We start from the raw sequence: 72,089 nt of genomic DNA, 5'->3' as shown, positions 1-72,089 counted from the left end.
GGCAGTCTATGGTGAAACCCTATAAATAATTTTTTTCCAATACAAAAAATAGGTAAATCTGTGCATCTATGTACACTCAATTATTGGTACTAATGTTCATGATTAGACTAGAGTGGTTTCAAGTCAATGGTTGTGCAAGAAATTTGATTTTGGCATATCACTTAAATGTCGATTTACTATACATGGCAGTCTATGATGAAACTGTGAATAATTTTTTTCCAATACAAAAATAGGAAAATCTGTGCATTTATGTACTCTTGATTATTGGTATTAATGTTCATGATTAGACTAGAGTAGTTTCAAGACAATGGGTGTGCAAGAAATTTGATTTTGGAATTTCACTGAAATGTCCATTCACTATACATGGCAGTCTATGATGAAACTGTGAATAATTTTTTTCCAATACAAAAATAGGAAAATCTGTGCATTTATGTACACTTGATTATTGGTATTAATGTTCATGATTAGACTAGAGTAGTTTCAAGTCGATGGGTGTGCAAGAAATTTGATTTTGGAATTTCACTGAAATGTCCATTCACTATACATGGCAGTCTATGTTGAAACTATGAATAATTTTTTTCCAATACAAAACTTGGTAAACCTGTGCATTTATGTACACCTAATTATTAGTATTAATATTCATGATTAGACTAGAGTGGTTTCAAGTCAATGCTTGTGCAGGAAATTTGATTTTGGAATTTCACCAAAATGTTGATTCACTATACATTGTAGGCTATGAGGAAACTACAAATAACTCATAGGTTATCTGATCCTAAATTGTTATTCAAAAGTTGTTCGACTTTAAGCTTCCAGTTGTTATTGATGACACTATGCACTATTCTGAACAGTTTGTATTCTGTCAATGTCCTCAAAAAATTAAAAAATGTACATACAGCGACATGAACGTTTGACACCGACCTATACCCAATGTATTGTCAATGAGAGAATGATGTCAAATAAGTAATCTCCCAAATTGTTATTGAAAGAGTCATTATAGGGGACAGTTATGCACAATAGTGTTGAATAAGTAGAAATCATGACAACTTAAATCAATGTGGCTGCTTGGATCATCAATACATTGTTTATTATACCTGAAATTTGCGCCCGAAGGGCGCGCCGAAAATGGTAATGGCAGAAAATGAAAGTGCCAGGAGGTATTTTTTCTTTTTTCAGTATTCCATAACGTGCACACGCAATTTCAGCTTTGATGCATGAAAAAAGGTGACCCTCCCCCATAGGCTTGCACAAAATTTTATGACCCTTCAAAAATACTTGCGCGAAATGGCGACCCACCCCCAAAAAACACCGGCCCACCCCCCCTGTAATTTGTGTCCAGTCCCTTAAAGAGATGGATCAAAAGGTTCTCTATAAATGCATATAGCAAACAGTTAATCGAGGATGGCACAGATAGCAATCAGCAACAGAGAAGAGCGCTGCTTCTTCATTCAGCAGGTGAGAATATACAAGCATTCTCAGATACATTAGACAAATAAAACTGCCACACCTAAACAATACAATAGAGCCTACGCCTTCAAATATAGCTTCAAAACACGAGTAAGCACTACCTACCGTGTGTTCTCTCTAGAATTTATATAACAATGAAATAAATTGTTGTGTTAAGGGACTGGACACAAATTACAGGGGGGGGTGGGCCGGTGTTTTTTGGGGGTGGGTCGCCATTTTTCGCGCAAGCATTTTTGAAGGGTCATAAAATTTTGTGCAAGCCTATGGGGGAGGGTCACCTTTTTTCATGCATCAAAGCTGAAATTGCATGTGCACGTTATGGAATACTGAAAAAAGAAAAAATACCTCCTGGCACTTTCATTTTCTGCCATTACCATTTTCGCTGCTCCCTTCGGGCGCAAATTTCAGGTATAGTAAACAATGTATTGATGATCCAAGCAGCCACATTGATTTAAGTTGTCATGATTTCTACTTATTCAACACTATTGTGCATAACTGTCCCCTATAATGACTCTTTCAATAACAATTTGGGAGATTACTTATTTGACATCATTCTCCCATTGACAATACATTGGGTATAGGTTGGTGTCAAACGTTCATGTCGCTGTATGTACATTTTTTAATTTTTTGAGGACATTGACAGAATACAAACTGTTCAGAATAGTGCATAGTGTCATCAATAACAACTGGAAGCTTCAGGTCGAACAACTTTTGAATAACAATTTAGGATCAGATAACCTATGAGTTATTTGTAGTTTCCTCATAGCCTACAATGTATAGTGAATCAACATTTTGGTGAAATTCCAAAATCAAATTTCTTGCACAACCATTGACTTGAAACCACTCTAGTCTAATCATGAATATTAATACTAATAATTCGGAGTACATAAATGCACAGGTTTACCAAGTTTTGTATTGGAAAAAAATTATTCATAGTTTCATCATAGACTGCCATGTATAGTGAATGGACATTTCAGTGAAATTCCAAAATCAAATTTCTTGCACACCCATTGACTTGAAACTACTCTAGTCTAATCATGAACATTAATACCAATAATCAAGTGTACATAAATGCACAGATTTTCCTATTTTTGTATTGGAAAAAAATTATTCATAGTTTCATCATAGACTGCCATGTATAGTAAATCGACATTTAAGTGATATGCCAAAATCAACTTTCTTGCACAACCATTGACTTGAAACCACTCTAGTCTAATCATGAACATTAGTACCAATAATTGAGTGTACATAAATGCACAGATTTACCTATTTTTGTATTCGAAAAAAATTATTCATAGGGTTTCACCATAGAGTGCCATGTATAGTGAATCAACATTTCGGTGAAATTCCAAAATCAAATTTCTTGCACACACATGGACTTGTAACCACTCTAGTCTAATGAAGAACATAAATATCAATAATGAAGAATACATAAATACACAGATTTGCCAAGTTTTGTATTTAAAAAAAATTATTCATAGTTTCTTCATAGTCTACAATGTATAATGGATCCACATTTCATGTGAAATTCCAAAAACAAAGTTATTGTACACAGATGCACGTGTTACCACCCTCTTCTAATCAAACACAATTATGTCAATTATTCAGGGTCATATATACACAAATAGTGCATATTTTTAATTCTGAAAATTTTTTTTTACAGTTTTGTCATAGACTCCCATGTATAGTTTTGTCATAGACTCCCATGTATAGTGGATCAACATTTTGACAGAAATTCCAAAATCAAATATCTTGTTCACATGTGCACTTGTAAACAACCCATGCTAATCAAGTATATCTATATCAGTTATTAAACATCTGTATATGAACAGATATAGCTAGTTTTATACTGGAAAATACACGTTCGTAGTTTTCTTATAGTCGACTAGATGTATAGTGAATCAACATTATCGATAAAATCTAAAAATTACATTTTTTGTACAGGCATGCACTTTTTACCTGCCACTTCAAGCAAAGTACATTTACATGAATAACACACATATGATTTGATATTTTTTGGACAACGCGTTATATCGGCCACAATTTGCCTTCCTTTCGGGAGGGCGACTTAAAAAGTATACCAAGTCAGAAGGGGGTCTTGAACACATTGCGGGTTTTTTGGGGGGTATTGAGTAACAGGGGAGGGTCACTTACTTTCATGCACGGATAAGGGGGAGGGTCACTAATTTTTGTGCATGAACTTTTGAAGGGTCACTATTTTTTACGCAGCGGTTTTTCGAAAAACACCGGCCCACCCCCCCTGTCATTTATGTCCAGTCCCTAATGAGTTTGTCTCTTCTCCCTTTAATTTTTATGTTGATAAGTTTGTATCCCCCTTGCTCCAAGGCTTTCAGGAGAACAATGCTACCATAATCATGTTTTCAGAGCCATGTATACTACAGATTTCGATTCAGTGTAACGTTTCAAGAAAGTAGGAACAACGTCCTTTGGTGTCGATTTAATCTCGATAACGTAAACATTGTATCGCGGGACTACTAAAATAATTAACTTGGCGCTATCAGTGTCTGTGGAAGTGACCGGGGTTGTTTATTACACTCTCAGTTACGATATTTCACTGCACTGATAACAGTGGACAACAACACCTTCAATTTCTGTGAGACATGCTATTTTCATATATTGAAACAAAACCAAAGTAACAGAACAACAAGAATGAAAATCCAACGAAAACATCTAAGTATTCATTGTTGATTAATAGAGTTGTGAAATATCACACAATAATGATACCATGGTGATATACACGTCCATGACCTAAACTTTCACCGTTGTGACGTGGTAATGGTTTTGTCACATAAAACTGATGATCAGAACAACAGACTAGGTAAGTGGCAGTGACTAATAAATACTCTAACATTTTGGGATTACAGCGTTGTATTCAACGTTTCAAAAGAAAACCTTCACCAGAACTTGACCTTTGCAAATCAATCAGACGACTGCAACTATATCGTGATAATTTGCTATCAAATCTAGACTGACCTTAAAAACATTTTATCCGAACACAGGAAATGAATATTTCCATCAGACAACAGAAAACTAAGCATTACGCAAAAAGTTAATCCATCGTTTAAATGTCATTGTAGAAAATGCTAAACATCCGACTTGTATCGCAAATCGTCGCAAAGGCGAGTTATGACATCATCTGTGAAAGTGATTCAACGCTCCGAAAACCATAAACACGTAATGAGAGGAATAATAAACACGACTGCTTAAATGTGAAAATGCCTGAAAAACTATACTTGCTCTACGACCGTTCAAACTACAGAAAACTCATGGAACGGGACGGTGGTGGTGGCGGTTGTTGCTGAGAAGGATGGTCAGGCAAATGCGGTAGATAATTTGTCGCTGTAGAAACTGCATTACGCGCCATACGGTCCGTAATACACGTAATGGATAATTAGTTCGAGCTCTTCGTTTATCCCCGAAAGACGTTGACGACGCCATCCTCTCAGCTATAAACCAGCGGCTTGGATAGATTGCACTTGAGAGGCCCCTTATATCGGGCTTAGATCGCACAGCACACCAAAAACTGAAGTTTACGACATTTGTTTGCGATACAGACTTGTGACGTATTTTGGACCGTTCCACTGTTATAAAGTATATTATATGAACGTTAACTGTTTTCTATCTGCTGAATTTTAGCGGGGGAGCAGATTTTGTCAAGGCTGTCAGGCAAGATAAGACGGACGTTTGTTTTGTCAACAACATCGATTCATCTGTGTCCAATGGCAATTTACGCAAAGTTATATAAAGCTCACTGTGAAAAAGTTTACTTTCACACACCCCTTCACATTGGTAGTAGCCTGCACTAATCAAACTACAGTAATTTCGTTTCTAAAATTAGATGTGTGACAATCTTCCAAGAGAGTGACTTTACACACTGCTCGAGCGGCATTTCACTGTCTAACTAAAACTATGTAAACAATGTCAGCTACAGGCAGAATGTTCCAAAGAGGAAAAGAACGCAGTCTTGTCTGTCGCTAGCTATAAGTTGTTTTGCTACATTACGAATTGCCGAAGTTGCCAGAAACACAAAAGTCCATCATGTGACTGTTAAAAAACTATGGAAGCAGTATCGTCAACAAGGGCATCTACAACGAAAGCCTTGTAGTGGTGGACGTCAGCGAAAATTGAATAACCACGACCTGCTGTATGTATAAATGCAGACATTGAAATTTCGACGTCTGCTCTTTGTAAATACGTGAAATATCGACTACCAAGTGGCGAGTGGACAAGAAAGAAAATAACCAAGCATGCAAAAAGTCCAAAAATGACTCTAAACGTGCTTATGGGTGCTAACAAAATTTGTTACGAACACATAATCGCGGGGGCATCCAACACAACTCAGTTTTTGCAGTTTTTTACCAAAGCTGTTGATGCTAACAGGGATAATGGCGAACAGCAATTCGGCCCGGTGACGTGATAGTGGTCGATAATTGTCCTATATACCACCATGAAGGTGGAAGAGCACTTCGGCAATCCTTGGACAATTTAGGAGTCGAATATGTTTTCACTCCGACATATTCGCCTGATATAAATTCTGTTGAATATTTATTCAATGACTTGAAAAAACGTTTGAAGTGTCCTGAATATAGAGACATGCTGCAACGTAATATGCAATACGCCAATGTCATGCACTGTCATGGTTATTTAAAACCGTGGGATTCCTTCAAGTTTGAAATGTTATTTTACGCAAATTATCAAGTCCAGCTAATTTAACGTATATAAATTATGCTAATACAAGCCGACAACGCACGCCAAAAGATGAGACGGTGGTGGTGTGCCTTTTTCATGTTTTTGTTTGGGATAAACTAATCGGTAGCCCGTCGAAAGTGAAAGAATGCTGTACCGATTGTAAATCGCGATATTGTCATAGTTGTCTGATTTTTATGCTGATGTCAACTTTCCGATTAAGGTGCACTTCTGAAAGGTTTCCTACCTCAAAATGTAAAGACTGTTGTTCAATTATAGCGGTACTCATAAGTTCTGTGTTACATGTAATTCAGATTTCCATTTCATGTGATGACAATAACCAATACCATGTCACAACTGAAATGTTTAGGTCATGGGCATGCCAGTCAACACGTTTTCTCTATGGCTAAATGTTTCACAACTTCGGTAATGAACATGAAATATGTTCACGTATTCGTTGGATTTTTATTTATTTTCAACCTTGGTGTTTGGCTTCAAATGTTTGGAAATAAAATATGCTTCAGGAATAAACTATATTGTCTATAGTTGAATGTTTGTTCGTAAACTGTAATAAACGACCACCACTTCCTCAGACACTGATAGCGCCAAGTTAATTACTTTAGTAGCCCCGCGATACAATGTTTACTTTATCGAGATTGAAACGACACCAAAGGACGTTGTTCCTACTTTCTCGAAATGTTACACTGAATCGAAATCTGTAGTATGTAACAACATAAAAATGAAAGTGCAAGTTGTAACCAACTGAAACAAGCCGTAAGGGAGCGTTAAGTTTTTTTGAATGGTGGGGTGGGCCGGCAAAATCTTCCTACGCATCTATCAAAAAAGTGAACCCCGAACAAAAGATTGATGACCCCCATTTTTTAAGATAACAAAAATGTCATGACCCCCTCCCCATTGCTTGAGTAAAGCTGCACACACAAACACCTCTGGAAGGAGGGCCTATATAATCCAAAAACGACTGTTAGATTGTTTTCAAATGACCCTCTAACAAACTCACAATTCGTTCAAATCTTCCACTCTGACTTAATTGCTATAATTCTGAAAAACCCCTTCAAGGGGATTGGACAGAATCGCACTTTCGTTGTGCAAGCATTTTGAAGGGTCATGAAATTTCACGCATGCCTTTTGAGGAGGATCACAATTTTTTGCGCAACTATTAGAATGCAAAATGTCGCTGATGTAGCGCTACGTCCTAAAATATCAAATCATAATATATCGGAGTCTATTCGTCAAACTATTAACAGTTTCCCATAAAAAATCAATCTGTTTCTGTACATTTACAACATTTATATTTGTTTGATGATTCATGTTAATGTACTTTGCTTGCAGTGGTAGGTAAAAAATGCGTGTGTGTACAAAAATTCGATATTTAGATTTCATTAATAATGTTGATTCACAATACATGGTAGTTTATGAGAAAACTATGTAATACTTTTTCAATATAAAACTAGCAATATCTATGCATTTATAGAAGTGTGATAAATGACATCAGTGTACTTAATTGTAATAGAGTTGTTACAACTCGTATGAGTACAAAAAATATGATCCTAGAAATTCACCGAAAATGTTTATCCACTATACATGGCAGTCTATGATAAAACTGTGAATATTTTTTTCATAAAAAAACTTGCTATTCTTGTGCATATATATAGATGTTTGATAATTTAATTAGAATAGGGTGGTTACAAGTGAATATGTATACAAGTGCACTATACATGGTAGTCTATGAGAGAACTATAAACGTTTTTTTTTTCAAATACAAAACCAACACTACCCGTGCACTTGTGGACATTAAATATTTGGTATGCATGTTCTTGATTAGACTAGGGTTGTAACAAGTGGATGTGTGCGCAAGAAATTTGATTGTGAAATTTCACTGAAATGTAGATTGAACACACATGGTAGTCTATGAGGAAACTGTGAATATTTTTTTCCTGTACCAAAACTAGATAATTTTTGTGTATTATAAACGTTTGATAATTCATTTTGAAGTACTTGATTAGACTAGGGTTGTTTCAAGTTGATATGTGTGCAAGAATTTGATTTTGGAATTTAACTGAAACGTTGATTCATTATACATTGGAGTCAATGAGAAAACTATGAATATTTTTTACAATAGTAAACTAACTAAATCTGTGCTTTTATAGGTGTTTGACAATTGATACAAATGTACTTGATTCAAATTGGGCGTTTGAAAGTTCAGATGTGGATAACAATTACGATATTGAATTTCACCTAAGAGTAGTATTATTCACTTTTCATGGTAGTCTACAGGTAACTGTTCGACATTTTCCTTGACAAAACTTTCTATATGTCTAATATGTAAGTAAAATGAATTGCTCGTTGCCCTAAGTGAGCTCTATTTACAACAAGACAAGCCTCAGCACGGTCCCTCCACAAGGTTGCCAGGGCAAAATGTTTATGTGACAAATAATTATACTTTTATTCAGATTTTCAATTAAATGACTTGAGAGAATGTAATCTCTCCGTTCGGCGACTGGATGCCGTATGTTGTGAGTTCGAATCCGATTTACAACTAGCCGTATACTTACGACAATTAAGTGACCCTCTCTGTGTTGTTTGAAAATACATGACCTTTGCAGTTTTCAAATTGAAGGTGACTGGATTTTGCCGACCAACCCCCCGGCCTAACTGAACGCTCCCTTAATGACAGTGTGACAACGGAAACCAATGGGACAACTATTAAAACACCGTACCAAATTGTTGAAAAATAATCGCAATCATACCAATCCATAATCCAATGACAGTAGGTCAGAATTCGTAAGACAATAGTTGTAAACACAGGCACAAAACAGCACAGAGCAGACAGTAAATAGACGGTACACAAACAAAGTCATATTCATGAAAGAAAGATATATGGACCTCTGGCCAGAAGACCAAGAAGTGATGTCAGGTGTTTCGAAAATAGTAAGCGCATCCTGCCCCACATGTGGCACCCGCCATATATCAATCTATAAGTCAGATAGGTAGTGGTCACTAACTAAGGCCCAATGTCACCGATGCCATCAGTGATCATCTGTTGAAGAAGAGAGATATTGTATTTATCTACCAGCTTGCGATACCAGCCAAAAAAGCGTTTAAATGTACAGACAAGTCTTGCTCTGGTGTAACCTTGATTTAACAGTCTGTAAGAGAGATGGCCATGTCTCTCTACAAAATCACCATATGAACTGCATGCTCTAGCATATCGAATAAGCTGGGAAATGTATACCCCATAAGCTGGTGAGAGTGGAATATTACTTATGAGGTGTGGAAAATTGTTGAGCTGCGGGTCTGTGTTGAACATTACTATAACCAGATATGAACTGAAAATGCTGACGTGCTTCAGTATATTGTGCAGTTGTCTGTCAATCTAAACTTCCGCCTCATGTTTGCAACTTAAATGAAAGTGTTCTGATCAACATCGTGAACAATATTCACCGCAGATTCATTCCGAAAGGTCATCAAGTATATAGATATGTAATGAACTGAAATAAAAATACTACATTTCTTTGACTGCTGTCATTGTTTCATCATAAATGGATTTTAGATTTCTTGTCTAACCGGCCCCAAATGGTCAAAATGGGGTCGTTTCTTTCGGAATCTATCACTTTAAATACAGGCGCCCCTCAAGGATGTGTCCTATCCCCTATGTTATACTCTATAGTCACACACGATTGCGCCTCATCCAATGATACTACTCTGATTGTCAAATTCGCAGATGACACGACTGCTGCGGGTTTCATTCTCAATAATGATGAAGCAGCATACCGAGACCAGGTGGACGAGGTGGTCGATTGGTGCGATCATAATAATTTGCAATTGAATGTAAACAAGACAAAAGAGATGATATTTGACTTTAGAAAGAAGAATAAGATCGATCATATACCATTGAGGATTCTTGGCAAAGATGTTGAAATTGTTCACACATTTAAATTCCTGGGTACACTGCTATCAAACGACTTAAAATGGGATAATAATGTCGATCAAACTGTCAAAAAAGCACAACAACGCCTCTATTTCCTTCGCCGTTTGAAAAGCTTCGGTGTTAACAAGATTATACTTAAGAAATTCTACCGGGCCGTTGTCGAGAGTGTCCTTACATTTTCGATTACGGTTTGATATAAAGGTACTACTCAGAAGGATCGCGCCAAACTAAATCGGATTATTAAGACAGCAGCTAAAATCATTGTCGACGATCTTCAGTCGCTTGAGTCGCTTTTTAAGACCCGCGCCATTATTAGAGACGTTACTCATCCAGCACATACATTATTTGTTACCGTCAGGCACTCGATATAGATCTATTAGGACAAAAACCAACCGTTTCAAAAAATAGTTTTTATCCAACAGCTGTTCGACTTTTAAACGATTTGTAGTGTTAACATGTTACTTTTGGTGTCTTTTTTAAACTTGTCTGTGTGATATATGTTATTTGTTGTTTTATTTTTGGCCTGAGCTCTGCAGATCCACCCCGAATTCCATTGTATTTTCGTTTTTATACACATGGTAATAAAGTGTTATTATTATTATTATTATTATTATTATTATTATTATTATTGTACTTGGGCCTCAGCCCAAGTACATTTGTTTTCATTCCGTGGGAAAAAACTGTAAGGTATAACCATTTCTGGCTGAGACAAGGGAGGGCAAAATGTATTGGCTTCATCTTTCTTGGCATAATAAATGGCGTAATGATGTTAACTGAATGGAAGTGCTGTTCTCAGCCAGTCTTGAATAAGTGAGATGTGAATATAAATGCTTCTCTATCTGAGTTTTTGCCACAAAATCTTCTGAATATAATCAAAATGTGCATCGAAATGCAACAATTAATGCACCCTCCGTTTACTAGGCGATGGCACGACCCTTGCTACACCCACTGGACGAGCCAAAGTGGGAGGGGTAATTTCGGTTTGGTCGAACAGGAGGGCTCGAGACCAGAATTTAACATTTGAACTTGAAACATGTTTAATCACTGACAAGATGTGGATTAGTGTTAATCAAAGAGAAAGTTTGAAAAGGGAAGGTTTTATATCCCGGACACAATGAAAAACATTACGACTGGAAACTGTACCCCCGGTTGAGAATAGTAACGCCCACAGCGATGGAGAACACTTATCCTTGAGCTGAGAAAACCAGACCATCATTTCGAAATAGAGCTGCAGATTCGAGAAGCTCGTTAAAAATAGCTAGGTACACCCCATAAGGGGTGGTTTCGAGTTTTGAGGGCAAATTTCGCCTCCTTCATTTAGAAATCGTCCGTTTGTTTTTCCAGGGAACACATCATTTGACACAAAATTTGCATGAAAAGGGGTCGCCAGTAAGCACGTGGTCAAATCTGGCATAAGAAACAATATGAAATGTTGGGTAAAGCCAGTCCAAAATAAACTGATTTGAACTTTTGTGTTTTGTAATTTATACCACTGCAGTAACATGACTTTTTTTGACAACATCACACAATACGTTTTGAAACTGAATACTCCGACGTATTCTGTGTCCCCTTTGCTAAAAAATACGGTTTGCCGATTACCATGTAAGGAGATGATGACGTCAAGACAGATTTGTAGTGCGTTTGGTCTTGGATGGTGCACGAAGTTTTGTCGAGGTGTATTTATTTCCTAAATGGGAGATATTAGGGTCGATCTAAAAGGCCGAAAAATGTTATGATACTCTAAGCGAGCTGAACTCCAATGCGAATGGTTGGATAATTTGGAGGATGTCTAGAATGATCTCGTCTCATTTATTTGGCGGTCAGTATTGAATTTCAACTGCGTCACAAGTTTGCGTCGAACAGTCAACGAACGATATTTTAGAAATCTGGAGACATGGCACATCGCAGTTTTATTTTAGTATTTTATATTTTACAAAAGATGTAAGAAGCAATGATTTTGTTGAAAATTCTGAAAAAAATATAGGAAGATTTGATCGCGAACACATTTTCACTTGGGGGTCAACTAGCCCTGCGTACGATGCTGTGTGTTCCGCTACAGCTAACCGCCCGCTCACCACAGCCCTGCAAAGACCCGTACGTTGGGTCGGTGACTTCAAATCCATTTTGGGACTTGACGTAAAAAGCCAAATTACTGCCGAAATTCAGCGTTCTTGGGCCCAAGTCGTATCCCAGCCTACCTCAGCTACTCGATCGCTTCCAAAAATGACAGTCTTTTATTCACTTCTCGTAAATAACCGTCGATGTCGGCAACTCTCTCGCTGGCCCTGCGTACGATGCTGTGTGTTAGCTGTAGCACATAGCATCGTACGCAGGGCTAGGGGTCAACATGGGGTCGCAGCCATGGTGCCTCAAAACTTATTTCTGTCTGCACTCAAAACTCAAAAATGTCGCATATGAACCTGAAAAATCGATGTAATTTTGTCAAACTTCGGCGAAATTTCAGCCTATAGACAAAATTTCATCTAGGTAAGGTAAATTTACTGAAATTTGATCGACAAATAATCCTGAGCTTTGAACGTGACAGCTCGCCTTCTCCGGGAAGTCATGCATCCGGCCACAGTCGCTCGAGAGCTATTCAGCTCTGGGACTATTCGCCCCATAGACGAGTATACAGAAGCGAGAAATACCTCGCTTCTGTATACTCGTCTATGGGGCGAATAGTCCCAGAGCTGAATAGCTCTCGAGCGACTGTGATCCGGCCAGCTGCCCATATGGCCGGGTGCATGAGATTGTTTTCAAGCGACGGCGGCAGACCGTACGGGGCTCTGGATATGAACACCGCCGGTGTAGCTGTAATAACTGTTGCGTTGTTTTTAATCACCACGGACGAAGTCCGAGGGGACTTATAGGTTTGGTCATGTCCGTGCGTCCGTCCGTCCGTCCGTTCACGCCTACAGTACCCAACCCCATACAGATGCACGCCGATTTGTTTCACAATGCTATCAAATTTGGCCGTGTTAGAGGACTTTTTAGTTTACACCTCCATAGACTCCCATGTATAAGGCAGTTCTCCATAGACTCGCATGTATGATGCCAAGAAAAATAAATTTAGTTTCTCATCGTATTCATATTGCCTAAAGGATGCAGTGACACAGTTTTTTTGTCCCCACGGATAAAGTCCAGGGGGCTTACAGATTGGCTCATATCCGTCAGTGAGTGCATCAGTGAGTCCATCGGTTCACGCAGATATCTCAGACATTTTGACAAAATATCATGTGACCTTGGTGACCTTTGACCTCAAATATACATTATTGTCCATGACTCAGTAACCACAAGTGCTAAACCTTTCATATTTGGTATGATGGGACACCTTATGATGCCACATATTGTACCCCATTAATTATGTGCATATCTAATTATGAGCGAGCAATAGAGCAAGAGGTCTGATTTCTGGTATATAGGGATAAGTTAACAATATAATTTGTTTGACAAAACGTCACGTGACCCCAATGACCTTTGACCTCAAATATACATATTTGTCCACAACTCAGTAACCACAAGTGCTACACCCTTCATATTTGGTATGAAAGGACACCTTATGACACCATATATTGTACCTCATTAATTATGTGCATATCTTATTTTGAGCGAGCCAATAGAGCTAGAGGTCTGATTTTTGGTATATAGGAATAACTTAGCAATACAATTATTATGACAAAATGTGACGTGACCTCAATGACCTTTGACCTCAAATATATATATTTGTCCACAACTCAGTAACCACAAGTGCTACATCCTTCATATTTGGTATGATAAGACACCTTATGACACCACATATTGTACCTCATTAATTATGCGCATATATAATTTTGAGCGCGCCAATAGAGCTAGAGGTCTGATTTTTGGTATATAGGAATAACTTAGCAATACAATTATTTTGACAAAATGTGACGTGACCTCAATGACCTTTGACCTCAAATATATATATTTGTCCACAACTCAGTAACCACAAGTGCTACACCCTTCATAAATGGTATGATGGGACACCTTATGACACCACATATTGTACCTCATTAATTATGCACATATCTAATTCTGAGCAAGCCAATAGAGCTGGATGTCCGATTTTTGGTATATAGGGATAACTATAGGGTAGAAATCTAAATATGCCCATCTAAATATTAGACATCTACCATCGAGAACAAAAGAATTTGCTGTAATTTGAATATTTAAGGAGTTTAAGCAATTCCCGCTATAAATAAAGAACCCCTGCCTCAAACTCCACAAAAGTTGCTAGACATATTTTGCCGTTGTCATGCCATTGCTTCGTTTAATAACCAGTTAATCAAATGCCTCATTGACAGGAGGAAATTCAAGACCATATTTGAATAGTAGTATATATTGTCCTCAAAATTACTCTATCACGGCCCAAGTACTCATTGCCTTCAGCAATACTGCCTTGTTATTATTATTATTATTATTATTATTATTATTATTACAAGTTTAGGGGCTATAAGTATTATATAGAAATCTAATAACAATTCATTGAAGCTGTGGGAATTCTGAAAAAAAGGGAAAAGGTGTTGTTTATTTTAATTTTGTCAATAGGGGTGACTTCTAATTGTCGTACGTATATTCTCTCCGCCCAGTTAGATAGGTGTTTCTTTTGACATCACTACCCTTATGAATATTCATGTACTTGCAAAAACCAACAGTCGTTGTCTCTGGCAGCGCGCGCTCACAGCTGCTGAGCTGCACAGCGTAGCCTTTGATCGCAGGCCCGTGGCAGTCGTGGGCGCCCACAAACAAGGCACAGCGACTGTGGAGAGTCTATGCCAGTGGAATGTTAAATGTATCTTCAGCGTGGCATTTGTAGTTGTGGCGAAAACCATAAACCCTCTCCCTGTGCTGACGTTGTTGGGTTTTATTTTGTTCATGTGCATTTACTCTAAGCGATCGAGGAAGTTTTGGGATGGAAATAGAGCAAAAGCATGAGTTTTTCCGCGAAATCTGTGCTGCAAATATTACTTCACGCATGCGCACTTAGTCTGCCAATATGCGCGTGAATGTGTCGTCTGTACACTACGTCTCATGCTATTATCTTGTCGTTGAGCTTTGCATGTTGACAGAAACTGGAATTACTGCAGAGAATACTTTTCAGGAGATCACAAATGAGTCCCTAAAGTAACAAGTAGGACGTTTAGGAAATCCTTTCAGAAAGTTCACGCCGCCTGTGGCCATTTTGTGGAGTATAAAAAGCTTATACGAACCTGGACCGGAGCGACGGTATATACGGTATTTCTACTGTAAATATTGCCAGATATGCGATGGAATTTTGCGTTTCACGTCGTTCAATCATTCAGATGGAAATGCCGGCCTTCTCCAAACTTTGAAAAAATCAGGGTGACAGACTTTGGCTAACTCTTGTATAACAATGACGTAATTTAATGAGAAGACCTTTGTATTCGAGCTCGGCAACATTTTTTGATTTGAGAACTCTGATCATGACGGATTCACTGAAACGTGAGTATTCAACAACTTTTTCCTATGTCCATGTAGCACTTGTGCAAAAAATAAGCGAGTCCACAGGCCTTTGGCGAATCAATAAATGCGTTTTTCACCAAGCTGAAAGGTTGAAAGATGCGTCCGTCACTTTGGGACGAGCTAGATAAATGCAGTCAACCCAGCTGGACGTAAAAATTTGCCATAGTATGACTTTGTTCTAGAGACGACCGGCCGTGCGGTGGAACTTTGCAACAAAGTTTCTACCGTACATCTGAACTGACGTACTTGAATGACAGGCACAGAAATCGATGGCCAATAAAAATGCATTCTCATTGCATTTTGATAATAATGTATCAATCACAATGACACGGAAATTATGCCTCCTCCCAACAGAAGGGCCATGGTCTATTTTTAGCCCTGCTACAGTATGTCTCAGTGCTGAAAAGGCCATATTGTTGTCATGTTGTCATGGCGACTTTTAAAATTTGCATACAACTGTGAGAGTGAAACGGGTTGTTTATAGGTCACAAAACTTTTGAGTCCCACTGTCGTCCATTACACCTCTTTCCTTGGGCATTAAAGGTGTGCAAGTATACACATCAAAAGACTTGAAAATTCACTTCATGGGCAGAAACTTGTAAAATAGCCCTTTCTTGTCTGGTTAACAATAAAAGATACCCCTGATCTAAAATATGCATGGGCTACCAGCCAGTGTCACCGGCCTACCACATTCAGAACATGGTTGCCCAAGTGGGGAAAAAAAAAGTTTATTTCGAGCCCTGGGCAATATTAAACATGAAACATTTAACTTGTAATATTTCCCCTTGTCTTGGCCTGCTGGGTTTAAAAAAAATGTTTAAAGGTATACAAGGACCATGTTCAAATTTAGCCATTGCTACCATGGAAAGGGGAGATCTAGCTAATCATCAGAATCATAGAGTTTATGGGGTCACGCCAGGTCACACAAAAAATAATGCACCACTACATGGCCATAATTTTACTTTAGTAAAGATTCAGAAATAATTTATCTTCATTATTCTTCCTAGAATGAGGCAAAGAAATCAAAATAAATTATTATAAAATGAACATTATTATACGTCGTTAATTATAAATCCGTAAATAAATAAGTACCAGTGAATTATGTTTTAAATAAAACAAAAAAAACTGTTACTGCTTCTGATATTCAGATAAATAATGGTACATTGGGTAATAAGGGAATTGGGTTCATAAAATTAATTTGAGATACAAGTAGAATTAATTTTCGCTCATAAAATTAATTTTGAAGGCATAAAATTAATTCGATGAATGCATAATAAGTTGGTACTATATAACACTTATTTGGGATGACTGCATGAAACAAATAAAAATGCTTGAAAAATTTTTCTGGTCTATATAAAATTAATTCAAACACACTAAAATAAACGGAAAACAATTTTGACAAGAATGGCCTCAATGTACATTATCTTTATTATTCTTCCTAGAATGAAGGCAAAGAAATTACTTGTAATTATTATTATTATTATAGAACAAACGTTAAAAGTTGTTACTTAGAAATCCATAAAATAAATAAAAAACAGTGAATTATGTTTTAACATAGACCCACTCAAGGGTATATTGTTTTAAATAAAAAAAGTTGTGGTTCCCAAATAGGTTACCATGGCAACATAAAACAAAAATGAACATTGAGTTCATGCTGTGATAAATACACTTAGGAGAGCATTTGCATAGTTACTAGGATTACTTTTAATGGAATTCTGAAAAAAAATGAAAGTTTAAAACGCAAATAGGTTGCTATGGAAACACTGGAGAGGTAAAAATGGATATCATATTATGTCTTTCTAACCTAAAATAACCCTTTGGTATAATATTTCTGTTGATTTAATGGATTTTTACACTGGATATTTGGTCTTTCTAACCCAAAATATCCCTTTGATATAACACATTCTGTTGATTACTGGATTTTAGGTGGAATCTTTGAAACATCGGTAATTTTTACTCCTGAATGGTTGCCATGGAAACATCTCACATTAAAATGAGTGTGATTTTTTTTGGTGCTAACCAGAAAAAGCCTTATTATCAATTTTTTACATCAATCAATAGTTCTTTAATAGGAATTAGAGAAAAAGTAACATTTTCAATCCCAAATTGGTTACCATGGCAACTCGAAACATTAAAATAAGTCTGTTTTTTTGTGTTGTCTGACTCAAACTCCCACACTAGATAATTTTCATAACAATCAAAGTAACTTTTCATGGGATATTAGAAAAACTGGAATTTTCAACCCCTAAAATGGTTACCATGGAAACATTAGGCAGTGAAATCGATATCATATTTGGTATTTTCGACCCAAAATACCCTTATGGTGAAGTTTTCATGGAAATTGAACCTATTATTATTATTATTATTATTATTATTATTATTATTATTATTATTATTATATAGCAGGTGTAATTGCCTTTGGTCAAGTCCTTCAAGCTATGCCAAACTGTGAAAGCTCACTACATATGCAAATTATAAATTTGCTGAAATAAATATGCAAGATACTAGGGAAAATCAAACTTTCGTTTAGGAACTTTAGGTTCTTCAAAGAAGATTAGTTCTATTTAGGCAAGTCAGTAACGAAAATATGCGAGCAGACGATGTAAATACCTTTGAAATGTTTTTTTTCGTACAGCAACAAAATCACGATCGAGTTACGACGCTACAGCTTACAGCATACTCACTTCACGTTTTCCCTAATCCACTAACAAATTCCTTTCTAAGATGGTAAATTCGACATATTTGACGTCTGAGGACATTTATAATTCTTGGAAATAAACTGACTGGTACAGCTATTATATTATTAGTAAATCCGCTGTGCATTCATAGATGTCGCAGAGCTGCTTGCTCTAACTCTATCATCTGTTCATACTCGATCGAGTTTGAAATCGAACGTTGGCGCGGCGCGAGTATTTTGATCCAATTTTGGTGGGCCTCATGACTTTTGCCAAGGGATGAGGTTATGTTTCAAAACACGTAAAACACCCTCATTTTACACACTCCAGTCTACGTTTTACGTCCACCGTCATTTTAAGCTCGAAATAAATCTTCTTCAAATTTTGAAAACCTGTGTCGACATCTTAATGTTTAGATTGTTGGCTTTAAAAGTGTGCCATAAACCCTCCCTTGAAGTGGCATGGCCCAAGAGCGGAATAATATCAAGAAGTGATATGGTTGTCATCACTCGTCGTGATGTTTCTGCATTTTGACTCGTTGCTGTGCAACTCGTCAAAATACGGACACATCACTCGAATACGACGCGGTATCGCCCAAACTTTGTGTAATAACCCTTAAATATGTATGTCGATATGCGTTGCAATACCATCCAATTTTGGCTACCAGGTGGCCATTTCACCACAAGTTTTGGCGTCGAGAGCCATTCTCTGACGTGTCCGAATAGATCTCATTCGATAATTTTATCGGGAAAATTTACTATGATTTATATTTGCATGTCCATTGGAGTTGTTTTGCCACTGAATGTGTCTGCAAGGGCGGCCATTTTGCTGCATATTTTCCATGTCCTGAGCTATAGCTGGGAAGTGTCTCCACTGATTTCATTCAATAAGGACACTGTACGATTGTATTTATATGAAGCTCGACATTTGGTGCATTTTGATCAAATATGACCCATTTGTGATCATTTGTTACAAATGTTGTTATATGTCAAGGGCTACAGATATTCCTTAAAACATCTTGTTCAATGTTGGTATAAAGACAATCCTGTTACCTTTAATATCACTATCAAGTTATACCACGACTTGATCTAATATTGCTTCTGGGCAGCCATTTTGTTATGATTTTCTTCATATCCTGATCCAATACTGGAACATGTTACAACCAGTTTCTTTCAAAAGTTTTACACGGATAATTCATGATTTTCATATCCAAGTACTTTCATTCAACTTGATACAAAGGCATTGTACTATGACTTCATATGCACGTCAAGGTTTATCGCTACAATAAAATACTAACCGACCAGCGGGAGATAAAACACTCGTAAAAATCCAGAGAATAAAAACACAGACGTTACGGGTTCAACCCTTCGTACGAAGGGTTGGACCCGAAACATCTGTGTATTTTTAGGTACAGTTTTATCCTCTTTTGAGGTAGTTGGTAAGGTTAAAGCATTTTGAGGTTTAAGCAGATAGAAGTATTTTGCTCTAACAGGCTGTTGAGTAGGTCCAGGGGTGAATGCTATGGTTGGTGACTGCTGCCGAGAAAAGCAAAGCGACAGAGGTCATCAATCTACTATAGACCCTACTTCGTAGGGTCTGGACTGCAACTGTGTGAATATGGCATAAATTGTGATCAGCATTCACGATTCTAGTTTAGTTTGGTACCTAAATAAGTACACAATAATGGCAGAAATATTCATTTTATTCACAATATTCACAATCATAAATTTATTGATACCATAAATTTTTACACTATGGTTATGACCAATAATGCCTTACGGCCCTATGCTTACATTGCTGTCCGTTGCATTTTTTCATTGGCTAGAATTGATGAATCGTTGAGAATTCAGGCCATTTTCAACCCCGTCAGGACGTATCGGTTAAATAGCTGATTTGCACTTCGACAAAATTCGCACGTCACTTTTGTATGAAGTCCATTAGAGATGAACTAATATTATCATTGACAGAAGAGCCAATCACCGCTAGATCGTGCAGCCAATTTGGAAAATTGGAAAAGTTGAAACTGCTGCCGTATGTTTGAATTAGAACCCGAAAAATAAGCTTCCGAATCGATTTTTCTTGTTAATATAAATAAATAAATAAATAAATAAATAAATTGGGTCCGATGTCCAATCATTTGATATGCCAATTATTGCTTTTCATAAATGTCCCAAATTGTCGCTTGGATGGCTAATGCTGGCCAATGTTGGTGTGTAATTTACCATCATTTTTGTGTTGTTGTACGTTTCTAACGTAATATATTGAGCTTTGTATCAGTTTGAACCAAACTTTTCTCAAAAGCAAATTGCCTCCGTAATTAATATCAGCTACCCGCGTATAAACAAGCACACAAAACTAGTGCATAATCTATGTGCAGCGATTGCCAGAAACAGAATCCCATGCACTAAGTTTCCCAATGCAACAGTAAAGGCTATGAAAAGGACTGAAAAGCTGACATGTATGTGCTACACCAACGTCTGCATGATTGGAATCTTCACAACCTTGCTAAACGATTACATTATGTACTAGGTGAGGTCATCAGGATAGTTGGTTTCCCACTGTGCTTTCGAAGAATCTTAAATGTTTGGTACTAAGAGCCCCTTGAAGCAGAACATCAGACAGTTCTGACTATTAAAATCTCAGACTGATATTTAATCAAACAAGCTTATGGGAAACATTCATGAACAACTGATGCGTAGAAATCTGTCCTCGTCTCAGTAAGGTTTTGACTTACAGGTGAAAGCCTGTCTTGACTTGTTCATGGGCAATACGTATATGTTTAAGCTATTATGCACACACTCCTGTACAGCTGTTTTTGGGCTTTTTCAACAATTGTTTTGGAACAATTACTGTGTGTATCGTTTGTTACGTAACGGTTTTTCTTTTAATGTTTGTGCATGGACCACAGTCTCGGGGTAACGATATGTTGATACTCTCTATCAAATTGTGAAGAGACTTGTAAACTGAGAGAAAACTCTGATTCTGGAAAAGTTCAGCCATCGATTTCTTCTCTTTGAATGCTGCATTCATTACATAGGTAAGTACGTGAACATATACATCGACCCGCAAATGTACATCCCTTATTTACAGTTGACAAAACTGCAAGAGATAGTAACATGAATAAGAACAAGCAACAGCCTTGAGCTGGTAGGCACTATATATGAAACGAGTCTCTCGGCAAAGAGGCTACAAAACAATTATATTGTGAAAAACACTGGTTACTTCAACCTTTCCCTGGGGCAAACACAGAGTTAAACTGGCAAAACTGCTTAGTAAACCCACCATAGACAAGGTAATTGATTCTGAATGGGACTCTACCAAAGAGACAAAAGAAACTATACTGGTACGTATTTGATGCAACAAAACTCTGCCAGGTTGGGCCCTGTCAAAGTTATAAATAAATCGGCAGTGATAGCCATTTTGAGGGCGATTACTGGAGTTTCGTTGATAAAACTGCAAAGGAGCAAATAATTCTTCATGTGAGTGCACCAAGAGACAAAAATCAGTTGCAGTACCTGTTTGTTTCTTCATATTAACAACGTTTACATTCAAAGATATCGGGACATGATTAATTTCTAAGAGACAAGCAAACCTTGTAACAATGGCTCATTCTGTGCAATGCCACCACTCTCTCATGATAGTAAAATCGAACATATAAGTCTAGCATTACGTAACATATAATACCTAGCATATATCATTTTTTAACACGCCAAATGCTCATTCCGTTTAGCGATTCGCCAGAATAGTCACGTGATGGGAAAATAGATACGTCTAGTCCCTACAGAATCGACAAAAGTGACAAAAGTGAGGGTATTTTTTGAAAAAACTCCACTTATTTTTGACCAAATTTGGAAAAATGCCTGGTCACGTGACCATAGTGTCGTCTGCAGCTTTGAAACAATGGCGCATGACGAGCGCCCGGGATAAGTGACTCTAAAAAGGCAAGATTTTCCACTTTAATAGGAACTTTACAGCTCATCGACGAAAAAGATTCAAGAGCAACTAAGGATGTTGCTAGGTATGCTTAGGATATAATTTGGAAGAAAGTGGTACTACTATTACCGCTGTGGAGAAATCGCCATGTAAACTTGTCACAATGGATCGTTGCGGTGTATAACACAACATGAGCATGTGACATGTTATAAAACACCTATAACCTGGTCTTCATTCGGGCTATAGCGCACGTTTATTACCCCTAGTGGCCGTGTGTTACCAGAAACACATCGCTATACACTTCGGCCTACGGCCTCGGGAATAGCGGTGTGTTTCTGGCAATGCACGGCCCCTCGGGGTAAACGTGCACTATACTATAGTAGCCCACATGAGCAGGTAATAGGTGTTTACTTCAATGACAATAATAATTAAAGTACTTTACATTAAACACCAACATCAAGGAGTGTCGTCACGTGACTTACTTCTTCCCATTTTGATTTGTACCTCTGCACTTTTGCTGAGGTTAAGAGGGCTAAAACAAAAAACTCCCTTACCGAACAAATAACTTTACAGCGTGTATATCCGTGAATAACGACATTTCACATTATTGAAAATCATAACGTGGTGGGCATTATCCATAAAACACGATTGGAACTAATTTGGGATGATTGGATAGTGGAGTAAGGTCATTTTAACCTGCCAATGCCAGTTCATCTGCTTTTCTTTTAAGTTACATAATTATTTGTTTTTATGAGTAATTTGTTATATTGCAACATTCGGCTATACGGCACCTAACACTTTTGAGAAATTTGAAAAATATTAAGATCCAGTTATCCCAAATTAGTTCCAATCGTGTTATCAGTATATTTAGGTTGTGCTTGAATAATTCAGTGTTTTGATGTTTCTTTTGACGACAGTATGCAAGTTATTAATATTAAAAATGAACACTCTGTGATAAATGATTTCGTCAATTAAAATGACAAAGCAATTATCATTTAATTTCAGTGACTTCATCAAGTACTGATTTAGGAATACTTTCTTTTTCGCGGTTATTATGTTTAACCCATGCATATACATCGTTCGAACCATTTACGTATACAATGGCACCTGAGGTCGGATAGTAGAGAATGAAATAGGGAGTCATCAAAGTCGTTTTCGGGCACAGGTGTTCGCAGGTATTTTGTTCTCGGGCATACCGGTTGACGATTCCTTATTCGTCAACAAAGGGAAAATATTCATTCTTTCAGTCAGTCGATGGATAATTTGGCCAAAAAATTCCAGCGACTAAATGGTGGCTAGATTTATGTGTGAGTGAGAATTGCCACAGCGAAGTAAAAGTTCATGTGGCAGGGAGAAGTCCGTCAGTGCAAAAGTGTTTCAATTTGAAGTTTCGGGAGCAAATTCTGGACTGTGCAGAGATGCGAACACTACTAGAAGGCAAGCGGGAAAGTTTCAAATTTAGGGAGAGCAGCTGCAAAAAGCTTCCCCCTCTCCTCAAATATAATGGTTTTCACATACTTTTCTAGATTTACATTAAAACCACTGTAGTTACAATTTCTAAGCTGCTCCCATGCTATACACAGAACTCAGCTAAAATGTTTTCTAAGAGTGTATGTTGTTCTGTGAATACATCTTTATCGTGACTCGGAGTGTTTGTATCTCTCTCCTGTTATCAGCAAACATGTCCAGTGCTAGTCGGAGCGGTAGAAAATGGCGTGGAATGGTCGCTGTTGTAGGTGGAATATTGATTAATCTCTCAATAGGTATATATACCACATTTGGTAAGTACATTCGTTTGTCTATCTCATTATTGGATAGCATGATCCATTCAACGATATCGTGGTGGCAGTATCTATGCAATAAAAATAGGTTAACGTGCATCTACCTCAAATTATTGTGTACTTAAAATACATTTTTTCTCCAAATCTGTACAGGTAACCTATCTCCATACTTAACATCCTACATCAGAAAACGAAGCAAACCATCAAATCTTACATACGAGGTAAGGTACTATTGTGTGTAGCTTTGCATTGTAGAACTCAGCATTTCATTCTCAAAGGTGGGCAAGGCGCCATGTTTTGTACTATTTTTTTCGCGTTTGAATTCAAATATTGGAAACCTACTTTGACAAAGTGTGGCTGACCACATCCTCGTTTTTTCTTTAATCATTGTTTATTACAATCTGCCATGATGAGCAAAGATGTAAAAACCAACTATTCTTCAGTTCTGCCTCTTATTTCTGTATCAAAACTGTCGTGTTTTCATATTAATATCACTGTAGCAAGATTAAAACATTGTCTTCTTCGAATCAACACATTTCTTGATTGTTTATTTTCAGAATGTTAAGAAGTGAATAAGTTTGCGTATTAAATGCTTCAGAATCAGAAAAATGGTCAAAATTAGTTCTTAAATCCAAGGAATTAGTCACGCAGGCACATATTATCACAAAGCCATGACATCAAAGTATTGTTGTAAATTTGCCATTTCAGATGGCAACATGGATATTTACATCAGGTGGCATTATGCAAGCAATCTGTGTATACCTTGGTGGTCTCTTAGATAACAAGTTTGGAGCACGCTTGACAGTATTCATCGGCAGTACTATTCTAAGGTAAAATGCCACCAACCACGATCTTTGGCATGAACTACAAAAGTTAAAAGTCCCTGTGACAGTGGAAGTACGCCTGATCATGATAAATAAAATCATTTTACAAGTAAGAATATCCTCATTGCAGGGTAGAAAAACTCGACAGAGACTCAACAATCAGATAGGTAGAACGCGCCTGGGGGATAGATATTCGGACCCTCAAACTTCTACCACTTATGGGGGCTCATTTTAAAGCTCTTGGAGAAAGAAAAACTTCAACCATCTTAGTATTTCGAAAATCCAATATTTAATTTGCCCTTAGAGTTTACACAGGGATGATGGCCATTTTGAATTTTAAATATCGCAAAATGTTGGACAATTTGATTCGCTAGTTCCAAACTTTGCACGTCGACCGCCCCCCCCCCCCTAATTTAATTGTTGATTGCAGAGGGATGGTTAAAAATTGCACTTAGGAAAGTTTGAGCAAAAGTTTAAGTCTTTCACTTTGGAGGTGCATACTACTAATAGCTTCGCTGACATATTTTCGATAGGCTGGCTAATCGGGATATGGTGCTGCAAGCATATTTAATCATGTAAACATTTTGACAAGGTACCATAAAAGAGATCATAACAACGATTCTATTTCCACAATTACAGTGCTGGTGTATTGCTGACGTATTTTAGCATCAAGTACTCATTTTACCTTGTAATTATCACATACGGAGTGATGATTGGTATAGGTGGTAGTTTTGCCTATGGAACGGTCATCACTTGCGGAATGAGGGTAAGAGATGTTTGGTGCCTTTTGCGTCGGGGAATGTCAAAATAAGACACGAACACAACTGTGGCAAAAAAACTTCAAAGATCCGATCATTTTGCTCATGGAACTTCGGTCTTTTGAGGAGAGAAATAAATTAACAAGAAGATCACGTCAACAAAAAATATAAAGAGTGTCATCGATGGTGTTTTTTGAGGAGGAGGAGGAAGAGTATTATATTGAAAAGTCTTTCAAATATGAAAATTTTGCTACAGTCAAATGACGTCATTTTCATCTGTCATCTTTTACAGTGGTTTCCGCAACACAAGGGTATTGTCAGTGGTCTTGTAGCCACTGGAATCGGTGGCAGCAGCTTATTATTCAATCAACTTCAGACTGCATATATTAATCCCAAAAATCTCTTGCCAACAGAGACGCCCGCCGGAAAGTAAGTATACCCTAGTCTTGTTTATCCAATCTGTCCTCACTGAAATCTATGCAAGTGCAGTAAAGGGATCATATTGCGCAGTATTAGAAATTAACTTCAGTATTTGGTTGATTAGTAGAACTTTATCAAATTACTTCCGAACAGGTATTTTGACCAAAAGGAAATATTGGATAGAACACCGACATGTTTCTTGTTTCTTGGAGGTTGCTGTATAGTTCTCCAACTCATTGGAACGCTATTCATGGTCGACCCTCCAGAAAGTGAAGTGAGTATAATTTTGTTCATTTACAATGTTGTAAGAATACTTATCTATATCACCATGTGTATCAATATTTGCAAAATATTACAGTATTTTGGACCTTCATATGCCTATACCGGTAGCGAATCGTTTTAAAGAGTTTGATGGATCCGATTATCTTTCATTTTACTTACAAATGTTTACTAGAGAGAGCAAACGTCACGTGAGCGGTTGAAAATACACGTATTTAAAGGAGAGTATACAGTACGGGAGAGACGAAATACAAGTCGCGCCAAAGGTGTTTACATTTTTTCTACAATAATACAGTCATTTCAGCCATCCAATTTCATTACACCGTGTCTCACATAATTGCAAACTGTTTTTCTGGAATCTCTAAACTTTGATTTGGTACTTCCAAGCAATATATCAGTGAAAAACAACTAGCATCTATTTTTCCTCTTAATTCTTGACATTCTTCTCGTTTTTCGCAAGATATTGTCTCTGAACAGGGAGAGTACGTCTGAAAGACTTCATATCGTTTCCAAAGGCGATGAAAAAGACTCAAGAAGCAGTGGCAATAACTTGAAACCTAGTGCAGTTGTTCGGACCAGAGCATTCTGGACATTGTGGTTTACATTTGCTCTCAACATGGTAACCGATGTGTTGGTATCATCTATGTACAAAGTAAGGGTTTGTATACATTCTGCTATCCCCATCTGTGTTATTTGTTCACACGAAAGTGAAAATGTAATCTCGTGATTTGCTTTTACCCGTCTTCTTATCTATGCAGACTTCCTTCCACCCATCAGCCTCCTTTCCTTCCAAAATAACCGACCGACAAATATACAACCAGCCAGACGACTACACTCCATTCATCGGGAACTTGACCTGTTACAGACGAATGGCAGTGAATAATAATATTTGTTTTTTGTTTAAGCACGTTTGTCTGTCTGAATATGCCATATATGGGCCAATTATTAAAGGATCGAAAAGGGTGTTGAGTAGTATCGTTACGTAAGTTTAAGAATACGTATTTCAATTTCTGCTCCATAAGCATTATTTAATCGCCGAAAAATTTAAAATGATTAGGTGCTGATAGTGGTTGGATCAAGCTAATAGAAGAAAATGTCGAAACACCATTTGTATTCTTATTTCCTGCCAAAAAAAGAATTTCAGGAGATTCAACACAACTGAAGCCCAAGTAATTTGAACTTTGGACAATTTTTTCAAGTGATAGTCTTTTTTTGAAATGGCAGATGCAACGAGAGCAGATGATAATGGATACTGAATCGCCCAGTATGCATGCCAAGTCTAACGGACAAACGTATACGATTCATAGTAAACGAGTGAAAAACGAATTCTTGGGCGGACAAGTATTCAAGCTTTGTTGACAAATAGAATGCAACGGAATTACACTGTGTTACATGCGCAGCCGCTTCAACGCGGTCTTGTTGCTCCAAAGCCCAGCGTCTTGGCAAAACACGCAGAAAAATCCGGCTAATTTATCATGGGAAGAGATTGTTGCATATTGAGTGCTCGGACTGTAACCAAATGTGAAAACACAGAGAGCCACGGTAGGCTATTCAGTGAATTTGAGAGAGAAATAGAGATCTGGCGAGGGAAATCTAGAGAGAGAAATGTAGAGAGAGAGAGAGAGAGAGAGAGAGAGAGAGAGAGAGAGAGAGAGAGAGAGAGAGAGAGAGAGAGGAGAGAGAGGGGGGGTGGGGAATCTAGGGAGAGATTCATCTATTGAGAGAGAGAGAGAGAGAGAGAGAGAGAGAGAGAGAGAGAGAGAGAATCGCATCACTAAACTATCCTGATCTTTTTTATTTTATTATTTTTTTTATTTTTTTTATTTAAACTTTATTTAAAGAGGGTAAACATCCTTAACAGGAAACCTGGTTAGCGTAAATGCTAATCTTCCCCAGGGCCCTCTATGACATACAAAGTACATAAAGAAATAAAATTACAAAGCACAAAAACATACACTAAAAACATCAAACAAAGGGCAGTAAAATGATCAGTACAAACAATGCAATGTTCTTAAAAGCTTAAAGACGAAAACATTTAAACATTACTTGACGTCAAATATGTCCTGATGTAATTTGTTTTGAAGGTGTTCAACGAAGGTGATGATCGAACACTCTCTGACAGTGAATTGAAAGTGACGGCACCATGGTGTCTAAGAGATTGTGACGTTACGACAAGTCTCGCCCTAGGGACATACAGAATATCGGTTTGATTGCTGAATCTCGTACTGCGAGATGATACACTGGTTATTTTAGTGAACAAATTTGTAATATATTGGGGCAACATATTATTGACGGCTTTATACACGAAACAACTTGTTTTGTATTCGACACGATTTTTTATCGGCATTATTTTACATATTTCATAAAGTGGTGCAGATGGAGTTGCTCTAGGGGCATTCGTAATTAATCTGAGAGCCATATTTTGAAGAATCTGAAGGCGTTTAATATGACTCGTGCCACCCCAAATTGTACTACAGTAATCAAAGTGGGGTTGTATAAAAGCTTTATAAAAAAGAACACGTGTTTCGGTTGGCAGAAAACAACGTAATCTACGCAACAGTGCTAGATTTCTACCAACAGTGCCAGCAATTTTTCGAATGTGGTCTTTCCAGGTCAAGTGTTGGTCGATAATGATACCAAGAAGTTGATCAGATGTAACTGATGTCAGTAAACTATTGTCAAAATAGATGTCAAGATTGGATTTTGAGAGCCTAGAAAGTTTTTGCTTCGTTGTGATGAGCATTGCTTTGGTTTTTCCTACGTTTACAACCATTTTTTTTGTTCACACCATAACTTGATCCCGTTCATAGCAACTGTTAATTTGGTTTCTAATTCCGAAATATTATTATCTGATTCACTAATAGTGGCATCATCGGCGAACATGTCTATATTTGATTCGATGGATAATGGTAAATCGTTCATAAATAAAATAAATAAAAGGGGTCCGAGAATACTGCCTTGAGGAACTCCATTTACAATGTCACTGACTTTAGAGCATGTTCCCTTAATGGAAACAAACTGTTTTCTGTCTTGTAGATATGAACTAAACCATTTGATTTACATTTGTAATATTTGAGCTTGTCTAAAAGGATAATATGATCGATCATGTCAAATGCTTTTCTCAAATCAAAAAACACAATTCCGTTAAGTTTACCATTGTCCATGTTATTTACCCAGATATCAACAAGCCTGTTTAAAGCAGTTTCACAAGAGTGAGTACCACGAAAACCTGACTGTGCTTGATAAAGCAGTTTGTTGTGTGTAAGGAATGTGTAAAAGCTATCATGAACATGTCGTTCTAACACCTTACTTAAAACACATAGAATACTTATTGGTCTGTAGTTACACTTATCATCACGGTTTCCACCCTTATGTACTGGAACTACTCGTGCCGTTTTCCACACAGATGGAAATTTACTTGAAGTAATACTCAAGTTCATTATCTTAACAAGGTAATGGGATATTACTGGAGCTGACAATCGTAAAAGACGTGCACTAATTTTGTCAGTCCCAGTGGCTTTAGTAATATCCAAGTTATTTAATTGTTGATTGACAAAGTCATATGTAATATTAGGAATATTAAATGAAACATCTGAGCCTATTAAAGATGAGACATAGTTGGTCAATTTTTCATTTTCATAATGGTGCGTATTTGAATGAGGTAGATATTGATCAACAATTCTAGTGAAATAATCATTTAATGAATCGGCTATAGCTTGCGGTTCAGTTATAATTTTATTCCCATCGTTAATACTGCTCGGAGTTTCTTTAATTGAACTTGGAGACAACTCCTTTAGATATTTCCAAATTTTCCTACTGTCACCATTACTATCTTTGATTAAGGTTTTATAATAATCACTTTTTGCATCTCTAACCATTCGAACACATTGGTTCCGTTTTACGCGGTAAGCTTGCTCATCACCTATTTGTTTTAAACGATCTCTTCCAACCCATGCAGCTGTAGTTTCATCTGTTAGCACTACTTTGAACTACATTTCTTTTTCCATGATGCAGTGTTACGAAAATTTTGTCAAAAATAAATTATCCAACAAGGTCAGTAATTTATTTGCGTAGTGACAGCTTTGTAACTATATTTTCGCCAAAATATCCACCGTGCCGTGTGTTCTTTCATTGATTTTACATCCGTACCGCGAGATACTGCGATTTTACCCTGCTGACTAGACTTGTCGCAAGTCTATTGGCATTTACATATCAAAATGCTTATATTAAAGAATAAACATCAGCAGATTATTGCGTTAGTGGTGAGAAATAGAAACAATATACTTGGAAAGACTGTTGAGTAGATCGTTGAATGCTGTGAAAAGCCAAGTGAGTAGAGCCAGTCTGCATAAAGCTACCTACCCCGGTAGCGTGATCCCAAAACCACAGAAATGGGGGCGTTTTTTGTTCATCATCAAGGTCCGTGAAAAAAAGAAACAGAGTTTGAATTTCCGACAGTTTGTTCATGAATGATTAGAATATCATCGGGAACCTGGTAAATAATTGCAATAGATGCACAGTCGTGGAAGTGTTATCACATTGTTTTAGTAGACTATCATTGGTGTAGGTTCGTACACACGAAAACGATATGCTGTATTGGTGTGTAACACGTATGTCACTTAATACGAGATTGCAATGAAAATTATCATTTTTAAATTATCCTCCCCCAAGCTTTTTTAAATTAGGGGATACCTTACAGTTTTATTTTCTCCCATATTTCTAAAAATAAGGATGTTTGGTTTTGTGAAAAAAAACCAGATAAGGGTTATATGAAATATTTGCGGAACAAGCATAAATGCCCAGCAATTCTGTAAGTGCCTACGCCGGGTTACCGACCAACCCGATTTACTGGTTGTAAGCCGTATGACGACACACACGCGACCGATTACGTAGATTGGCAAAATAGAATATTAGCTTCTATTGCAGAAGTTTTGCATACACTGAAACAGTACGTATCTGAACTGAGAATAACACACTAAAACTTGCATAATTTTATCCGTTGTCGGTCATTTAACTGTATCAAAGACAAATAGAAACTAGCAACGCGGCACGCCTTTTGTTTTACGGTCGTCTTGATAAACTATGGCCTTTTCATATTAAAATGAGCTTCACAGGTGTTAGACTTTTTGGAGACTTCGGTCGTGGTTGATAATTGCAGGAGATTATTCGAAAAGTAGGACGAGATGGCATCATGCCGCCTGTCGCGTAGCAACCGTACTTACTATGTGTGCTTTCAAGTCAGAAACACTGTACATTTAAGTGAGACTACCCACAATTCCCCTTGATTTGTGTGCTCAGACATTATTTGCTAAAGGTTTCTTCAATTTTATCAGTTTCTGTACAATTTGAAACTTATAATTGAAATCAAGGATTATTGGTTAAAACTATGTTCCAAAATTATTGATAGTGTTTAAAATTCAGGAGTAAATATAAGAAGTCGATGTTTGGAGGTGCTAAAAATTGTACACTTGTCAAGGTTAAGTTATCAGCAACTAAGTTGGTCTCATAATACCACCTGTCAGACATGCAAATTTCCTTTGTTACAAACATTCGAAAAAATCAATACCCTTTCTTTTGCCAACACAGAAGAAACTTATTCCCTGAGTTTCCTTGAAAATATTGCATATGGCTGTCACAAATCTATGTTGACAAAATCACAAAATTGCTATATCCTCTGCGGAAAAGGGGTTGATCTTCTCATTATTCCCAGTGAGAAATTAGAGAATTATGAATATCAAAACTATTGTCCCAGAATTTTGAAATATGGACCGAGCTGTTCTGTGTACAGAAGACATTTGCTTCAGTTCAGTGAGTGATCTCCGTGTGTACGGATCATGGAGAATTGTAGGTAGCCTCACTTACTGTGCACTGCTTCACGCCAATCAAAACATAACACGCCAGCAGTTTCAGAAACACTTCTTCCCATGACGAACTTGTAAAAGACGACATGACTAACAGTAAACCATTGAGTAAAATCTGACAGTATCGCTAAAGGACTTTCAAATTCGGTTCAAACACACCCATTATATATTCATAACCAGATGTGGACTGAATATGCTCACGTGTTTTACAACAGGTTCATTACTAGTAGTACACTTCACAGAACAATCAGATATCTGTTATATCGCTATATGTAGCAGGTTTTATCAACTTCGCACAGTACTCTCAGAGTTTCATTGCTATTAGAAAACTTTAATTAATATGCAAATGAGCTGTTAATTAACTTGACACTGCTCAATGCTTCATGGCACAATTAAATATCCATCAAATCAACATTTGTAGCACGTTTCATTACATTTAATGCTGTAATTTTAGAGTAATATCACTAATTAAAAAGTTCATTAAATATGAGCCCTAAATTAATTTGACACTGTTCAATGTTTCGTAGCACAATTAGAAATTTGTCTGATCAATATCTGAAGCACGTTTCACCAAATTTGGTGCCCTAATTTCAGAGTTATATACCTCATTACAAAGTTTATTAAGTCTGCAAATGAACCCTTAATTAACTCCACACTACTTAATGCTTTACAACACAGTTAGATATTTGTCGGATCAGTATATGCAGTAGTTTTCATCACATTTGATGCAGTTATTTCGGAGCTATATGACTAATTATAAAACTTCATGAAATATGCAAATTAGCTCTTATTAATTTGACACTACTCAATGCTTCTCAGTACAATTGGATATTTATCATATCAACATCTGTAGCAAGTTTCATAAAATTTATTATCATATACCTATGCCTGCATTGTGTCTGTACTGAGTTCAGTGACATGATTTATCATGTTGATTTGCATGTCAATAAAGTGATACGCCTTGTTGATTTGCATATGAAAGGAATGATCAGCGCGTCTTTCTTTCATTCAATTGAATATTTGCATATGAAAAAGTGATACGACCTGTTGATTTACATAACAAAGCCTGATACGGCCTGTTGATTTGCATAACGTACTACTTACATGGTGGCGCCCTAATCAAAACAAACCATGGTGCCCGTCTATGATTTTGACTTTGACTACGATATCATGTCCGATCTCCAAAAGTGGCAGGGTTTTGAAGCATAGGGAAATGCGGGGTAATTAAATAAAACACATGTGTCGATATCAGATTAACCTGCTAGTAGTGCTACCAATTTGAACAAATTAAAGAGCAGAGCATCACACCGCACGGGCAGTGACAGATCGATGACAGACCAGCTGTTCTGTCCGTGCAGCACAGATGCGTACAAGACGCGCAGACGACAAGCAAAAGTGCTATCGGACATGTCGGAGGACCGGCAAATTTAAAAGCACAACTTTCAAAAATATCATGTATTCATGGTAAATGCGTTCTGGAAAATAATACCAAACACAACACTTGCATGTACCGTACCAATTCGGTAGATATCCTACATGTTTGATGACAGAGTTCAAGCATTTCTCTGCTCAACCGTAAAATAATTGTCAATGAGCCAGCTGATAGATTACGTCAGACGCTAGTATATCAATCCGCCTCAAGGGAGGGAGGAGGGTCAGTTTTATAGTTTTATCAATATAGTCACATATATACTGTTCATGCAGTCACTGATCATTCCCCCCAAAGAATTTTGTCTTCTCTTCAGCCATTTTGGTTTGGTGTCAGCCACGGCCGCCGGCCACAAACAGAAAAAATAGGGTGACGCGCTGTTGTTAAAGTGACGCGCGCGCTGACCAGAAACATTTCTTTTTTTTTGGCCTAAGCTAAAAGTGTATGAGGAATTTTTAATATAGTAAAACTAACCTCCCCTCAGCTCAAATCTTTCCCTTTTTAGAAACACGCCAATTCCCATCAGCATCACACGACAACAAGAACACGAACTTTGCCGAACTACTTTCACTTAAAAATTTGTGAAAATCATGAAACTACCGAAGGGTGCATGGTCGGCACTTTCCAGAAAAGAGAATCGAGAGCTTCCTGAGGCGGGGCTACGTAACCGCTTCATACCTTGAACAATACCCGTTGCTTGTCTGTCTTTCTATTTGTCTGTGCACAAATATTGATTATTTCTTCACTGAAACAACATCCCATTGTGAATGCACGAGGAAAATGGGAAATTTTCGACGATCGAATAAATTTTAAAAATGAGCATTACTTGAGCTTTAAATTCAATTTAAAAAGAAACCCTCGATGCAAACATGTGTTTGGATGATAACATTTACGTGCTTGAATTTCTTATTTGTAAACGTGCTTTATCATTTCAGGTATTTGGGCAGAATTTCATCTTAGATGATCACTTCTTAGCTCTCGTAGGTTCTATTGCTTCAGTTCTCGGTTGTCTTTGTCGTGTAGTTTGGGGATACCTGGGTGACAGATTTTCCTTCCGTGTAAGTATGAGATCAAATCATTGTTTTCGAAATGTTAACATGTAAAATTGAAGTATTCCCTTAAAGTCATGTCCTTTTGAGAAGCGCTTGGTCTCCAAACTCAGATGTTTCAAGCGTAACAAAAGTAAATGATAAAGTGGTCATGTGTAAGAGGAAGGTGTGGGAGTGAGAGTGAGTAAGTGTGAGTGAGGCAGAAATACAGAGTCTTTTTTGATAGAAATATTTGAGTGACTTGCTTCGAAATTATTGGTTTAATCGAACTCTAACAAATGATAATTATCTGTTTTCATAGGCTGCAATGCTCTTTTTATGTACCAACACTGTTGTGCTAATGGTTACGTTTATACTCACACGAGAGGCTGGAAAAGCGATGTTTGCTATATGGGTGTGTGCCATACAATCTACTTTCGTTGGACAGTTTGTACTTTTTCCAATGGCAGCGGCAAGGTATGTTAATTGTTTAAAGGTAGTATTAAAAATCGAGCAAGATATAACTTTTCATAAACAGACATTTGAATGTCATTAGCGTTTCAGTATTCAGGAATTACAGATACTGATGCATATGTCTGGATAAGCGATCGTTCTCCTTTTTATCTCATACTTGCTGTACGAATGTATACGATAGCAACTTAGTTTTTATCTGTCTGCATATGTAAATGTCTTTGTTATACTTCCATCCAGAGAGATCTTCAACATGTTGTATACCTAATGCAATTTATTGTTTTGGTGTGACAGCTATTTGGAGGACCTTTTCATTTTTCGTTCTAGTGCCAAAAATATGCAAGTGAACAAAGGATTATGCGAAAACTCTTTTAAAATCTTCATATTGAAAATTGCTTATCCGATAATTGGTGTTTAGGTCCCTACATATGACTGCATTTCTTGTTTATTTGTACATTAGTTAGCATTATTTGAGCGAATTGGTTTCGGTAAAATATTTCGACTGAATCTCTCAGTCTTCATCAGCTGTTGTATCCTTGTGAATGCTAACCGTTCCATAGATCGTACGATGACGTTACGTCATCGTACCATTCACAATGACACAACAGCTGATAAAAACTGAGTGATTCAGTCGAAATATTCTGCCCAAAGCGATTCGCTCTGAGTTACAGGAATTACGGCAAAAACAATATGATCCCAGAGCAAGGAAACAATATTTTTAGTAGCATTACTTGATTTAAGATTGTTTTTCAGTTTTTTTTATATATTCAGTGCACATCACATGCTCTAAAAACTGTCTGATTTCTTCGAAATGAGCTTTCAACTACCCTATGAATAACTTCTCTGACATTCGTTCAAATGATCGTTGAAAATTGCATTTGTAGACTTAAGCGTAATTTGGTCATGTGTCTGTAAAGACCAACCCAGCTAGACAGGACATGATGAAAATTTGTTCATATAATAGCGGTCCAGAAATTTTGCCTGTTAAGTTTTCTCTTTGGGTGTCAATTTTCTAAAATTTGAGAAAACACATTTTCCTGGAAAAGTACTCGTAACATAGCTTTCTACTCGTGGTGTACGTTCATAGACGCGACATTCAATTTTGATCATCTATAATGCACATATAAATTTCCGGACTATCACTCCAATGTGGTAACCCATTTTACTCAATCAGTGACCGACTTGGAGCTCTCAAATGTGTAATATTGGTTTCTTGAGATCAAAGGGGAAGTTCACCAAGGATGATTTTTACATATGTGGTAGATTTGTGGTCATTTACCCCGAAAATAGTATTTCATCGTTTATAACTTGCTGTATTTTTTACAAAAACCGATAAAAATAGTACAGGAAGTTGCCCATATAATTTGAATCATGGGTAAAAAACTCCAAGCTTGGAGCTTGCATCATGCGATATGGAAGGGACCATCTTCGGACGGATATGGCCCCACATTCTCCACTCACAGTAACACAGTAGTAAACAGCAACACAAAATCTGACAGTGGACAGTTTAGTATAAGTGATTCATCGTTTATGCAAGGATACTTAGTATAAACAAAAGTTATGTAAATACGCACAGCCTGGTTTGAGCGTGGGTATATGGACAATTCCATACCCATGGGAAGATGGTCCCTTCCATATCACATTACGCAAGCTCCAAGCTTGGAGCTTTTTTCCCATGATTCAAATTATATGGGCAACTTCCTGTACTATTTCCATCGGTTTTTGTAAAAAATCGCGCGAGTTATAAATGGCGAAAATAGCTTTTCCGGAGTAAGTGACCAAAAAGCTAGCACATATGTAAAAATCATCCTTGGTGAACTTCCCCTTTAATTAAAATTTCAATATAATTATTCTGAACTGTTCCATAATAAAATTTCTGGACCAATTTTTTTAAATTTTGGCATGACCAGCAACAAATTAGCATCTTGTCTGATACCTATCAAAACATGTTGGAAGGAGAGCCAGTCCCACTTCAACCATTGAGGTCATAAAGAGGGGGCAGGAACACATCAAAAGCTTTGTAAACGATGGAGTCGACACAAGGTGGTCGATCGATCTCCAATTTTCAAGTGATATTTGTTAACCAATGTTTTGGCAACGCGAAAGTGTTTTTCTTCGTACGCACAGGATAGCTAGCAAACGATATGGCAAACGTAAGCTAGACTGGCAAAAGTAAGCCAGGTTGAGTTCTGATGAATTTGGAATGGATTTGATTGCCGCTATTTTGACATAATGCTACTTCAATTGAATTTACCTGAGGATCTAACATCACAAAGTTCGCTATAGTGATTGCCATGATACTGACGTAATTAATATAAAACTTCAGAGGCACTGGGTGTGTGCATCCCTGTTTATGAGCAAAGCAGCATGTAAAGGGGACAGAGGCGGAAGGATATGCCTGTAAAACATCAACAGAGACTGTTATAGGTCAACTCTAGCTATTCCTCCTGTTCAGTCTGAGGAGCGACTAACACCTTTGATTTAGTGATCGATTTAGGAAAGAGTGGCGTTGAGGTACAGACAATTATATTCTGTCACCGTCTTCTGCCCAACCACTAAGATAAGGTTTTTATAAATATCCAATGAAATGACGATAGCAAGTTATTTGGAAATCAGTTTCCTCTTATCTCGCGAGAAAGAATGATTGAATCCCTCCCATCTTTTGCAGATCCTTTGGTGAAGAAAATGCAGGCCCCAATTATGGCATTTTATTTACTTCAGTGTTAGCATCGATAGTGACGGAAACGCTAGTTGTGTATTTCTTGTTTCAGCACATTGGATGGATTGGTCTTTTTAACTTTTGTGCGGGATGTTCGTTGGTTGGTGAGTACAATATCAAATATCACGACGATGCAATCTGCTGCTCATATCGGAATTCAGTCTGATCGCATAGAGGCATAAGCTATTTCAATATGTTTTTTCAATCATGACAACAACTTGGTCATTGCATAAACTATATGGAAACCGTGAAAACCTCTAAGAGAGCCTGCAGTAATTGGGGGGGTGGGGTGGGCCGGGGAATTGGGGAGGGTCACTTTTTAGAAAACAGTTCAAGGGGGAGGGTCACTTTTTATAAAACTATCTTGGGGGGAGGGTCACTTTTGACAGAAGCTGATATTGTGGCCAAAACTTTGATTCTCCGTGTGATATTTCCTGAATAGGAAATCACCAACAAAGTACGTACACACTTATAGACCGCCATGCATAGTGAATTGCCATTTTGGTGATATTCCAAAATCAAATTTCTTGCACAACCATGGACTTGTAACCACTCTAGTCTAATCAAGAACAATAATTTGAATAATCAAGCATACATAAATGCACAGATTTATCTAATTTTGTACTGAAAAAAAATTATTCATAGTTTCATCATAGACCCCAATGCATAGTGAATCGACATTTTGGTGAAATTCCAAAATCAAATTTCTTGCACAACCATAGACTTGTAACCACTCTAGTCTTATCAAGAACAATAATGTGAATAATCAAGCATACATAAATGCACAGATTTATCTAATTTTGTACTGAAAAAAAAATTATTCATAGTTTCATCATAGACCCCAATGCGTAGTGTATGGACATTTTGGTAAAATTCCGAAATCATATTTCTTGCACAACCATAGACTTGTAACCACTGTAGTCTAATCAAGAAAATTAATATCAATAATCATGAGTACACAAATGCAAAGATTGACCTATTTTTGTATTGGAAAAAACTATTCATAATTTCATCATAAACACCATGGATAGTGAACCAACTTTTTAGATGAAATTCAGAAATCAATTTCTTGTACACAAATGTTCATTTTACTTCCCTATTCAAGCAAAGTACATTAAATACATTATCAAACATATATAAAATACAGATATAGCATGTTTTGTGGGTATAATTGTCAATAATTTGCCTGATAGACTCCATGTATTATGATTTGATATTTTTGGATGAAGCACTAAATCAGCTACATCTTGCCTTCTTATAGTTGCACAAAATATGGTGACCCTCCCTAAAATGTATGAAATACCATATCTCTTCAAAAATTCTTGCGTGATAAATTGCGACTGTCCCTCCAAAAACACCAGCCCTCCCCTCTGTAATTTGTCCCTAACATAACAATTGAACCAATTGTTATGTAAATTAGCTGATACTGTTTTAGTTAGGGACTGGACACAAATTACAGGGGGGGGGTGGGCCGGTGTTTTTTGGGGGTGGGTCGCCATTTTTCGCGCAAGCATTTTTGAAGGGTCATAAAATTTTGTGCAAGCCTATGGGGGAGGGTCACCTTTTTTCATGCATCAAAGCTGAAATTGCATGTGCACGTTATGGAATACTGAAAAAAGAAAAAATACCTCCTGGCACTTTCATTTTCTGCCATTACCATTTTCGGCGCGCCCTTCGGGCGCAAATTTCAGGTATAATAAACAATGTATTGATGATCCAAGCAGCCACATTGATTTAAGTTGTCATGATTTCTACTTATTCAACACTATTGTGCATAACTGTCCCCTATAATGACTCTTTCAATAACAATTTGGGAGATTACTTATTTGACATCATTCTCCCATTGACAATACATTGGGTATAGGTCGGTGTCAAACGTTCATGTCGCTGTATGTACATTTTTTAATTTTTTGAGGACATTGACAGAATACAAACTGTTCAGAATAGTGCATAGTGTCATCAATAACAACTGGAAGCTTCAGGTCGAACAACTTTTGAATAACAATTTAGGATCAGATAACCTATGAGTTATTTGTAGTTTCCTCATAGCCTACAATGTATAGTGAATCAACATTTTGGTGAAATTCCAAAATCAAATTTCTTGCACAACCATGGACTTGAAACCACTCTAGTCTAATCATGAACATTAATACTAATAATTAGTGTACATAAATGCACAGGCTTACCAAGTTTTGTACTGGAAAAAAATTATTCATAGTTTCATCATAGACTGCCATGTATAGTGAATGGACATTTCAGTGAAATTCAAAATCAAATTTCTTGCACACCCATTGACTTGAAACTACTCTAGTCTAATCATGAACATTAATACCAATAATCAAGTGTACATAAATGCACAGATTTTCCTATTTTTGTATTGGAAAAAAATTATTCATAGTTTCATCATAGACTGCCATGTATAGTAAATCGACATTTAAGTGATATGCCAAAATCAAATTTCTTGCACAACCATTGACTTGAAACACTCTAGTCTAATCATGAACATTAGTACCAATAATTGAGTGTACATAAATGCACAGATTTACCTATTTTTGTATTGGAAAAAAATTATTCATAGGGTTTCACCATAGACTGCCATGTATAGTGAATCAACATTTCGGTGAAATTCCAAAATCAAATTTCTTGCACACACATGGACTTGTAACCACTCTAGTCTAATCAAGAACATAAATATCAATAATCAAGCATACATAAATACACAGATTTGCCAAGTTTTGTATTTAAAAAAAATTATTCATAGTTTCTTCATAGACTACAATGTATAATGGATCCACATTTCACTGAGCGAAATTCCAAAAACAAAGTTATTGTACACAGATGCACATGTTACCACCCTCTTCTAATCAAGCACAATTATGTCAATTATTCAGGGTCATATATACACAAATAGTGCAAATTTTTAATTCTGAAACTTTTTTTTTACAGTTTTGTCATAGACTCCCATGTATAATGGATCAACATTTTATGCGAAATTCCAAAAACAAAGTTATTGTACACAGATGCACATTTTACCACCCTCTTCTAATCAAGCACAATCATGTCAATTATTCAGGGTCCATATATGCACAAATACTGCAAATTTTTAATTCTGAAAATTTTTTGACAGTTTTGTCATAGACTCCCATGTATAGTTTTGTCATAGACTCCCATGTATAGTGGATCAACATTTTGACAGAAATTCCAAAATCAAATATCTTGTTCACATGTGCACTTGTAAACAACCCATGCTAATCAAGTATATCTATATCATTTATTAAACATCTGTATATGAACAGATATAGCTAGTTTTATACTGGAAAATACACGTTCGTAGTTTTCTTATAGTCGACTACATGTATAGTGAATCAACATTATCGATAAAATCTAAAAATTACATTTTTTGTACAGGCATGCACTTTTTACCTGCCACTTCAAGCAAAGTACATTTACATGAATAACACACATATGATTTGATATTTTTTGGACAACGCGTTATATCGGCCACATTTTGCCTTCCTTTCGGGAGGGCGACTTAAAAAGTATAGCAAGTCAGAAGGGGGTCTTTAACACATTGTGGGTTTTTTTTGGGGGTATTGAGTAACAGGGGAGGGTCACTTATTTTCATGCACGGATAAGGGGGAGGGTCACTAATTTTTGTGCATGAACTTTTGAAGGGTCACTATTTTTTACGCAGCAGTTTTTCGAAAAACACCGGCCCACCCCCCCTGTAATTTATGTCCAGTCCCTTATTCCTGGGGAGAATACCGCAGTGGTTGGGGGAGGGTCAAGTTTTAGAATGTCGGAGAAGGGGGAGGGTCACATTTTAGACGGGAGGATAGGGGGAGGGTCACATTTTACGGTACAGGTGTTCGCGAAATTCCTCCGGCCCACCCCCTGTAATTACTGAAGGCTCCCTAAATTCCGACTATTTTTAATGTTAAATAACCGTGATAGCTTGGGAAGACAAGGCTTATTTATAAACACAACTATTAAATGTTAGTGTCTTGATCTAGGCAGACAGACGTATAAAAAGGCATATAGACAAATAAGTGACAGCAACTTGTCGTGCTTGAAACGCTTATTTTTACTCTTTGAATATGAAATAAATTCACGAAAGGCGTGATTGTACTTGCATTCAACAGGTGGTATATTAACATTTACCTTCGACGTGAAGACGCCAAAAGGAAGGGACATATAGGAACAGGATTTCCACAAGACAGCGTATCGCTCTTTGAACATTTGAATAGCGCTGCCCAAACCAATTTCAATTTATGTTAATATTATACCTGTAGCAATTCAGTCAAACATATGCTTCTTAGGGGTTATTGCCCGAAGTTTGGCCGATATCACTTCGTGTTCGAGTGGATCCATATTTAACAAGTTGCACCGTAAAATACAATCTCAGGCTGCCTTCTAAAATACTTGAGAGGGAGCTGGAGGAATTCAGGGGCGATTTGACAATTCGGGAGTACCAGAGGAGACTTTAAGATTTTGTTCTTGGTGTGAGGGGGATCTGAAAATATTTAGTTCCCAGTATTTGTACATTTTCAGATTGCGCAATTTAGTAGGTATAACATTTTTATGTCAACAAACGATTCAAGTGTTTGTAATAATTATTATTACATATGTCGCACAGATTACCAATCTATTGGCAGCAAAATAAAGATGGTATTTGCACAGAGTTAATATAGCCCCTATACTTTTTGCAATTTAACTAAAATTGTCAAACGTTTTCAAGTGTTTTAGCTTTTTATTGAGCTAATTATCGCTGCTTTTAAATATTTTACTAATTGCTTGCGTTCAGCAAAATATTGTACGTGTTTTGCCAACTGCAAAGCATTTTGAAAACAGATCACGTGCCATTATATGTTACATAAAAAACCATGGTAAAGAAATTATTTCACGCTAAATTCTGCAAATTAGATATTATCCTGCACTACTTTCTCTTGGTAAATGCTGTCGCCGGCTCCTGAACAACAATGAATATTAAAGCGATTGTATATCGTGGAGGAAAATAATTATTACGATTGGCAGAACTGTATTTATTCCGAACATTTAGAATAAGAATTTTATTATAGAAGTGAAACTAACATCTTTGCAAGGACGGAACAAAAAAATGGGACTACAAAAAACTGTGACTACGATGGAAGCGGTACCGGCAGCGGCACATCTGCAAGATTTGCTGTTGTCTCGACGGAAGACGTCAAAGCTCCCGTCAGGTTGCAAAAAAACTCAAACAACGTTATGAAAACCCGTCACGAAGTTCCTGTTTTCAACGACTGGCTTCAGAAAATACCAACGGAAACTCGTACACCCGAGAATATTTCCACCGTTGGGTCGAGCTTGACCCATGACCGTGACGTAAATCTTGCCAGATTTTACGTCAGAAACATAGCGACGAAGAGTATGAGCTAGATTCAGTATCCAGTTACCATAAATCAGTCGCCAAAGAAGATCAACAACGGCAAAAGTGTAATATTGATTGGGGTCGATGACAAATTCAACCCGTGACAGAGGACATCGACAAGCGATAGCGCATTGCCAGTGACGGTCATCGTGGCGAAGACAAATGTTTGGCCATGGCCAGCAACACAGGATACACAGAATTATGCAAATTTTTCAATTTGCCTCATCTATACAATCGTAGGAAGGTTTCTGATCTTAGCTTCCTGTACACATGTTTTCATTCTATGGTAAACTGTTCCCACTGAAAATTCAACGTAGTTTACTGGTGAACCTACCATTTCGGGTACCCTTTTCCAGAATCAGTGTTCGTAAACACTCCTTTTTGCCACGTGCTTTAAGCACTTATAATGATATTGCACTATTGCCCTCGAGTATTGACATTTTTAACAGATTTAGTCTTTTAAAACAAGTGTAAGGAATTATTTTTATTCATGATTTGTATGTTCTTTGTAATTGTCCTTTGCGTTTATTTTTTGTTTATCTATATTTCTATGTTTTGCGGAGCCTGTGATTGGGAATTTACTCCTGTTGGTTATCCGAATAAAAAATGAACTCAGTACCCTGCATAAAAATATTTGCATATGAATAGTAAAAATTTCCCTTAGCTAATCAGTGAGCTCCTACCTGATGAAAAGTTCATTGACAGCATAACAATGCGCACTTTATAGAATTTATATGCAATCAGACCTTGGAGGGCGCTCTGTGGCGTTCCGAAGGTATTTCCCTCTTGATACGGGGTATTCTGCCTGTACTTTCATAATAAGCAATATCATGTACCACCAAATCGCATTTCATGACTTACATTTCGAACAAAATCTGAAATAGTTTGAACACTATTTAATTTCCGTGCGAAAAAAGTAGATGGTGAAACTATTGATTTTTTTATATTTCTATGCAATCTAAATACAGTTTCTTGGTGTCTGCCTACAGCATGCCCAAACTCACAATATTCAGCTTGTCGAATAAGCTTGCATATATGGAACCCGTAAGGGACATTCTGTAAAGCAAAAAATATAATTTATCTCGTGCGCGCGAGATGTTTTTTCCGTGCGCACGAGATGCTTTTCGGTGCGCACGGAATCCTTTATACTAACATTTCAGTGCAAACACAAGGAGTCACAATTACTGACCCGACAATTCCTTTATGGCCACATCATTTACCTATTATGTATCAAGTATGTATGAGCATAAGTTGAGGTAAGTAATTGTGAAATACTGGTGTTTCAACTTAGTTATTCAGTATCCCACTGACAGAGATCAATAATCTAACAGACAGCCTGACTTTGCTACACAGGACAAAGCCAGTATGCCTAGAAGACATTATGGTCTACAAGACGAACTTGTAATTTTCTACATTTGATGGATTACTATCACACTGAAAACATAAGGAAGTTTTTCAAACTCTCACGTCATATACAATAAATTATTTCTGTTCAATGTTGATGATTTACGCCCATGTAATCACTGTTACGACCTTGTCTGTCTTGTCTTGTTTTTAAATATGAAAAGGTAGAATTTTTCGGTAAATTATTGCGTAGCCGAACTACATAACACATGTAATCTTAATATCAATATCTGCCTATTTGTCACATCAGATCTCTTGGTCTGAAAACCAGTCGTGAAATGTTATACATTTTCGACGGAATATCATGACAATAACATGAATGACAACTTATCAGATCAAAATATTCGACTAAAGAATTTGGCCTTCATTTCAGCATTTTTGGACAATGTAGGTATCACTATGACTGTAAATTCTGAACTGTTATACAAAAATAACTTGTCCGGCAATTTCAGACAGCTGGCATATTTTAAATCTTCATTGATGTTGATGCCATGTAAATACCATTTCCAAATAGATATGATTAAGAAAGGTTGTCAGTGTATAAAAAATATAAAAAATATCTCGATTAATAGATAAGATACATAATAGGTAAATAATGTGGCCACCAAGCAATTGTCGGGTCATTAATTCTGACTCTTATGTTTACGCTGAAATATTAGTCTAAAAAATTCCTTGCGCACGGAATAATATCTCGTGCAGAGAAAAACATTCATGCGCATGGAAAAACATCTGGTGCGGAATAACATCTCGTGCGCGCGGAAAAAAAACATATCGTGCTAACAGAATAACATCTCGTGTGCGCTGAATAATATCTTGTGCGCACGGAAAAACATCTCGTGCGCATGGAGAAACATCTCGTGCGCACGGAAAAACATTTCGTGCGCATGGAAAAACATCTTGTGCGCACGGAAAGACATCTCGTGTGCACGGAATAATATCTCGTGTGCACGGAAAAACATCTCAAGCGCACAGAATAGGCCTAACATCTCCTGCGCATGGAATAACATCTCCTGTGCACGGAAAAACAATTCATGCGCACAGAGAAACATCTCGTACACACGGAAAGACATCTCGTGCAGAAAAGCATTCATGCGCACGGAAAGACATCTTGTGCGGATAAACATATCGTACGGAATAACATCTCGTGCGCACGGAAAAAAACATCTCGTGTGCACGGAAAAACATCTTGGGCGCACGGAATAACATCTCGTGCACACGGAAAAACAATTCGTGCGCACGGAAAAAACATTTCGTGCGCACGGAATAACACCTCGTGTGCACGGAATAACATCTCGAGCATCAAACCAACCTTGTTTAATACCCATGACCATGAGACATGTAGAGCCTGAGCCATCGGGAATTATTTCGTCGTTGAGAATTCAGGCCATTTTCAACCCCGATTACCCTGTCAGGACGTATCGGTTACATAGCTGATTTGCAATTTGATAGAATTGGTACGTCACATTTGTATGCAGTCTGTTAGAGATGGATTTACTTCCTTATGAATCGTGTAGCAAATTGGAGAAGTTTAAGTACTGCAGTACTTTTGAATTAGAATCCTGTGAATAGGTGTCCGAAGCAATTTTTCATGTCGCGTTTATGCAGACAAATTAGTTCACATGTCGCTGTATGATGTCCAGTTCACACGATATGCCAATTTAATTGCCTTTTTTCATAAATATCCAAAAAGTGTCGCAAGGATGGCTAATGCTGACCAATCATCATGTTTGGTGGTAGCTTACGTCAACTTGGTGTTGTGAGTCTCTATTTTTAATTAACATATAACTCTTCGCATTTATAAAGCCGACTAGGGTAAAATACATTGAACGTTGTACCATGTTGAACAAAAGTTTTCTCATAAGCAATTACCTCCGTAACAATATGAGCTACCCGCGTATAAGCTAGCATACAGAACTAGTGCATGATATATGTGCAGCGATGTCAGAAACATAATACCCACTCAATAATGCTCCCAAATGCAATAGATAAAGGCTAACAAAAGCTGCTGTGACTGTGAAAAGCTGACATGGCGAAGTCATCGGGGAGGGTTAAGTTAGCTTGTGATTGTGCTTTCGAAGGATTTCAAATATTTGGTACAAAACGCATCTAGAAGAAAGAAAACTAGATAGTCCTTAAAATTAAATCTCAGACTAACATATAATCAAGAAAGAAGTGTTCATGAAGTGTTCATGGTCCATACAGTATATGTTTATAATCTCTTATTCATACTCCTTCACAGCTATTTTTGTATTTTTCAACAATTGTTTTGGAACAATTACTGTCTGAATCTTTTGTACACGTTATTCTTTTGATTTTTGTACATGAACAACAGTCCCGGGGTAACGATATGTTGATACTTTCTATCAAATCGTGAAGAGACTTGTAAACTGAGAGAAAACTCTGATTCTGGAAAAGTTCAGCCATCGATTTCTTCTCTTTGAATGCTGCGTTCATTACATAGGTAAGTACATGAACATATACACCGACCCGCAAATGTACATCTCTTATTTACAGCTGACAAAACTGTAAGAGACAGTAATTCCCAATGGGAGCACACGAAGAAGAACAAGCAACAGCCTTGAGCTGGTAGGCACTATATGCGAAACAAGTCTCTCGGCAAAGAGGCTGCAAAACAATTACATTTAAAAAAAAAAGACTGGTTACTTCAACCTTTCCCATGGGCAAATCATAGAGTTAAACTGGCAAAACTGCAGAGTTCTTAGCAAACCTACCATGGATAAGGTAATTCTGAATGGGATTCTACCCAGGAGATAACAGACACGATACTGCAATGTATTTAATGCAACTAATCTCTGCTAGGTTGGGACCTGTCAAATTAAGTGAACAATAAATCGGCAGTGATAACCATTTTGAGGGTGAATGGAGTTGTGCTGATCAAACTGCAAAGGAGCAAGTAATTATTCATATGAGTCGACCAAACGACAAAAATCAGTTGCAGTACCTGTAGGTTTTTCCATACAAACAACGTTTATTCAAAGATGTGGCTAAGACATGCCATATTTCTATGAGACAAGCAAAACTTGCAACAATGGCTCATCCTGAGCAATGCCACTGGCTGATTCATGGTAGTACAATCGAACATATCAGTTAAGCAGTAAAGTAGCTTATATGTTATACCTAGCAAATATCATACTACAATGACAAAAAGAACCAGATGTGAACTGAATGTGCTCACGTGTTTTACAACAGTTTCATTAATAGTAGTACGCTTCATAGAACAATAAGATATCTGTTACATTACTATATGTAGCAGGTTTAATCAACTTTCGCACAGTACTCTCAGAGTTAAATCACGTGTTACAAACCATTATTTAATATGCAAATAAGCTGTTTATTAAGGTGACACTGCTCAATACTTCATGAGACAATTAGATATCTATCAGATCAACAATTGTAGTACGTTTCATTACATAAAATGCTGTAATTTTATAGTAATATCACTAATTACAAATTTCATTGAACATGAAAATGAACTCTTAATTAACTTGACACTGTTCAATGTTTCATAGCACAATTAGAAATTTATCAGATCGATATCTGTAGCAGGTATCACCAAATTTGGTGCCGTAATTTCGGAGTTATATGCCTAATTACAAAGTTCATTAAATATTTAAATGAACCCTTAATTAACTTCACACAACTAAATGATTCACAGCACAGTCGCATATCTGTTGGGTCAGTATCTGCAGCAGACTTCATCACATTTGGTGCATATATTTCGGAATTATAAGACTAATTACAAAATTTCATGAAATATGTAAATGAGAAATTTATTAACTTGACACTGCTCTATGCTTCTCAGTACAGTGCGATATCTACCAGATCAAAATCTGTAGCACGTTTCATCAAACTTAATGCTGTAATTTTGGATTAATCATGATCACTAATTACAAAGTTCATTAAATTTGCAAATGATCCCTTAATTAACTTGACACTGCTCAATGTTTCATAGCACAATTAAATATTTATCAAATCAATTTCTGTAGCACGTTTCACAAAATTTGGTGCCGTAATTTCAGAGTTATATACCTAATTACAAAGTGTATTAAATATGCAAATGAACCCTTAATTAACTTTACACTACTAAATGCTTTACAACACAGTTTGATATCTGTCAGATCAGTATATGCAGCAGCTTTGATGACGTTTGATGCAGTTATTTCGAAGTTATATGACAAATTATAAAACTTCATGAAATATGCAAATGAGCTCATTATTAACTTGACATTGTCCAATGCTTCTCAGTACAATTAGATATTAATCAGATCAATATCTGTAGCAGGTTCCACTGAATTGGGTGCCGTAATTTCAGAGTTGTATGCCTAATTACAAAGGTTTTCGAGGATCTATGCTTACATTCAACACCAACATTAAGGAGTGTCGTCACGTGACTAACTTCTTCCCATCGTTGATTTGTACATTTGCACTTTTGCTGAAGCAAAGTGGGTTAAAAAAAGTAAAATTCCCTTGTGGAAAAAGACTTTTCAGCTTGCATATCCGTGAATGACAACATTTCACATTACTGAAAACCATAACGCCGTAGACATTATCCATAAGTAAATATAGGTTGTGCTTGAATAATCTAGCGTTTTAATGTTTCAGTCTGGCGACAGTATGTAAGTTATTAGGACGAAAAATGAACACTATGTGATAAATAGTTTTGTCCAATAATCTGGCAAAGTAATAGTCATTTATGTCAGTGACTTCATCAGGAACTGATTTAGGAATACTTTCTTTTATTCGTTCATTATTTGTAACACATACATATACATCATTTGAACCAATTACGTAAATAATGGCACCTGAGGTAGGTTCGTGAGAGTGAAATAGAGAGTCACCAAAGTCGTTCTCGGGCACAGGTGTTTGCAAGTATTTTGTTCTCCGGCATACGGGTAGGCGCTTTCTTAATTCTTTCAGTCAGTCGGTTGATAATTTGGCCAAAAAATTCCAGCGACTAAATGATGGCTAGATTTGGGTTTGAGTGAGAATTGCAAAAGCGAAGTAAAATGTCACGTGGTAAGGAGAAGTCCGTCAGTGCAAAAGTGTTTGAATTTAAGTTTCGGGAGCAATTATAGGATTTAATCGTCGGGAATGTGCAGAGATGCTAATACTACTAGTGGGCAAGGGGAAAAGTTTCAAACTGTAGGGAGAGCAGCTGAAAACAGCTTCCTCCCTCCCTTCCAATATAATTGTGTTCACACACTTTTCTAGATTTACATTAAAACTCTTGTAGTTACAGTTTCTTGAAATAGGGTGATAAGCTACTACCATATTATACATAGAACTTGGCTGAAATGTTTTCTAAGAACGTACGTTGTGCTGTGTATACATCTTTATTGTGACTCAGAGTATTTGTATCTCTATCCTGTGTCAGCAGCAAACATGTCCAATATTAGTCAGAGCGGCAGAGAATGGCGTGGAATGGTCGCTGTCATAGGTGGAATATTGATTAATCTCTCACTAGGCATATTTCTCACATTTGGTAAGTATATTCGTTTGTCTTTCTCATTATTGCATAGAACGATCCATTTTATGATATAGTTGTGGCGGTATCCATTCAATGAAAAATAAGTTAACATGCATGTACCTCTCATTGTTGCATACTTAAAATAAAATTTTGTTTTCTCTAAATCTGTTTAGGTAACCTATCTCCATACTTAACATCCTATATCAGAAAACGAAGCAGACCATCATATCTTACATACGAGGTAAGGCACTATTGTGTGTGGCTTTACATTGTAGAAATAAGCATTTTAGTCTCAAAGGTTTACAAGGTGCCATGTTTATTGTGTTTGACTTCAAATATTTGAAATGTATGTTTTGGCGAACTGAAGTGCGGCTGACTACATCAACGTTGTTTCTTAAATCATGGCTTGTCTAAAGGTGCCTTTGATGAGCAAAAATGTAGAGTATCGTAACATTTTGCCATACATCTATACGAACTATTCACCAAGCAAGGACGCACTACATACTGCATACATAATTACCACTGAGCCGTCATGACTCACTTGAACAGAGCGAGGAAATATAGGGGCGAGAGGAGAGATCAAATAAAAATGGCTCGTACACAAAACCTAGACTTTATTCTTTATTATATCTAAATGGTCCATTCATAAGCTCTGTGGTATTATCAAAAAGCCATAACATCGAACCAGTGTTAAAAGTATTGTAATAAATTTCCCGTTTCAGATGGCAACATGGATATATACATCAGTTGGCATCATGCAAGGAATCTGTGTATATTTTGGTAGTCTATTGGATAACAAGTTTGGAGCACGCTTGACAGTATTCATCGGTAGTGTTATTCAAAGGTAAAATGCCACCACCACGATCATAACCATGATCTACCGGAGTTAAAAGTCCCTGTGACAGCGGAAGTACATCTGGTCATTATGAATAAAATTATTTCACAAGTGCGAATATCCTCATTGCAGGATACAAAAACTCGAAAAAGACTAAAGAATCAGATTAAGTACAATGCGCCTCGGGGACAGATATTCGGACTCTCAAAGTTCTTAAATTGATTTTGATCTATCACTTATTGAGGCTCATTTTTAAGCTCTCACCGTCTTAGAATATTGAAAATCCCATATTAATTTTTTCCTCCTTAGAGTTTTCACAGGGATAGCGGCCATTTTGAATTTCAAATATCGCAAAATGTTGGGCAATTTGGTACGCCAGTTCCAAACTTTGCACGGCGACCCCCATTTGAATTGTTGATTGGAGAGTGAATGGTTAAAAATTGCACTTAGGAAAGTTTTCAGCAAAAGTTTAAGTCTTTCACTTTGGAGGTGCATACTACCTCAATAGCTTCGCTGACATATTTTTGATAGGCTAGCCGATTGGGATATGGTGCTGTACATATTTTTAATCATGTAAATATTTTGACAAGGTACCATAAAAGAGATTATAACAACGATTCTATTTCCACGATTACAGTGCTGGTGTTTGGCTGACCTATTTTAGTATCAAGTACTCATTCTACCTTGTAATTATCACATACGGAGTGATGACTGGGATCGGTACTGGTTTTGCGTATGGAACGGTCATCACTTGCGGAATGAGGGTAAGAGATGTTAGGGTGCTTTTTGCGTCTGGTAGTGACATAATAAGATACGAACACAACTGTGCCAACAAATTTCAAAGATTCGGCCATTGTGCTCGAGGAACTTCGGTCATTTAAAGAGAGAAATAAATTTAAAAAAACAATATTATAAAGAGTGTCATCGATGGTGTCTTTTGAGGAGGATGATAATGAAGAGTCTTTTAAATATGAACATTTTGTTACAGTCAAATGATGTCATTTTTTCGTCTGCCATCTATTACAGTGGTTTCCGAAACACAAGGGTATTGTCAGTGGTTTTGTAGCCACTGGAATCGGTGCCAGCACCTTAATATTCAATCCACTTCAGACTGCATATATTAATCCCAAAAATCTCTTGCCAAAAGAGACGACCGCCGGAAAGTAAGTATATAGTAAACACATTGGTTACCAATTTCAAGAAGATCTCAAGTAGTTCGCTATGATGAATAGATGCGCGGTGGGGCCGAATCGCAAGCGTAACGCAGAAGGCGCGAGCTGGGAATTCCCAAAGTATACCTTGACACAAGACACTTCCCTAGACAGTCCGTCGTTTTTCGAGGTTAATAGGCTACTAGCCTCACAGAGGGTACCGCAAAATATATACTAGGCCTACAGTACTATAGAGTGCTGTTATTTTCAACCAATAAACTTACTCAGTGGTGAAAACCCCAATTCTTAGTTTGACGTTTGAAAATTAGTGCCACGGATTAAAACCTACCTTAAAAATGTAACTAAATATTTTGCATCTCATGAATAGAAAGTTTACAACCATCGTTATCACGAAGATTCCGTATCATAATATAAAGAATCAGCATTTCAATATAACTATCACACAACACAACATAACATAACATATGCACAGGACAATATGACAATGGCAAATCACCATATAAAAATCTACATCAAAAGATGATGAATGAACATCATAATAGAACAAATGCACATCAAAATATAAAAACGTTCCTCATAATATACCGAATGCCCATCACAACATAACATACGTCCATTATACTGTAACGAATGCACATCACAGTATAATAAAAGCTTAATAAAATATAACAAATGCCCGTCAGCATATTACAAATGTCATTACAAATGGCCATCACTATATAACAAATGGCCATCACCATATAACAAAAGTACATCATCATATAACAAATGCCCATCACCATGTAACAAATGCTCATCACTATATAACAAATGCCTATCACTATATAACAAATGGTCATTACTATATAACAAATGCCAATCACCATATAACAAATGCCAATCACCATATAACAAATGCCCATCACTATAAAACAAATGCCTATCACTATGCAACAAATGCACATCACCATATAACAAATGCCAATCACCATATAACAAGTGCCCATCGCTACATAACAAATGTGCACCACCATATAACAAATGTGCATCAAATCATCATTTTACTTCACTTAAGACATCTACGGCTTTCCATAGTCTCCCGCTTGCCACATGTGTAGCTTGGCCGGCGACTGGATGTCGACAGTATCGTACGAATACAGAGTTCGCATCACAGATTGTATGTGAAACACAAAAATATAGCAGCATACATGTACATCCTGAATACCATTAATGGTAATAACAATATAACAATATAACAATAGCAACAACAACAACAACAACAACAACAATAACAACAAGTATTTGTAGAGCGCCATAAATCTTCAAAAGTTCAAAGGCACTGATCAACAGTGGGGTAAAATATTAAATGCAAAAATAATAAAACACATAAAACGGGAAGTCCTCGCCAACACACTTAAATACAGTAAACAGACAAACACACTAATCAAACGGCATAAGCAGATCTTAAATGATTTACCTTCAATTTCGTATAAAAAGTCATCAGCGTATAATACTTGTAACGTCAAGAGGTAACTGTTTCCATAACTTTGCTGCACAGTCGGAAAGGCACGTTTTCCACATGAAGATTCGCTTGGCCTAATTGACCTCAAGAAGAAATTTGACTGGGAAAGGAAATTAAAAATGGCCCATACAGATGAAGTAATTCACAAGAATATTGTGAAGCCCACCCGCAAATTGTATTTTAATCAGGAGTAATTGTGGTAATATAAGTTCGGGTGTACCAAGAGAGTTGATGACATGTTGATGACATGTAAACAGGCCGTACCACAGCTAGTGATTCATGATCCTACTTCAGACAAGACATCGATATACGGGTGATTGGCATATGATAGTGAAATTTATCAAATCACTTTCGAACAGGTATTTTGACCAAAAGGAAATATTGGATAGAACACCGACATGTTTCTTGTTACTTGGAAGTTGCTGTACAGTTCTCCAAGTCATTGGAACGCTATTCATGGCCGACCCTCCACAAAGTGAAGTAAATATAATTTTGTACATTTACAATATTATGTTGTTACTTATCTATACCACCATGTGTATCAATATTTGCGAAAATATTACAATATTTTTGACTTTTCATATTCTTATGCCTGAAGCAAATCGTACTAAAGAGTTTGAAGGATTAAATTATCTTTCATTTTACTAACAACTGTTTATTAGAGACAGAAAACATCACGTGAGCGGTGGGAAATACAAGAATTTAAAGGAGATTATATAAGAAGGGAGAGACTAAATACACATACAAGTCACACAAACCAAAGGTGTTTACATTTTCATCCTCAATAATGCAGTCACTTCAGTCATTTTCATTGCACCGTGTCTCACATAATTGCAGATTATTTCCTGTAATCCCTCAACTTTGATTTGATACTTCAAAACAATATATCAGTGGAAACAACTAGCATTTAATTTCCCCCTTCATTTCTGGACACTTTATTTGTTTTTTCGCAAGATCTTGTTTCTGAACAGGGAGACTACATCCGAAAGACATCATATTGTTTCCGAAAGCGATGGCGAAGAAATAGACTCAAGAAGCAGTGGCAATAACTTGAAACCTAGTGCAGTTGTTCGGACCAGAGCATTCTGGACATTGTGGTTTATATTTACTCTCAACACGGAAACCGATGTGTTGGTATCATCTTTGTACAAAGTAAGGGTTTGTATACATTCTGCTATCCCCATTTGTGATATTTGTTTTACGAAAGTACAAATGTTATCTACTGCTTTCCTTTTTACCCGTCTTCTTAGCTATTCAGACCTCCTTCCCGCTATACTAGTTCATCTGCCTCTCATGTGTATGTACAAACAGCCTGAACAAATACACTCCATTCATCAGGAGCTTGACTTATTACAGACGAATGGAAGTGAATAATGATATTCGCTGTTATATTCGTCGTATTTTTGTCTGTTTACCGTTCCAATATAGTTATCGTCTGTTGAAATTCGTGTAAGTCTAGAGAACTTCTAACCTGAAAATCTCATCTCCCTTAACTTGTTTACCTCGATCGATTTTAGATTTCCAATGACTGTACTTTTAATTCACACACACACACACACACACACACACACACACACATATATATATATATATATATATATATATATATATATATATATATATATATATATATATATGTCAACAATAACAAGAATAAGCAAGCAACTATTAAATCCTGCAATTTGGAAGCAACCAACAAAACAAATATGACTAACAACAATTCAACACCGTCGATTTTTTCTTGCATGCCAAGTCTAACGGACAAACGTATGCGATTCATGGTAAAGCGCTCGAGTGAAAACAATTCTTGGCCGGACAAGTATTCAAGCTTTGTTGACAAATACAATACAATGGAATTACACTGCCGTGCATGCGCAACCGCTTGAACGCGGTCTTGTCGCTCCAAAGCCCAGCGTCTTGGCAAAAAACCGCGCAAAAATCCGGCTAAATGCCAAATTGATCATGGTAAGGGATTATCGCGTATCGAGTGTTTCGACTGTCACCAAGGGTCTTCAGTGAATTGTCGAGAGAGATCAAGAGAGATCAAACGAAGAACTCGAGAGAGAGAGAGAGAGAGAGAGAGAGAGAGAGAGAGAGAGAGAGAGAACACAAATTTTCATCACTAAACCACCGTAATATTTGAACTGCATTCCTTTTTTTTCCATTGCGCAGTGTTATAAAAACATCGTCGTAAAGTAAATGGTCCAACAAGGTCAGCGTCAGCTTTGTACCTATATTTTCGAAAAAAAATCCGCCGAGCCGTGTGTTTCTGCCTTAATGTTACATCAGTACCGCGAGATACCGGAGTTTTACTCTACTGACTATACTTGCCACAAGTATATTGGCACTTACATATCAAAATAGAGTACATTAAAGGAATAAACATCAGCAGATTGTTGTGATAGTGTTGAGAAATAGAAGCAATAACTCGGACAGACTGTCGCGTAGATCGTGGGATGCCAGCCAGTAATGCTGCGAAGCTACTAGAGCCAGGCTGCATAAAGCTAACTACCCCGGTAGCGTGATCCCAAAATCACGGAAATGGGAGCATTTTTGTTCATCATAACGGTCAGTGAAAAGTAAAAAAAGGAGATACTATTTCCACTAATTTGTCCGTGAATGATTAGAATATCATCTGGAACCTGGTAAATAATTGCAATAGATGCACAGTCGTGGAAGTGTTATCATATGGCTTTGGTAGACTGTCATTGGGGTAGGCTAGTATACACGACAACGATATGCTGTATTGTTTGTCACTTAATATGAGATTGGCATGACAATTATCATTAGCTCACGTGTGTGAACACGTGGGCTAATGTCATAGCGATGTCTGTCTGTCTGTCTGTCCGTGTGTGTGTGTGTTTGTGTATGTTAGTGTGTGTCTGTCTGTCTGTCTGTCTGTCTGTTTACACTATAACTCAAAAGGCCTGAACAGATTCAAGTCAGATTTGGTACACAGGTACCATATTTTCATATTTTATGAACTTTGTAATTAGGGTATATAACTCTGAAATTACGGCACCCAAGTCAGTGAAATCTGGTACAGATATTGATCTGATAAATATCTAATTGTACTGACAAGCGTTTGGCAGTGTCAAGTTAACAAATAGCTCATTTACATATTTTATGAAGTTTTGTAATTAGTCATATAACTCCGAAAGAACTGCACCAAATGTGATGAAATCTGCTGCAGATACTGATCCGACAGATATCTAATTGTGGTGTAAAGCATTTAGTTGTGTGGAGTTAATTAAGGGTTTATTTGCATATTTAATGAACTTTGAAATTAGTGATATTACTCCAAAATTACAGCATTACATTTGATGAAACCTGCTACAGATATTGATCTGATAAATATTTAATTGTACTGAGCATTGGGCATGTCAAGTTAATAATTAGCTCATTTACATATTAAATACAGTTTTGTAATTAGTGATTTAACTCTGAGAGTACTGTGCGAAAGTTGATGAAACCTGCTACATATAATGATATAACAGATATCTGATTGTTCTTATTACACGCCTCACACTGGTGTCGATTATATTGGTATGAATTGGGTTTATTGACAGAAATATTGAAAAACATAATACAATAAATCCTCATCAGAGATAGTTACTCTGGCAGTAGACCGTATACACGTCTAGTCTTATCAGAAGTCTGCCTTCCACTCCGCGTTGTGTGCTCAATTGAACTGCTATCAGAATATACAATGTCTGTGTTTGTTCTTGTGTTTTGGTTAGTGATTATCCTGAGGTCTGCAAATGTTGCGTAAAATCTCCTTGCTCGCTGTTTTGTCACAGGTCTTTTGAGATACGTCAAAGGTGCAATTGTTTTACGCAACTTCATAACAGTCAAAAAGTATGCAATAATTCATGTCATACTGTATTATTTCATGCGTCAAGTAGTGTCTGATAAATGTCAATACATGTCGAGTCGTCAGCAGCCAATTTGAATGCTTGATAACTAAGTTTGTGATTTTATCAAACTCAACGTCTTCAATGCAGGGGTCACATTAGCAGATCAAGTTGTTCTGTTTCGTAAATGCTAAAGTTTACTAGTCTGTTTACTGGCTAGAAAACTTTCTGTGAAGCGTGCTAATGTTAATGAACCTGTTGTAAAACACGTGAGCACATTCAGTTCATATCTGGTTTTAAAATTATCCTCCCCCTAAAGTTTTGTAAATAAGGGGATACCCCTTACAGTTTAATTAATTTTCTCCCATATTTCTCAAAATAAGGAGGTTTGTTTTTGTGAAAAATCCAAGATAAGGGTTGTTTAATTTTTTTGCGAAACAAGCATGCATGGGTACCCAACAACTTTGTGAGTGCCGCCGCAGGGTTACCAATCAACCCGATCTACTGTTTGTAAGCCCTATGTCCTCACACGCGCGACCGTTTACGTAGTTTGGCAAATAACAGAATGTCACTATTGCAGAAGTTTGCATAACTTTCTCCGTTGTCGGTCAAGCAACTATATGGCGTGATCACAAAACATCTTCCAAGGTCGATGATATCATCATTATCAACGTTCGCGATTACATGTACAGATTGACGACAAATTAGCGAGGCATTTCCACTCAAACGGGTAATATTTAGCGCTTGCATATCGCTACATCAGCACAAATATTGCTTATTTCTTCACTGAAACAACATCCCATAGTGAATGCACGAGGAAAACGGGAAATTTTCGAAGTTGATAAAAGTTAGCATTACTTGAATTCAATTAAAAAAGAAACCCTTGATGCAAACGTGTGTTGGGATGATAAAAGTTAGGTGCTTGATTTTTTTTTTACTATGTGTACTTTGTTATTTCAGGTGTTTGGGCAGAATTTCATCTTTGATGATCACTTTTTAGCTCTCGTAGGTTCTATTGCTGCCGTTATCGGTTGTCTTTCTCGTGTAGTTTGGGGATACCTGGGTGACAGATTTTCCTTCCGTGTAAGTATGAGATAAAATAATTGTTTTTGTAAGGTTAAATATTGAAGTACTTCCTTAAAGCTTGTCCTTTCGAGAAGTGCTTGGATTCGAATCCCAAATGTTTCTTGCGTTACAAAAGGCATTCGTATATGACTGAGTGGTTATGTGTAAGAGGGAGGTGATGGAGTGAGTGTGACAGAGGCAAAGATTTTTAAAAAAAAAGATATTAGAGTGACTGGCTTCAAAATTAATGGTATAATTATTTATCAAACTCTTACAAATAATAATTATCTCTGTTTTCATAGGCTGCAATGCTCTTTTTATCCACCAACACTGTTGTGCTCATGGTTACGTTTATACTTACAAGTGAGGCTGGAAAAGCGATGTTTACTATATGGATGTGTGCCATACAATTTACTTTCGCTGGAAACTTTGTACTTTTTCCAATTGCAACGGCAAGGTATGAATATTGTTTTAAAGGTTGCATTAAAAATTGAACGAGATAGAAGGTTTCAAAACAGACATTGATGTCATTAGCGTTTCAACATTCAAGAATACATTATGGCATTACACTAGTAATACGCCCATCTAGAGATATCTTCAAAATATGGTGCACCGATTGCAATTTATTGTTTATGTGTAACAACTATTTGGAGGACCGTTTTATTTTTCTTTCTAGTGCCAAAAATATGCAAATGAACGAAACATTATGCGAAACTCTTAAAAAATATTCATATTGAAAATCGCTCATCCAATAATTGGTGTTTAGATCCTTACATATGAGTGCATTCTGAGGGGTTTTTTGTAGATGAAAATTTAAAAGCATTATTTTAATTTTAAGATTGTTTTTCAGTTTTATTAAATATTCAGCGCACGTCATGTGCTCTAAAGACTGTCTGATTGCTTCAAAATGGGTTTTCAACTATCCTATGAATAACTTCCCTGACATTCGTTCAAATGCTTGTTGGAAATTGCATTTGCAGACTTTAGCGTAATTTGTTTATATGTCTATAAAGACCAGTCCTGCTAGACAGGACATGATGAAAATTTGTTCAAATAATGTTGGAATTTTTGTCTCTTCAATTTTCTCCTTGGGTGTCAATATGCTGAAATTTGAAAAACACACTCTTCCTCAATTGCATTTACCTGAAGATCTAACATCTCAAAGGTCGCTACGGTGATTGCCAAGATTACGATAGTTAACACGATTGGAACTAATTTGGGATAATTGGAAGGTGAAGTAATGTCTATTTGATATGCAAATGTAAACTCATCTGCTTTTCTTTTTAAGTTACACATTTCCAATCGTAATAGTTTTACTCTGACGTAATTAATATAAAAACCTTAGAGGCGCTGTGTATGTGCGTACCTGATTATTAGCAAAGCAGCATGTAAAGGGGACAAAGACGGAAGGATATGCATGTAAAACATCAACAGAGACTGTTACAGGTCAACTCTAACTATTCCTCCTGTTCAGTCTGAGGAGCGACTAACACCTTTGGCGTTGAGGTACAGACCAATTATATTCTGTCACCTTCTTCTGCCCAACCACTAAGAATAAGTTACGATAAACCTCTATAGCGAATCGACGATTGCAAGTTTCAAAGTGATGTTTCCCAGTGTTTTCTATGTTGCATAAATTGCTTTATTTTCTTTGGAAATCAGCCTTCTCTTATCTTGCGAGAAAGAATGATTGCATCTCTTCAATCTATTGCAGATCCTTTAGTGAAGAAAACGCAGGTTCAAATTATGGTATTTTATTTACTGCAGTGTTAGCATCGACAGTGACGGGAACGCTAGTTGTATATTTCTTGTTTCAGCACATTGGATGGATTGGTTTTTTTAACTTTTGTGCGGGATGTTCGTTGGCTGGTGAGTACCATATCAAATATCATGACAATAAGTGAAGATAAACGATGCAATCTACTGCTTATTTTGGCAATTCATTCGGACCGAATAGACGATGCAATCAGCCGGTTATATCGGAATTCAGTCGGATCGCATAGAGGCATAACCTATTTCAATATGTTTTATAAATGATGACAATAGCTGGGTATTTGTATTAAATGTATAAATGTAATATTTAATGCAGTGCGATATCACTCGAAATTATCACAGTGAAAACCTCTAAACTCCGACTATTTTAATGGTAAATAACTGTGAATGCTTGAGGAGACCAGGCGTGATTATGAACACAAAAGCTACTATGAAATGTAATTTTTTAATCTAGGCAGACAGACGTATAAAAAGACAGATAGACAAGTAACTTGTCCTGCTTGAAACGCTTATTTTTACACTTTTGGAATATGAAACAAATTCATGAAAGGCGTGATTTTACTTGCATTCAACAGGTGGTATATTAACATTTACCTTCAACGTGAAGACACCAAAAGGAAGGGATATATAGGAACAGCATTACCACAAGACAGCATATGGCTCTTTGAACATTTGAACAGCGCTGCTCAAACCAATTGGATTTGAGCTAATATTATACCTGTAGCGATTCAGTCATATAAATGCTTATTAGGAGTTATTGCCCTAAGTTCAGTCGAACATCGTGTCCGAGTGTATGTCCGTATTTTGACAAGTTGCGCAGTAAAATGCCCAGCTTAGGCTTCATTCACAAATACTTGAGATGGGGCTGGAGGAATCCAAGGAGATTTGATAACTCGGGATAGTAGAGGGGGACTTGAGATTTTGCTTCGGGTTTCATGACTTTTATTTCGAAAAAATCTAAAATGGTATGAATTAAGTATGAATTACATCGAACTTCCATAAGAAAAGCAACAAGTAGAAGGTGCAAATGTCATAATTTTTGCCAATATTTCCATTCAATGTGTCAAATATAGTTCCTTGCTGTCTCCCTACAGCATGTTGAAACACAATGTTCAGCTTGTCAACAAAGCCTGTAAACACCATTGGTGATACCTGAATTGTCTGTCAGACTGGAACTCAGTTGTCAATGATACAAATGCACAGTGCACATTCACAGGTGACAGGCTGTGTTAGCAAGGTGAATACTGGAAAGTTCAACCGGCTTTTAAGGAGTAGCACGAGAACACATCTGGTAAACTGAACAAAACATATTGCCAGAATTATCAAAGTTAATACAGCTACGGACCCGCTACTGCCTGCGGTCAGTGTCACAGTCGATGCATACCAGAAGTGACAGTAACAGAGATAGCTATGACTCTGATGTAGTTGAAGCAGTCTCAGTTTAGGTCATTCGACGCTCATGACAGTGATCATTCTTATACACACGCTGCATCAAAAGGCAATAATACAGATACATTTGCACTAACTGTGTTGCTTGTTTTATAGCACAATATACGCGAATTCACAGGAGTCCACGTGAATACAGGCTTGTTGAATAGAAATAATGGATTCTTAACTGTACCAGGAGACTTGACAGTCATCAATAAACAATGGCCAAAAGGGAAAAGAGGTATATCAATGTATTCAAAATATTATTGACTTTGATACACAAAATGTGCATATCCTTGAACGTTGGTGCAGTTAACTTCTAATCCTGCATGGCTACTTGTATTTGTCATTTTGCAAAGAATACATTGTCCATAGAGATTAACCCTTTCACCACCATGGTTTGTCCCAAATCCATTGTTTTATATGGTAAAGTTGGACCTGTATACAGGGAACTGGGGGTGAAAGGGTAAACCAAGATGTGAGTAGCTATGTTACAACTTCATATGTTTTCTCAACATTGTACTGTGTATCAATATCTTTTATATTGTCATTCTTTTAATCATGTTGAAACGTTATAAGTTTGTTCCCATAGCCTGAGTATGAATATGCAGCAGTGTAGTCGTCTATTGGCATTTATTGCTAGACTGAAATGCGACTGACAGTTATGTAAGCACAGGGCCGTAAAGCATTTTAGTCATACCAAAGAGTAAAAAATATGTTATCAATAAATTTATGATTATGAATATTGTTGACATAAATGTGATATTTCTGTCATTATTGTATACTTCTAAAAGCACCCAACTGCACTGGAATCCTGAATGATGATCATTATTTATGCCAAATTCACAGAGTTGTAGTGCAGGCTCTCAGAATTATTGTCTTTTGTAGATTGGCCCCAGTCGCTAGTGTTCACTCCACGATCTATTTAACAGCCTGCCAGGGTATATTGCTTCAAGTCGTGCTAGCAAAGAGGTCCATCTTTATGGTACGTATGCACATTTCAGGCTGTATCACAGACAAGGACTTAGTGTTGTCGTTATACCTGTGTAAAATTAATAGGTCCGGTCTGGAAAAGCAAAAGCTGCTTCGGCAGACAAACCGCAACTTTCATGGGACAAGTTATTGTTTTTCTGATAATTTTCAAATTGATTCTGAACAATCTTAGAATAGCTGTAGTAATGGACGAGGTCAATATTAGCTATACATACATCTTGAGATGAGCGCTTACCACAGTTCAGTTGCATAACTGGCATGTTGTCGCTAATGCACTTGACATCAATATCAATAAACTATGATTGCACTTATGCTATATTCAGTATACAAAAGTTTGTGACCCTGTGTCATATAGCTGATAGTTCTATTTGTAGAAGAATGTTTTCTCTTTCTGGCATATGTTTAATCGGTTATTGTAGACTGGTTTTTCCTTTGCCTCGACCTATTGTTCATTGTCCAAAAACATGCGCGAACAATTTCAAGTTAATTTACATACCTAATAGATATTGATGTTTGTGCGCCAATGTCAGAATTATATGTAGTAATGCTCACAGAACTCTATATGCTTACCAGCATAACATTATTGATAGAGTCAGAACCCAAAGAGGCAGCATTTTATTTGATTGTTGCCTACAAAACATCATCGAGGCCTCAGCTATATGACCAACACATGTACTTGGTCTCAAAAACGCATGTCCTGTCCTTTACTAGAGACCAAAAACAGTAGAATCAACCAACTTGAAACCAAGCATGTGTTGCTATTGCAGTCTGTTACAAAGTTCGTTACCAAAATAATGTGTGTTCCAGAGTCCAGAGTTTGAAAAAGGCAACTATCGGTCCAAGCCCTTTATGAAAACGCCCCTAAAACATTATACCAATGCAACCATATTTTTATGTCCGGAATATTTACCCTATAGTGCATATACATCTTGTGATACAGATTGTCTGCAGTGAACAACGCATAGCCTTTTTGCAGGCACACAACACTTCAGTTTCCCACTTGCACTTGCATTGCCACTTCGCCATTTTGAATAGCTTTTTTACTCCCGAAAGCCTTTGCGAGTGGACGAGTGACCCCGTGAAGAGTTTGTTTACAAATGTCAGATGGCGGGATTTGAACATCACGCTGCCGAGGCAATGGAGGGGCAAATCATCAACTCAGTATTGAAAGGCCACAAAGTTCTTATTCTTGGCCAGGCTGGAGGCGGTTGTGGGGTCATGGGGTCACTCGTCCACTCGCAAAGGCTTTCGGGAGTAAAAAGGCTATTCAAAATGGCAGAGTGGCAATACAAGTGCGAGTACTCGCCGTTCAGTTAATTATCGCCCATAACTGGCAGATTTGAAAGAAATGCTGTAACCAGAGTAAAGATTTGAAAGTTTGAAGGTATTTCCGACCGGTCGATGTAATTTCTTTTTAGGTAGATGCTTTATTTCGTTTGTTTCGGGCCACCGGTCGATTTTTCGTGTCATACCTTCCTTTCTTATACAGTACCGAGGTTCGGCCTTCGGCCTCACAGTGTAAGTCACTTCCCATCCGACGACGATCTACCAAACGTTCCGTGCGCCTGTGCCCCGTACTAGCGCGTTGAAGCAATCGAGGAACTCCAGGTACCTAATGCTGGAAAATCTTTACTACCAGCGATGCCGGCTGATGATCGACATGGCCGAAGTATTGCAATCCCGTTCCCGGTCACGAAGGCTAAAGGAGACTGCATTCGCGGACGCAGGAACTTCTTGACTCCATGAACTGGGACATCGATGTCATCCACGGGATGTTGGAGATACTCCGCCGGCGCGCAGGCCATGGCCTGATACTGAAGCAGTATACTGATCCTGATGATTATTGAAAACCAAACGGCCCTTTTCAGCCCACCACATCCCCAACAAGAGACCATCCGTTTAATAATATTAAGATTATCACTGACACTCACAGAAAACTGTACTTGTTCATTTGTCCTACACACAGTACATGCAAGCGTTGTCAAAAATTGGCGCATTCATGTCACACATTTTGCTACTTTTTGCGGTCAGTGTTCTAAACCGCAGCATGCTGTGCTGCGACATTGAAGTGGCGGCGATGCCAAACGAGCCGAATTTTGCAGGATTGTGGGGCTCTAAACTTATTAAAATTTTCATCACTTTGTGTTTGAAAACATAATGGTCTAAACCACTGAAAATATGAAAAATACAATTATTATTTCTGTCACAGAAAGGACTATCTTTTCGTACAATCCACTTGACTGTAAACAAACAATTTGCAGTTCTAAATGCTATAAACACGACTGAGGTCGGATTTTTTTCGCCTGCATTTCGATTTTACTTTAAAATTATGACTGAATTGTACACACGATCATCAATAACTCCGATACAAAATGTAATGCCAGTAGCACAGTTAAAAGTAATAGTCTAAGATAAGGAAAGGGAAACCATGGGACAGGCCTGCCGATAATTTCCTCATGCCGACGTTTCTGCATGAACCTTTTGTGCGCGGTCGTTCGATATCCACACGTACGCGTACACCTCTCCGATCTAGCTGGAGTACTTGCCTGACGAGGAGCCTTCAAATGGTTTTCATCAATATTGTGGTAATAAAAAGTGTTGGAATAGCATCCGGCTTCTAGCGGAATGACTTTTTGTAATCCAATCGATGCTATGATGCTCGGAGAAACCAAATGCCGAGTCTCCAAAGTGCACCGAACACATGAAACGCAGCTATCTGTTGGCGGGGTAGCGTGCGTCGCTATGCGGTCAAAGGTCAACCCCGCCACATATCCGTGGCGGGGTTGACCTTTGACCCGCATAGCGACGCACGCTCCCCCCCCCCCCCCGCCAACAGATAGCTGCGTTTCCATAGCTACCGTGAGTATTGACTCGGCTGCCAACATTTTCTCCGGACTGCTTCTTTCTGCGTCGGGGGTCTGTAGGGAAGCTAAAAAGCTTGCTCCTGAACCTGTACAGTTATTGCCCTGCAACTCCCTGGCTGGTTGTGATTTTTTCCAGCCGAAGAATGGCGGGCTATGGAACCGCAGCAATGAATAGCAAGCATGCCACTTGTGTTTGACTCACATGACGTCACTGACCACAAACCGGAAGTACAGACGTTTGCTGGCATTTAAAATTGTGTTTTGTGGGCGGGGCTGACACGCAACTACTTTTTCAAGAATTGCGACTAAATTTTCGCATCGCCGACAATTTTGTTTATTTATACAAGCATATGTGAGATAGGATGAGCAAAATGCTATAGTTTTTGAAAATTTGAAAATTATTCTTTCATTTCACCTTTAATGAATCTTTGCTTGGCAAAATATCTACCATATTAATATTGTACGCTCTATGAACGAAAATAGAGCACTATTCTGTGACATTCTTAAGGGTGCAGACTGTCAAAATAATTGAACGTGAATATGAATGTATGCTACAGTACAGCTAAGGTAAAGGTGTAAGATGTCAAGTGTGTCATGTATCCAATGAAAGGATGAAAGCCCCCGTAATTCCCAATTTAGGCCGGACTTTAAAATGTTTCTATTACACTTAATTGAACGATTTGCGCTATTTATAGTACAGTATCTGTTCCATACGATACTGGTTGAAAACGTTTTTTTTACTAATTATGACATTCAACTAGTATACATGGCAGTAGACAGCTCCTATTGCACTGACTCAGGAGCCTATAGGTAAGCTTTTCGCTTTCTGCTTCTTCAGCATTGATGATGTTCAGTCACTGGGCTTCAAAACGACCCTATGAAGTCTATGCTGTTACTCTGCTGAATTAGACTGTCAATGCATCTTGTACACACAATGTTGAGGCTTTACACACAATGCACATCTGTTTCATTGCTAACAAAAGCGGGGTATATTTATTGAATAGTTTACAGAAACCTTTCTTAACTACACAAGAACTCACAATAGTCACACTATATGTATTGGTTTCTCGCGGAATCGCGAAGGCATAAAAATAGCATGTGAGCACGCGATTATGAGATGCGCAGCAACTTTTAACACTTTACTGTTTTGCTGTGGGGGGACGATGTTTGAAATTATCAATGGAAATGACTTACGCAATGAGTGTAGCTGATAATTTAAAATGGCCTACTGTCTATGTTTCTATCTCGAAATAAATTGATTTAGATGTCTAAATAATAGTTCAATGTCCTTGCGTCTTACTTTAAAGGAAATGTTTCGGGACAAATTCATGACCCTTATAGGATGACAAATTTTCCCTGAATGATCAATACTATAAAAATATCACTGATTATTCAACTTCTGGTATTCTTGAGTGGTGGGCACTCGTTGGCAGCATGGATAGTCTGCCGGATCGATCAACAGTGTACTTGGTTAGCATGCATAGCACCTATCTACTATGCGATCCCTCGCTTGAGCAGACCGCCAAGTTACTGAGCGCCTATATGCGGTTAGTTAGTGGATCATCCAAACCTATAGCCGAGGGCGGGAATATTGCCATCCAACGAGTATACAAATGTGTACTGTGGTGTTGAACCTCCTCTTTGTTCGCCTCGTGTAGACTTTTGACAAAGGAAATTTTGATAAAATAGAGACTTTGACACTTGGTTTTGCCTCCAGCAGGGTTTTTACCCGTCATTTCCCGGAAAATGTAGAGATTAATGCCAGTATTTCGGTCAAAATGCCGACTATTGACCCCCACTTGAGTTTGTAAATGTACGCAAATCGGGAGCTTGTGTCTCACTACCCGACTATTGATGATAATAGGCACATATGTCAGCTTTCAAGGGTATTTGCGCATGTTCGGATTTCACGACCAGTTCGATTCTGCAGCTACGAATTCTGAATGTCTGAGTATTACGCAACTAGTTTGAATTCTGCATTCGTCGGTTTCAACCTTCAACAGAAGCGTTGAATTATGATGTGGAATTTCAAACAACAGAATAGAAATTCTTGAATTGCAAAGTAGCAGTTAGATAAGAGAAACGCTGAATTGTAAAATGGAATGTAGAACTGTAGCAAAATACATGTCAACCTTGACGGTAGATTTTTTCCAGCCAGATGCATTCGATTTTTTAAATTATTGTGAAAGGTTCATTAGTATGTCAATGTGCAAATATTTCAGATCTATCCTATTAACACCTTCGTTAATATTTCATATAACCAGCTGTCTTGCCCCCTGATTACAAAGCATATACCTTTTAATGCGATGGTTTTATATTTTCTCCAGCAGAGACAGAACAAAACCTACGAGCCGTGTTTCTCATGAGAAATTCGTAATGTTGAATTGCAAAATAAAATTTTAAAAAGTGGAAATTTTCAAATGTAATCGTTGAATACTGTAAGATAGAACAAAAAAAAGAAGAGTTGATTGGAAGCCATGGGAGAACTTAAGCGGTTGTGGCCAATGGCAAGTCAGTTATTAATGAGGAGGAATTTGTTGCGGTGTCTGCATTTTGAAAGGAATTCTGCTCGTTTGTTAAGGGTTGATTTGCTATCTGAATAAATTATATGGAGTTTGTCCACTTTCAGGAAACTGCCTCACCTCTTCAGTAATATACAAAGCCACTGTAACCACAAACAACGATCAGAAATACTACATTGGACTCACGGACTCAACCTTCAAACAAAGATACACGTATCACAAGTATACATTCAAAACACCCAAGCACAGAAATAGCACAGAACTCTCAAAGTTCATATGGAAACTCAAAGACAACAACAGAAACTACGATATCAAATGGTCAATTATCTACAGAGCTCCCCCCTATTCAAATAAAACCAAACGCTGCAACCTTTGCATCACAGAAAAACTCCATATAATTTATTCAGATAGCAAATCAACCCTTAACAAACGAGCAGAATTCATCTCAAAATGCAGACACCGCAACAAATTCCACCTCATTAATAACTGACTTGCCATTGGCCACAACCGCTTATTTGAATATGCATACTCACCTGCAACACAATATAAACAGTTCCATTCCTGCCAAACCCTCACTCCTGATGATTGCTTAGCGCATGAAACAGCCTGTACAGTGACAACTACAAGTTCCTAGATTCTCAGTATTACCGCCCTGCAGAAATGCATTGAGCACTATAATTTACCTGCATTGACAACCAAACCATTTTCGTATAAATATATATATATATATATATATATATATATATATATATATATATATATATATATATATATATATATATATATATATCCAGAGAAGATACGCCTTCATTGGATTAGATAGATAGATAGATAGATAGATAGATAGATAGATAGATAGATGATAGATAGATAGATAGATAGATAGATAGATAGATAGATAGATAGATAGATAGATATCAGAGCACATGCCCTCTCGAGTCACAACGTGGTTTTAAAATGCGTGCGGTAGTTTTATTGTGATTAACGAGTTCATTCGGCCCATCAAAAACTTTGAAAATAAAATTTTCGGAGACAGTTTTCAAGTTAAAAATAAAACTGAATTGTGCTGACAACCGTTTCACCATAGAAAACAATTGTTGTGTGGTTGAAAAGTATAGTTCCAAGCATTACAGTTCAAAGCATTTGATAATGGCGACTGCTGTCTGGTCTACTGGTTTGGGGAAGTGTAGACGAGTCGCGAGACTCGACGACCATTACAGAATCGGGCAAAATGTAAGCTTTGAAAGAAGTCAAATATTTATATGAAAGTTATTTTTCCTTTAAAACGTCTTAGTTGCGTGAAACTCCTTGGAACTTGAAATAAGGACGTCCAATAGGTGCAAAAAATGGTAAATAATGTGAAAGATACGATAGAATCTTATTGTAACTGTGTCATCTTAGTCAAAACTTTCCATCGTTCGGAGAGAGGAGAAAGACTAAACGCAGAGCGACTGCGAATATAAAGACTGTTGAATTCCAGAGCAACTGCAATTCGACAATGTTTTTGGATTTTGGATGAAATAAATGCTAAAAAATGTAAACAAACAAAGAACAATCTTCATAATGGGGACTCTCATAATGTTTTATGCTTTCCAAAGAATCATCACAAGATCTTTTTATGAAGCTAAGCAGCCTTTGGGAAGTACCTCTGATACATTTCTTCTGCACGTTTTCTAAAGATAGGTCAGAGATACAGATCACGATCACACTTACTGGTAGGCCTTTGATTTCAGACACTATATACACATGACAACTATTGTACAATAAATGTCTAAAATGTCATTTCTCTTATCGGTTAATGAGCTAGTGCAAGACTGGAAAAAATATACAAATCAACGTAATTTTAGGGGCCCAGTTGTTTCAATGAAGGACACAGGATGAACCAAGGAAACTCCATTTTTTACAACAGAAAATAGTATTTGGCCCGGTTTTCCGCAGTGCGCCAGATATAATGTTCCACTTGGTTTTTACAACATAGAGAACAGACCTAAAGGTCAAATAAGGCATATTTACCGTGACAAAAGCATAACCTTCACTTGTATACAATTTCTTACAAAACATGACACAAACCATCATGAAATTGTATTTCTTTTTCGAATTTTTCATTTTCGAAGTAAGTAACAGTTGAACAGTACAGGAGATTATCATCATAAAATGGTATTTTCCGTACTTATTCATTTTTGAAGCAACTACATTTAAATTTTCCCGGAAGGCTGTTGTACTTCATTCTTCTCAAATATACAAAAGTTGGGAAAATTACCGAATGTGGCAGTAGTGAAAGTGAGAAGAATAGTGAGAGCGCCACCACCGTCTAGAGTGAGTGAGGACATTTGTCCATTTCGATTACGGCTTTGCAACATTCCCTTCCAACCAGTGATCTGTACAACGACAAGTTTGAGCTTAGTTTCAGACGATTATTCTGGTTCACTGAGACCTTTTATTGTAATTTGAATCCAGATCCCCAAAGGGATGAAATTTCAATAAAGGATATGACATCATGGATTACATATACTTATCTGGTGCAAGAGACAGAACATATATGTACATTGCAGCTGTAGGTTTTATAGGGGATTGATGGCCATTTTTTGCATGTATTTCAGAGCGGTCATCAAATTTTACACCGCCTGAGCGTCACCATATTTTATGTTGTGCACTGTGCACTGATAGAAATTTGACACACGGCCAACATAGAACCAATGATGACGATGTATGATAAAAATTTCATAATTGCCCTGCATTTGCTGTAATAACCTGTCTTATCCACGATTATGCTTTGATGTGCCCGTAAGACCAAAACTGAAACTTACTGTTCGTTTCAGGTTACTTCACCAAAGCTTAATATTTCCAAAACATTGCAATATGCCATGGATCTTGGTATAATTCAGCTTTTTTGGTATTATGTACTAGTTGACATGAATTTCATAGAACTCAGAGGTTCATGCTGACTGTTACAGTTAATGATGCAGGACTTGTAATTTAAACATGCATTTGAATTGATTTCGAGACCGTGGGGTAAAGTCTAAATCAAGTTTATTCCACTAAACCGCAGGAACAAAGGAATTGTGGATAAGGTGTGATGCTAATAAGCTTATCAGTTTTCTTGATAAAATGAAGGTAGTGTACAATATAGGTAGGTAAGTACGTAGGTATAAAGTAGGCACGTAAGTTGGTAGGTAAGTATGTATGTTAGTAAAAACGTAGCTGTGTTTCTTTCTTTGTTGTCAGATAGGGATAACCATGACAAAGATAGGATTCGATGGAAGAAAATGGCGTGGAACAATAGCTGTTCTAGGTGCAATGTTGATACATTTATGGCAGGGTACAGGGTATTCATTGGTTATGTTGTATATTTCTTCAGTCTTTCTATGCTTTTGATTCAACACAAGAGCAGTCAGTTTCACTACCGTAAGCACTGCAAGGTTTTGTAATAATCTGTGTGTTTATCTTGTCAGTGATCCAGCTGGCATATCTTGTCAGGTTGAACTTAATCTGTCGGATTTCACTTGAAACGAATGCATGATGTTGATGCAATCATACTCCTCATATTGAAGATGGGTAGCAACTGATGGAAGAATGGCTTGATCTTCCGTTTAAAGATATGTCCCCATGGGTGATGCTTTCTTTTTTTATTTTTTGAAGCAGTTTTGACTGATTTCTTCGTAAGGTGACTTCGTGCCTTACGTTGTTGGTTCGAATACAAATATACGATCGAAAATCTATTGTATTTTCAATACAAAATCGGATTTTTTCCTTTATCGACGGATTGTGAAATACTATAACACACTCTGAAAACATTTTATGATATGCCAGGAAATCCCAAGAGAGTTTGACCGGTTGACCTCGCTGTTAATTTATGCAGAAAATTACAATAACAATGCTTGTCGAATGACGCAGTGCCTTGAGGGTGGGATCGCCGGTGGTATAGGGGGAGGAGTACCTTCCCGATGGTGATAAATGGTGCAGATTAGCCGTCGCCTAGG

At 37.2% G+C, this 72,089-nt stretch overlaps 1 protein-coding gene and 2 long non-coding RNA genes across 4 annotated transcripts; all 3 read left to right on the top strand.

Annotated features, from left to right (window-relative positions):
- Positions 1-21,201: 21,201 nt before the first annotated feature.
- LOC139135056 (apicoplast pyruvate carrier 1-like) lies at positions 21,202-62,408 on the top strand. Of its 2 annotated transcripts, none has more exons than XM_070702249.1 (12): positions 21,202-21,337; positions 23,910-24,014; positions 24,168-24,235; positions 24,723-24,844; positions 25,478-25,604; positions 25,889-26,025; positions 26,170-26,290; positions 26,756-26,947; positions 34,521-34,643; positions 34,936-35,090; positions 37,753-37,907; positions 60,878-62,408. In XM_070702249.1, exons 2-12 carry the CDS (start codon positions 23,915-23,917, stop codon positions 60,931-60,933), a joined length of 1,356 nt encoding a protein of 451 aa, XP_070558350.1. In that variant the 5' UTR covers positions 21,202-21,337; positions 23,910-23,914; the 3' UTR covers positions 60,934-62,408. The 2 variants fall into 2 exon arrangements, with proteins under 2 accessions (XP_070558350.1, XP_070558349.1); XM_070702248.1 differs by lacking the exon at positions 60,878-62,408 and adding an exon at positions 41,946-42,484.
- On the top strand, positions 46,953-50,343 carry LOC139134289 (uncharacterized). Its single transcript, XR_011552772.1, has 3 exons — positions 46,953-47,075; positions 50,013-50,117; positions 50,276-50,343. It is a non-coding gene; the product is annotated as an uncharacterized lncRNA (long non-coding RNA).
- On the top strand, positions 54,535-58,951 carry LOC139134288 (uncharacterized). Its single transcript, XR_011552771.1, has 3 exons — positions 54,535-54,762; positions 58,425-58,547; positions 58,832-58,951. It is a non-coding gene; the product is annotated as an uncharacterized lncRNA (long non-coding RNA).
- Positions 62,409-72,089: the final 9,681 nt, after the last annotated feature.

Source organism: Ptychodera flava, chromosome 6, assembly GCF_041260155.1.
Source record: "Ptychodera flava strain L36383 chromosome 6, AS_Pfla_20210202, whole genome shotgun sequence".
Classification (NCBI taxonomy): Eukaryota; Metazoa; Hemichordata; class Enteropneusta; family Ptychoderidae; genus Ptychodera; species Ptychodera flava.
Note: the sequence above shows the minus strand (reverse complement) of the source record. Positions and strands in the feature narration are given on the sequence as shown.

Bases quoted from the DNA above. Each gene is read 5' to 3' on its own strand.
- LOC139135056 (XM_070702249.1), top strand. From the start codon at position 23,915: ATGTCCAGTGCTAGTCGGAGCGGTAGAAAATGGCGTGGAATGGTCGCT. The intron at 24,845-25,477 runs GTAAAATGCCAC...CCACAATTACAG, and splicing joins ATCGGCAGTACTATTCTAAG to TGCTGGTGTATTGCTGACGT. The intron at 25,605-25,888 runs GTAAGAGATGTT...CATCTTTTACAG, and splicing joins TCATCACTTGCGGAATGAGG to TGGTTTCCGCAACACAAGGG.